Source organism: Cavia porcellus, unplaced genomic scaffold, assembly GCF_034190915.1.
Source record: "Cavia porcellus strain 051 isolate PalLab524CR breed Dunkin Hartley unplaced genomic scaffold, mCavPor4.1 scaffold_8, whole genome shotgun sequence".
Taxonomy (NCBI): Eukaryota; Metazoa; Chordata; class Mammalia; order Rodentia; family Caviidae; genus Cavia; species Cavia porcellus.
Genome location: NW_026947491.1, coordinates 19,447,487 through 19,519,575, shown reverse-complemented (window position 1 = coordinate 19,519,575; position 72,089 = coordinate 19,447,487). Strand labels below are relative to the sequence as shown.

General features: G+C 39.2%; 3 pseudogenes and 1 gene segment (V, D, J or C); all 4 read right to left on the bottom strand.

Annotated features, from left to right (window-relative positions):
• Window positions 1-9,686: 9,686 nt before the first annotated feature.
• On the bottom strand, window positions 9,687-10,229 carry LOC111755916 (immunoglobulin heavy variable 3-66-like; annotated as a pseudogene).
• Window positions 10,230-41,116: 30,887 nt separating this feature from the next.
• Window positions 41,117-41,582, bottom strand: LOC101788426 (Ig heavy chain V region PJ14-like). The segment is given in 2 exon segments: window positions 41,117-41,427; window positions 41,509-41,582. Coding segments are annotated over 2 exon segments (357 nt in total).
• A 15,855-nt stretch (window positions 41,583-57,437) lies between these two features.
• Window positions 57,438-58,388, bottom strand: LOC134477447 (immunoglobulin heavy variable 3-48-like; annotated as a pseudogene).
• Window positions 58,389-62,331: 3,943 nt separating this feature from the next.
• On the bottom strand, window positions 62,332-62,829 carry LOC134477446 (immunoglobulin heavy variable 3-11-like; annotated as a pseudogene).
• Between the last annotated feature and the right edge of the window lie 9,260 nt (window positions 62,830-72,089).

The window sequence follows — 72,089 nt, the reverse complement described above, 5'->3', positions numbered from 1 at the left end:
GTGGTCATGTTGGTGCCTGTTAGCAGCTCTCTCATTGCTCACTAGTATTATTCTCTCACTCTTCTTCTGTTCACCTGTTGTTTATCTGTAAAAGCTTCAGCAGATATAAGCATAAACTGCCCATGTGGAAAGTGGGCACCTGAGTAGTAGTGAGTGGCTTGCACAGCCACTCACACCTGAAGCAGGGAGCATATGTGTCATCCTCAGTGTGTCCTCAGGCTGTTCTGCAATCCCTCCTTTCTACAATTCATCCCTCCTCCTGATATTTTTAAATCAGCATGGGAACTTTTCAAACAATTAAATTTAGGAATTCCATGTGATGAAACTATACTGCCCATTGTCAAAGTGCCCAAAACATCACACTATAGCATTACATACACAGCAAAGTTTATAGCAACACTATTTGTAAGAGCTGCATCCTGGAAGCAGCCAGTATACAATAAATGTATGAATGCATAAAGAAAATATAACATTTGTAGATCATGGGCTGCTACTCAGATATAAAGGATGATAAATTCTAGAGAAACAATCATGTCTAATTGAAAGTCTTCTGAGATAAGGGGGACAGGTACGTGAATTTGGAGTACGTGGGGATAAGTATTATATATAAACAAGTTCTGGATCCTGACAGAAACCTTTTGCCTTTTTCTAAATCTTCTCGCAATGTAGACTTGTGCCCTTTCTGTGACCTGACTGCTGCCTGCTGGTCTTGGGTGTCCTGGAAGAAGCTTTCTGTCTGGACTCACACTGAAGTCCCCTCACTCTGAGTTTTGCATGGTAAAATATGGTGGTGTCCCTGGATCTCAGGCTGCTCATTTGCAGATAAAGAGTGTTCTTGAAATTCCCTCTGGAGATGGAGAATCAGCACTTCATGGATTTGGGGTATTATGTGCTATCACCACTTGTACACAATGTACACCTTGCCTGAAGCTGTTGGACTGAGATGATCCAGTAATCACTGATGGTAAATCTGAGGGCTGCACAGGAGAATAGCAGGGACCCCCAAATGCATCAAGCCTACCCACCTGGGCTGTACCAGCTTCACCTTACACCAGAAACCTGCAAACACAGAAATATTTTGATTTTTATACTGTTTCTTTATTTGAATGAATTTGCAACTTTGAAACACTTGAAGTGCTAAATCAAATTGATAGAAGCTATGATTCAGTGTTATTTCAACCTTATTATACAAGACATTTTTTTGATATTTCTAAATGATCTTTTAAGGGAAAGAAATTAAATACTGGAAATATTAATGTGTGGCATTTATCAGTAAAGTTGGTTAGAACACACTTTAGAAATCCTACTTGGAAGAATGTTTGATCAACTGAAAAAATTCATAATTATGGAAATCTCTGAATATCTTGGCTCTTAGTATCATCATTTTTATTGAACTACACTCTTGTTAAAGACTATTTTTAAGATACATTTTGACAGTATTCTGTGATTTTTTCATTGTGAGTAGGTGGAAATATGACGTATATTATCATACATCTGACAAGAATTTTTTGTGTGTTCTTTACTACCTTAGTTTTCTACCATAACCAACTTATTATCTGTGATAGACATGTAAGATGAGGTATTTATAGATGTTCTTACAACTTTATATTGTGTTTTTCTAGCACGTTTTATATTATATTATAAAACATGCAAAAAGACTTCCTCCTCTTTGAGCAAAGGATACAAAATGCAAAATGTACAGTTTCAATAATGGAAAATAACAAACTATGTATTACACTATTTTACTATACAGGATTCTTGTCTTTTGTGAGCTTTACTTAGACAATGAATCTATTATTCTGAGGTTTAGATGGGATTTTATGTAACATATATTTCAAATTTTATAACTTTCCTGTATCTATTATCCCAAGACAACATTTTTTTACATATCATTACGCCAACCTAAAAAACTAAAATGGTAAAATACATGTCCTCTTTGGTAGATTCTGTGCTATGTGTCTTGAGCTCCCCCTGAACGTTTCCTAAGTGTTCTTGCACGGAGGTTTGTGACTGATTCCCACTGAGGTTTCCTTCACTGTGTCTCTGGAAAAGTAGCACACGGCCATGTCCTCTGGTCTCAAGCTGTTCATTGGCAGATAGAGCGCGTTCTTGCCATTGTCCCTGGAGATGGTGAATCGGCCCTTCACGGAGTCTGCATAGTATATGTACCAACTACCACTAGTGATGCCTGAGATCCACTCCAGCCCCTTCCCTGGAGACTGGCAGATCCAGTCCATGCCATAGCTACTGAAGGTGAATCCCAAAGCCACGTAGGAGAGTCTCAGGGACCCCCCAACCCACCCCAGGCTGCAGCAAGCGTCTCCTGGACTCCACCAGCAGCTCCTCACACAGGACTCCTTCAAACCTAGAGACATCCTGCTCCGGAAGCTGTCACACATGTCCACTGTGTAACACACTATTGTCCACTGACTCGCTCTGTATTTTTTGTTACAAATAATGTACTTTAAAAATTGTGAACAAGAGAGGAAAAACACGGCCCCCCGAGATCCAGCCATGGTGGAACTTAGGCAGCTACACAAGAGCAATTCGCCTGCCCTCTTGGTAAGTGCCCCTGGCTTTAGCCAGGAAGAGAAGCAGTCAGTGGCTCCCTTGAGCATACGTGTGCGTGGCTGAGAATCAAACATCTCTTTCCCCATCCCCACCCCCAGATAGCAACTGGGGACAGAGGTCTGAGCATTTCTTGGGAGGATGACCATAGGAAATATAGCAAATATGGGATTTCCTTCTATCTTCTGTTTGAAGGCTTGTTTTCACTATTTTGTTTTTTTATGATTGCTCTGCTCTATTAACTGTTTTCTTTCAATTGGTTTTATAATGTTCTGTTTTTGGTTTGATTTCACTATCTCTAATTGGACTGCACAACTATTGCAAAGATAACGAGATACACTAGAGTACCTATTATTACTATCCCAGTATTCTGCTCTGAAATTCTGTACAACTTTCACTGCAGTGTCTCAATTGGATTTGTTCTGTCTTGTTCTGTTGTATTTTTACTACCTTCAAAAAAATTAAAAATGATAATAAAAACTGACAAAATAACAGGATCCAAATATTATAATAGATATTGTAAGAGTGAAAGGGAAGGAAAGTGCTCTAAAAAATGATGTAACGGTATGTATATGTGTAAGATAGGTGACCATATTACTAAATTTCTCTTAGATCATTGAACAGAAGGGTTTGCACTCTCAATGTGTGAGTGTCTAGCCACTTTGTATGCTTGGATATTGATTAACAGTTGATTAACAACTATTTTAAGATGACAATATGTAATGTATTTACTAGGGATTTTATGAAGTTATTTTTGAATTCTGTATTGCTCTACTTTTTTCTATTTTTTTTAAATTTCATTTTCTTTATCTCTTTAAATAAAAAAAAATTGGAAAAAAAATTGTGAACAGGAAAATCCAACTCAGCACTAGCTCCATGGTGAGCTGTGTGTGTTAAGTCCTGATCACTGAGTGGAAAAAGCTGAGCACTAGGGCTGGGCTCCTCTGCAGAGCTGCAGGATGAGGGCTGGGCTAGTTTTCATCAGCACAAGGAGGCCTTATTTTCATCGCCTCCTGCTATATAGCCTGTTCTATGGTGGAAGCTTCAGCAAGGGAAAGATCCAAAGCACATGAGGGCTTTGGAATGTGTTTTAGAATATTCTGAATAATATAGAACACATAATTTCTTCCTATGTTTAATATCATCTCTTTTTCTTATTCTTACCAACATGTAACTAATGGATTTGGTAATTTCACATGTTTCAGATATGCACATAGAGTGAGAAGCATAATGCCCTATGAGATGTGACATCATAGGCTATAAAATCATCCAGTGTGTTAGATCCTGCAGTGCTTCCCGTAGAACTCAACAGCTTACTGAGAAATTCCAAGACACAGTGGTCATGCTTCATGATGATTGTCAGATATCTTCTTCTAATGAGAGACTATGACAATATTATTCTATATTCTATTATACTCATAAATGAACTGATGAACAGCATATTTTTCAAAATTATATTCAAGAATATGACATTTTATACCTCTGGAGAGATATAAGAAAGCTCTCTAGAGTTTTCTGCTCTAAATTATGCAATATATATTGCATATGAACTTTAATGATGGATAAATGAGGTACATTTTGACACAGGGATAAAAATAGTTAAATATTCACAAAACCATGTCCATTCTCAAGATACATGATTAATGTGATCATAAACTCTGATGCACTTTTCCATAAACTCCTTTCCTGTAACTTCCTTTATCCTATTCTTTCCTAAATTAACAAGTGTATTTCTATAACAGCTGCAACTCATAGTTACAAAAGTATAGACTACTTTTGCATAATGATCATGAGAACAGTGTTTTCCAAAGCATCAAAGTTTCTAAGGTTCACATTCTTCTTTCCAGTGTATGTAAGTTGTTACAGCTGCCACGCACAAGGTGCTGTGAAGGAGATTTTTTAAAAAGGTGTAAATATATTATGTCAACACCAAAATCCCTTCCATCCTCTGCAGTCTGGAGACCTCACCTGTGAACTAGAGAGGACTCACTGTAAGCTCTCTGCAGTATGTGTGAAGCTAAGACAGAGGGGAAACTCAGGCACAAAACATTGTGAAGCTCTCAGACCATAGCCTCCTTCACTGTACCACCTCTTGTGGTCACTCCTGGTTCCCTGCAGATCCCCAGGTCCCTGTGCTGTTCCAGAGCTTTCCCCATTGGTCCTGATCAACTGGCACTAAAGTCCTGCAGTACCCCCTTCATGTTCCTGTGCACTAGCTGCTGATCGTGAGTGCTCCTGGCTGGTCCTCATCACCCCATAAATAGCTTTGTGCTGGGGCTCACACCTAGATCCCCTCAGAAAATGCATTGCGTAGGACAATACTATTGTGTTTCCATGAATACTGAGGATAGTTACTCAGAGAACTGGTTCTTGGTCCTGTCTTTAGAGATGCTGACTTGTCAATGGTGAATGACCAGTTGTGCCTCAAGTGTTACCATCCTGACACATCGCTCAGTTTCTTGTCTGAGGGCTAAATGAACCAACTCCAAGGGCAACGTCCCAGAACTGAGCTAACCAGAGAATCTGAGGGTGAGAAACAGGGACAGAAAGGGCTTCATGTTCTCAGCTCTGGTCTCTTGCAGCAGCCGCTGAGACAGGACAGTGGGAGAATAGGGCAAGTCCTGAGATCAGAGGCAGAATCTCCACATCCTCCTGTTTGAATTTTTCTACCCTTACATGTGGGAGCCACCACCAGGAAGAGAAGGAACCAGCGTAATTGTATGTTATTGAAGACTAACTTTACAAATCTCTGAAAGAATCTTAAATATTGAGCTAAAAACAAATTAAGGCAAAATACAAATGTTAGCTCAATAAACATTTGTGTCTCCACTGCAGTCTTGTACATGAAGATGAGAATGAGAAGGAGGATAGACAAATTTCTGTCTTTTTCTGTTGGTGGAGAATGCTGAATGAGCCCTCTAAGAACTCAGCAATGTTCCTGGAGTCCATTGCTCAAGGCCCAAATCTCCTCCAAGACAGGACATGTAATGGAAGACATGCTCAGGTAGCTGGCTGTGTCTGCAGATGAAAGAAAACTATAGGAATATGAAAACCATCACACAGGTGCCAAAGATAACAGTACAGTGCAGTGCACACAGCATATGTGCTTAGGTATATGTGTGTAACACACAACAGAAATTTACATTCTATGTGCATATACTAGTGCCATAAATTAAATCTCCTTGAATAATTCTTCTGTGACCTATCATCCTTATCAATTTGTCTCTGAGTCAGGAAAGTGGGGCTGAGGATTCCTGAGTAAGCCATGATGGAGAGCAGAGCCCAGCTCCATCCCTCCTCACTGGGAGACCCTGAGCATGGGGACTGGACATTCTGAGCTCCAGTGTGAAGACTCACAAATTCTGGAGGCAGAGATCACTCTGTGTGTGACCTCTTCAGCAGGGAGATACAAGACTCCAATATCATCTCTACTTCATGAGTGCTATTTGTCTACTTGGAGATAGATTAAGCCCATGGGAATACTCATCTGGGACCACACAAGGCAGATAACCTGCTGTGTTAATGAGCCACATCTGGGACTGGGACAGCCATTGCACTTCAACCCTGTGCTCTCTCAATTCACTGAGAGATCTGAATCCTTATTCTTTTAACTCTTTAACCACATCATTTTTATATTGAGGAACAAAACTCGTAACCTGCCAGATATCCAGTGTGTTTTCATGTTCTCTAAAATTGAGAAATTTTAGAAGCAATGAACGTTAAAAGCAGAATATATTTATTGAGAGAAAGAAAGCTTCTGTGTGAAAGACAGAAAGTGTCCCAAGTGGGTTGTGAAAGAAACTGTCTTTTCTCGGGACTTTATAGAGCAAAACAACAAAGTAAGGCAGGTCTAATGTGGGGAAAACATGGGAACTCACAAGGTAGGCATTAAGTGGGACAGAACTGTGGGCAACCTATAAGAATAACTACCCAGGTGAAATTGATTAAGTTGAGCACAAATGGAGAAGTGAGTTACACAGTAAGCAAGCAGGCATACAGATCAGTGACTCTTCCTATAGGAGGCTGGATTAGTGACTCATAGCTTCCTCAGGGTGATAGAGACCCATGTAGTATATAATTCCTTAGGATGTGGGTGTATTTGTTTAATCTTTTGTCTTGATTCCTGGCTCACAGCAGGAGGTGTCTGTCTGCCCCACAGTTGCAGGGTATCTGATCTTCTACACTGGCTCCTTTGAGGACCTAATCCTGACTGACTGTGTATAATATTTCTATCTAAATCTTCTGTCTATAACAATCCTCCCTCTAAAGCAGTAACCAAAACTGCCATCGGGGAGTAATGCATGAAGACTGATCTGTCTTATTCAGGGTGAGGGGGTCATAGTTGTTGATCAACAGTCAGGAATACTCTGCAGAAGTTCCATCTAATGATTTCAAAAGATACCAGGCATTTTTATCCTGGTTATGTGTACAGCTTTAATTCTGGTGTAGACAAAGGAAAAGAAAGAATTATGCATCCATGAGCCAAATAATACAATTCTTAGGGTAATAATGAGTACAGTAAACAAAGATTTTCATTAAAAGAGCTAGTAATGGCTTCCTATAATGACAAAGTCCGGGGAAATTTAGAACCTCACATGCCATCGATTTGTCATCTAATATCTAAAACGGCTGCTAAGACATTAGCAGAAGATTCAGGAATACATGCATTAAGTTTTTATAATTGCACAAGTACCTCCTGTGCTAAGTATCTCCTGTCTCATGACTTCTGAGTTCAGAGAATGGCCTACTTTACTAATTTAACTTTAGGAGAGAGAGACCAGCTGCAGTGTCACTTAAGGCCCATTGGAGATATTTAATTAAGGGCTTGATATGCATCATAGAACCTTTTTTCTGGACATGAGCTGGTGGATCCCAGTAAAAGGAACATAGCATATTTGTTATTTGTATTTATCTGAATGATATCATAGGTTTTGGAATCATTTAGGCAAAAACTAATTTATTCAAAGTGTGCATGAGAAAAACATGAGCATTAGAGCTAAAAAGGTCAGTTTCAACATTGATTCTAACATCCAGTGAACTGTCTCCTGGGTGACAGTCAGCAATTGTGATATTAAGGTGGCATATTCTGGTCACATGGAGCTACAAATTTTGTAATCCAAAATATTGAGTATTCCCAACCAAATATTGCAATTCATTTTCCAGTCTTCCACACAACCCAAAAATTTGTATTTGTAATCCCATCAAGACGTTATTGGAATCCTAGCAAGTTAATTCCAATCTGCTACCTCCAATGCAACCCATGGTGAGAGTAAAGACACCAAGACATATTCAAGGCTATGGACATTAAAAAGATCCTAAATATAATCCCAATGAGGATTTGCTGACAAAGTCCTTGATCTCAGGCCTATCTTAGAATTTATTATCTTGTTAAGGAGGCAGTGGCTTGAGGATGAGTGACAGTGAGGACGATGGGATCTATGTAACTTGAGCTGGCTAGGCAGGTAGGGAGAAAAACATCTTTGAAAATTGCAAGGTGGATGACACACAGAAGGATCAGCCTGCATAATTCTATTAAGTAGCAATGGAATTGCTTTTGGAGGTTGTTTCTTGCAACTCTCATCTGTAAATCTTTGTGCCCCGGGAGCCTCTATTTCCAGGCTCATACCAAGTTGGCATTCCTGGAGCTGACTGGCTCTGCCGTCCAGCTGTGCTCATATCTTTTTCAGAGAGCATTTTGTAAGGAAACAGGAGACTGTCTGATGGCTTTAGAGATTACATACCAGTACCTCAGCTATCCATTTTTGCAATGCTTAAAGCTAATTGAAGAGAGAAGGAAATACCAGTCAGCCGTGTACATATCAGTATGTGGAACTAAGCTTCAGTAAAATCAATGTTGAAGCAATTGTTCTGCATTCAAGAGGAGTCACTCAAATTTTCTCCTATAAAACTAAAGAAAAATTTTAGACATTCAAAGATGTACAGGAAAATGGAATTCAGGACATTTAGTAGGATGGACCCATCTCCATCTTAGCAGATGGCATGTTTTGGAAGGTGATCTCACCTCGGACTGAAAACAACAGGTGCACCTGAGACACCATGGGAAACAAGAACTCTCATCCCTGAAGCCAGGGTACAGCAGTGATTTTAAAGGTGACATCTATGTGTGAATACATCACCTCAGCTCTGCCTTGTATAAACATGCATGTGTGCAGATTGGGTATTTCAAATAATTCCCTTTTCTTGAGTGTACAGTTTTTCACAGAGTGCCATGATAAAAAGATAGTGTTAGTAAGAATAGAAATATATTTGATGATTTAAACAAAATTTAGGAAAAGATATGCAACAAGTGAATGCAGAATGAATAGACATAAAATAAAAATGTATAAAGACAGATTCTGGAGAAACTATTTAGGAAAGAAAAAAACAATATTATGAAACAAGAGCAATTTTTCTTGAATTTTGTCTCATTATATTGATATATAGATTGAAACCTGCACATTTGTATTAGACAACACACACACAGAGAAAGAAACTAAAGAAAAATAATTGTGAAGTTTACTTTAAATTCCTAATTTAAAGATATGTAAGTTAATTGCAGCCACATAACATTGACAGAAAGAGCTCAGCAAAGACCCTGGATGCTACTCTGAGTCACATCTGGCTACCCATCTTCCTCTTCCTGAGCCCAAAGCTCCTTATGGTGCTCAGCCTGGGGACCAGGCCTTCTGAAGGGGTCAAGGAGAGGAGGGAGCTGCAAGGTCACAGACCATGTGCAAAGGGATGGGAATAATTTAATTTTCTAACCTGAAACATTTACTCCTGTGATAGTCAATGGCTCCTTATGAGGAGAAAAGTAAGAATATCATTTTTAAATAACGAAGATGTGACATTCAAAGGAAAATTAACTTCTCAAAATGTATTTTGAGTTTTATCACCATTTTAAAAAATTCATATAGAAGAGGCCAAGAAAATAATATCTATAAATAACAAAAACTGAACTTGTACCTTGAACATTTCCTAAGTCATCGAAAGCCTGGGTATGTCTGCTCCCTTCCTGTGATGTTAAGATAGAGAGGAAACCCAAGCGGCCTCCAGGAAACCATCAGTCCCCTGCTTTCTGCTCTGCACCTGCTCCTGGAGGCCTGGCCTGGTCTCACTCAGTGGATCTCCATTGCCTCCTGCTGCTTGGGAGTGCCCCTGCATTGAGGTTTATGTCTGGGCTCACAGTGACATTCTCTCACTGTGTCTCTAATACAGTAATACACGGCCGTGTCCTCGGGTCTCAGGGTGCTCATCTGCAGATACAGCGTGTTCTTGCCATTGTCCTTGTAGATGGTGAATCGGCCTTTTACTGAGCCTGCATAATATGTTTTACCACTGCTACAGATGTCTGTGATCAACTCCAGCCCCTTCCCTGGAGCCTGGTGGATCCAACTCCTGTGGAAGCTACTGATGGTGAACTCCGAAGCCACGTAAGAGAGTCTCAGCGACACCCAGGCTGCACCAAGCCTCCCCCGGATTACACCACCTGCTCCTCACACAGGACACCTACAAACACAGGGATACTTTGCTTAGAAAAATATTATACATGTCATCTATTTATCACACTCATGTCTACTCACACACTTTCTATCACTTGTTTTTCATCAATTACCTTTTAAAATGAAAAGGAAGAAAACCAAGCTCAGCACCAGCCTCATGGTGAGACTTTTGTGCTCAGTGCTGATCACTGAGTGGGAACAGCTGGGCATCCAGGGCTGGGTTCCTTTGCAGAGATTCAGGGTGAGGGCTAGAGTGGTTTTCATCAGCACAGGAAGGTCCTATTTGCATAACCTCTTTCTATATAGCCAGCTATATTGAGGAAGCCACAGAGAGAGAAGCCACCAAAGCACATGAGATTGCTTTGAGAGGTGTTTGGAAGAGCCCAGATACTATAGAATACACGGTGTCTTATTATGCGTCTGTGTAGTGATAAACGCATGACCTCATCTGTCTTACTTATGTTTACATATCCGTAATTAATGAATTTGATGATTTCATGTTTGCAGATATGTACATCGAGTGATAAGCATAATGACCTATGAGATGTGAGTTGTATTTTATAAAACTTCCCATGTATTTGACCCTGTAAACGTTGCCACAATTCTCAACTGCTGATGGAGCAGTTCCAAGACAGAGTGGTCATACTTCATAACGTTTGTCACTGGTCTTCTTCTAATCAGAGAACATGACAAGATTTTCTGTGTTGCATTAGACTGATAAATGATAAATGAGACTGTCCATTTTTCTTGCTGACAAAATTAGCAATCTAATATTCAGTGATGATGAACATGAGTATTGTGTATTGCAAAGTATCTAATATCTTCACATTCTTGTTCTACGTTTCAGTATACGCAAGTTTTTACTGCCATCACACAGAAATTCATGGGGAGAAGACAAAAAATGCAGGTGTAAATGTAATCTGTCATCACCAAGTCCTTTTCATTGCTTGGTCTCTGGAGAATTCATATGTGAGGTCAAGAGGACTCACAGTATTTTCTCCACAGTGTGTGTGATGCTAAGACAGAGAGGACATCAGACACTAAAAAGGAAGTCCTCAGTCCTTATCCTCCTTCTCTGCACCTCCTCCTGAGCCAATCCTGGAGCCCAGCAGATCCCCAGTGCTCTTTCACTAGTCCAGAACTTTCCCTACTGATGCTATGTGTCCCCTCCTTATCTCAGGCAGCCCCCTTTTATTTTGCAGAGCACCTGTGGTTGGTCCCCCTACTGGGCAATACTACTCTGTATATAGCTTTATGTCTAGGATCCCATTTGTCTCCCCTCAGAAACTGTCTTGCACAGTACTGCACAGTGGTGTCTTTCATGGATGCTGAGATGAGTTGCACGGAGAAGCAATTCTTGGCTGTGTCTTTAGACATGCCGAGTTGACATGTTGAGTTACAAGCTGTGTTTCTGCTATCAGTTATCTTGATGCATTCACTGTGTTTCCTTGCTGGTGGCTGAAGCATCCAGCTGCAGGGGCAGCGTCCCAGAACTGGAGAAACCAGAGAATGTGCATGTGGGAGAAGGGCATTGGCTGGAATTCACCTGGCCAGATCAGGCCTCTTGCAGCAGCAGCTGAGACAGGCCAGTGGCAAAACACAGTGAGTCCTGAGGTCAGATGCAATATCACCATGTCGTCCAGTCTGAATGTTCTAGAGCACATATCTGGGAACCAGCACCACAAAGAGAATGAAATTGCATTGTTCTACGTTCTTGAAGATGACTTTCACTCAGAGAGAGGGGTCCACTTATTGTTTACCATTGGTGCACTGAAAGGTTTTCCACTATGAAGCAGCAAAAGCCCACATGATTCCTTGCTACTAAGTTTCATAGAAAAGCTTTACAAGTTATCTAAAGTCAGCCTGGAAAGATGCAATCAACCAGTGTCATTAATTGTATCTCCTTAAATAAGAGACATGAGTATCCAATATCATCACCACATCACCATTTGTGTTGCTTGTCTACATAGGAGACATAAAAAAAATAGGAATCCTTCCCAGCAATCAATTGCACACCTGCTGTAGTGCACTAATGTGCCACACCTGTGACTGGGACAGTTTTCGTGTGCTTAGGTCCTGTCCCCTCTCAATTCATGGGCTGATGTGTATCCATGTTGTTAGAATTCATTTTTATCCATAGCATGTCATGGATACAAAATGTACCCCAGCATATTGTAATCTTTTGCCATTCTTACTTTATTTCAGATTTTATTTTTTTTATTGATATGGATTTGCAGCACATATTGACTGCATTCATTATGGTAGTTGGTACACATGCATGACACCAGGGTCTTATCCCTTTTTCTTGCCCTCCTCAGATCTAATATTATTTAGATCTAATATTGAGTGCAGGTAACAGCACAGTTAACAATGGCAAGGACTAATAAATTAACTGGTTGAAAATGACCTCTATGCCTATGATTTAGACAACTGGGGAGAGCTGTTCTGAGTCCAAGAAGGAGAGCAGCTGAACACTGCCATCCACAAGTAGGGATATCTGATACTTTCAGTGTTGTCACTGGTTCAGATATTTGATACTAGCTATCTCTACTTCCCTTCTGTGAGGTCACACTTAGTATTAATCTGCATCCAGATTTATCTTTGTTCTGAATTTCATGGCAGTGATGGACATGTAGAAAATCTGATATATATATATATATATATATATATATATATATACTGACAGAAAGAGGAACGAAACACTTCAGTTATGCATATGCTTATGAAGTAGAGATCAGTCATCACATGGACTGATCATCCTTGAAATTTCAGGAATGATTTAGTCGCTAGACTTAGGAAAGTGCATATTTCACTTGTGGGTTTTATTACTAAGAACAACTGCGTACGTTCTATGTCATGTTTCAGTTCTGAGTGGAAGAACCAAAGCATTAACAAACATCAGCACGTGAAGTACAAGAGTAAAATCTGAGTTAAATTCCTGGAGGATGTAAGAGATGAGAGGGTGATAACCTGGGACTCTGATGGTGCTGAGTTCAATGCTTGGGAAGCAGGCATGGCTCAGCTGATGCTTCTTCACTTCCTTTAGGCACTGAGAGTGTGAACTAAGGGTGGAAGGTGAATTTTGTGAAACACATTCTCAGAAATGAGGCTGTTCACTACAGTTATGTCAAGAAAGTGAAGGCACAGTGCAACAGGGGAGCAGCAGTGCTGGTGGTTAACACTCAGGTCAGGGGTGCATAGAGAGATAAACACACAGGAGTTCTAAGAGCCTCAAGTTACCATTCCTCAGATTCCTTTGAATCACAGTTCAGAACATGAATGCAAACACACTGAATCACACCTGGTATTTGTTAGTGAAAATGTAGGTAAATTTTAGGAAGTAGTAAGTATAGACTATGAGACATTTGTAACTAAAGCATATTACTTTCTGTTGTGGTAGAATGAGACTGAGGGGGTCGTGATTATTTAATGGATTTATTTAGGAGTTTCTATGGAGCACTTTGTAGACACTGTGAAGGAATATCAGGGCTTTTCTTTAATATGGTCCTAGGTGACCTCTTGCATCTGAGTCCATCACAGAAACAAGCATGACTTTCCAACGGGAAAGAATCACAGGTCCTGATGTCCTGAGGGCCCTGAGCAGGGTCTGGCAGGAGGCGGAGGCAGAGGCAGCAGGGCTGTCCTGTCCTCTCCTCTGCTGTCTGTGGCTTCACTAAATTCTGGGCTCAAGTTGACCTGGTCCTGCAGCTCCTTCAGCTCTAACCGACTCCCTTCTCACTGATATGTGTGACAATGTGGAATTCTGTGTTCTCTCTGATTTTGTGTTCCTGTGACCATCAGCAGGAAGGTAGAAGGGTTTGACTTCATTTTCCACTGACATCTTTTACTGGGAGAAACTGAATTTCCTTTTCTTTCTTCTTCTTTCTTTCTTTCTTTCTTTCTTTCTTTCTTTCTTTCTTTCTTTCTTTCTTTCTTTCTTTCTTTCGTTCTTTTTTCTTCCTTCTTTCCTTCCTTCCTTCCTTCCTTCCTTCCTTCCTTCCTTTCTTTTCTTTTTTCTTTCTTTCTTTTTTCTTTCTTTCTTTCTTTTTTCTTCTTTCTTTCTCCTGTGAACTATGTTGACATCTTTACATCAACCACAAATGATGGATGGTGTTCTGTCGCTAGCAGAGTACTTTTCCTCTCAGTAGGATAATTTTCAGTTCATATCCTTCCTTGAGTGTCTTCTGTCTGGAGCAGGTTCTGTGTCCATTTCTCAGTGATCAGACTTCCCTTTCCCCTGGCAGAGCCTCATGTGGTCATTTTAGATCTTCCCCTTGAATGCCTGGTGATTCTGAAGGCATCATGTTGGGTTCAGGGTCCTAAGAAACATGATGTGACCTCACCCTGGTGCTCTCCTCTCCTCCAGTCCTCCCGCATCTCCCTTCAGTGCTCCCTCCACTGTGTACCTGAGGTTCCTCCTGCACAGGAAGTGGGGCTCAGTTGTGACTCTGGATCTTCCTGTCCCTGAAGGTTTCTCTGTGATCATTCAATCTGCATTTCATTTCATTCCTGGGGCTTTAAACATATGTGATAGTATTATTTTCCAAATATTTGTAGATTTGAATATGTATGAGATAGATTTCAGTGGTTTTAGAGGTTGGAACCAGGCCTGAGGCACATTCAATGACCAAATTTGAATTCTTCCATGAGTTAGGGATCAAAGATCAATAACTGAAAGTGGCATTTGCACCATCATCATTGAGCAGTGAAAACAGAATATAAGGAAATAAGGAAATTCATGAAACTCTTCAGTATTTTCAAGAATCTGCTGGTAGCTGACATTCAGAAAATCTGACAGAGATGTCGCAGGTGTGGTCATTTTCTGGAAGAAGTCCTTGTCCTACCCCACAAGCAACAGATGCACCTGGGACATCGCATCAGCAACAGGAAATCTCAGTCCTTAAACACATCGAGGACACATCGAGGATGAAGCTGGTCCAGTTGGGGAGCAGAGGAGGGGAGAAGATGGAAAAGCCTTTACCTTTCCTGGGTAAATGTGGGGATGAAATCCTCAGTTTCATTTAAAAGAGGGGGTCTGTGTGTGAGAATGTCAGCTCTGCTCTTCCTTCAGGAGCCGTGCATGTGTGTGAAAATATTTTCATGCTGCTCATTTGGTACCTTGTCACTGAAAACCATAATGATAGAAATGACATTCCTGGGGCTGGGAATTTAGCTCAGCGGCATAAGCACCTGCCTTGCAAGCAGGTGGTCGTGAGTTCAATCCCCGGTACCAATTAAAAAATTTTTAAAAAATGACATTCCTAAGTAGAGAGGTATATTTGATTACTTTAGGAAAATTTACTAATAAATGTGTGACTAGTAAATACAAAATTAACTTAAATAAAGAAAATGTGTAATGGCAGAATTATGTGAATCTTCTTACAAAAATATGCTTTATCATCTGCAAATACAGCGCATTTTTGCCATTGTATCTAGAGGTGGTGAATTGGCCCTTCATGGAGTCTGTGTAGTATGTGCTACCACTGATAATGATGCATGAGATTCACTCCAGGCCCTTCACTGAAGCCTGGAGAATCCAGTGCATGGTATAGCTACTGAAGCTGAATCCTGAGGCCACACATGAGAGACTCACGGACCCCACAGGCTGCACCATGCCTCTCCCAGACCCCTCTAGCTACTACTCACACAGGACACCTGCAAAGTGAAAGCCATCTTGCTCAGGAAAGCTGTCACACATGTCCAGCTGACACACATGTCCACCCGACACACATGTCTACCCCAGTCAAGTCCACTTCCCCATTCCATATCCTTTCTTCTCAATAATTTACCTCTCAGAAGTTCAAACAGGAAAACATGACTCAGCCCCAAATCCATAGTGACTGTGCTGAGTCCTGTTCCCCAAGTGGGGACAGTTGGGCACCAGAGCTGGGCCTCTCTGCAGAGCTCAGGGTGAGGGCTGTGCTGGATTTCATGAGCACAGAAAGGCTCTATTTGCATGGCCTTCTGCTAGTAGACAGCTCTGTGGTGGAACCCTCCAAGCAGGCAGTGTCCACAGCAGATGTGAGTGCACTGGACAAGTCTGGTAACAAAAATACATTCTAGAGAATGTGATAGCTCACATGACAGTGCTATGTTGTTTTTACCTCTTCATTCACTTTCATTTTATCCATATACACAGATCATGCTTTTTATATCCATGATGATTGCTTTGTAAATATGTAAAATATTGAATGGCATGAACAGCTGTATTCTCCATATAGAATCCAAGGTCAAGTGAATGTCAGCTCCATTGTCTAGGCCTTTGCTTGCCTATCTTTGAGCAGACTGATTCCATGTCTAGCTCACGGACTATTTCTGTGGCAGTTTGCAGACCCATTTCCTTGTGGGGAGAACATGTGTAACTGTGGTGTGTTATGCTCTTTTCTAAAAGGTAAGAGCACCAGCCTTTGTGTGGAGCCTGCTGATGAGAAGCTTAGCTTCACTTGTTGTTATATATCTTTCTGAGCAGTATGAAGAGGGACGTGAGCTCCCTGGTGTTAGGATGCAGGAGTGAAGGAGCAGGACAGAAGAACCACAGAGCAGCTGCAAAGATCACTGCAGCATGACACATGTGTGTGCTGCTTTGATTGTGTGTGAGTTATTGTGCAAGTGTCTATGTGAGCTAACACTTCTCAGGAGCACAGTTTACGCATGGGTGGTTTATGTGTTATGTGTTACTTAGATGTCACAGATGAGCAATATTTGCAAATACCATCTCCAAACTTCATTTTCTAAATGTTCTAAACTTCATTTTCTTAATGGTGGGAGAGGTTGAAAGTATTTTTACATATTTATGGGCCATTTTTACATCCCCTCTGAAAACTATCTATCATTTCAATGGCCAATTTTTTTATTTTGACATCATCTAAATTTTTTAGTTCTCTCTTCAGTATATTCTGTATTTTAAAAAGAAAGAAAAATGAAACAGATTTTCAAATCAATATAAGAGGAAACTAGCAATTTTAATACACTGTGTTGATATCTTCAGAGTATTCAGAGTATAACACATAGGCACAAAATAGCATCCTCACGATATTAGTGCATACTTCTCTTCACAGAACTAAGAGAAACTAGCAGGAAAACTATCTCAAAAATGTTAAATATATATAATTTTTTTTGTTTTTCCCTACATAACTTTGGTATTAGTTTACTTTCTAATGAATGGCTGACAAAATTTTTTAAAAATTAGGTAAAATAAATCAGATAGAAAGATTTAAACACTGCATGGTATAATTACAGAAATAAACCAAATATATAAATAAATTAAATGGCAAAATGAAAGACGGAAGGTAGGAAACAAAGATAAATATTTTGCTATTGCAAAGAGAACTAGGAGTTGGTTGGATGCTGGAGGGAATCTGAAGAAAGTGGAATTAAGGTGTTTTATTTGCATGTATAAAGGCCCACAATATGTGTTTCATTCATACACTGTAAACCCTATTGATAAAAAATCATAAGAGGGACTGGGGATTTAGCTCAGTAGCATAAACACCTGCCATGCAAGTGCACAGTCATGAGCTTGATCTCTGGTAACAATTTAAAAAATCCATAAGAAATAAAAACATAGCTATATGAAGTCAGAAAAAGACCGAGAGTGATCCCTGTTGCTGCTCTGCAGGTCCTCTCTCCTGCTCCTTTTCTCCTGAATTCTCGAACCAGGTAGCTCCTGTACTTTATCACGCTGTTTTGCTTTAATTTTCCCATTTCATCATGTAAGGAATTTGAACATAGACTATGAATTTGTTTATGTGTAACTCAAGGTCTTTTTGGAAATTTCTCCTCGTGAATACAGGAATCAGAAGTTTTGGATATTTATGCCAATCAATATTCCAGTATATAAAAATAAGGGTGGAGAGGTGTCGATGCTCCCTGCTGGGTTTGGTGGATTCTGGAGTTATGGGCTTGCCAGTGCCATCTGTTCCAGAGACTGGGCAGCCTGGGGTGAGTGTCCCCACACCATACCCTGAGCCCAGCTAGTTTGGGATCATCATTAAGCCATGGACAGGGAATTTCCTGACTTCCTATTGCACTGGATCAGCTCGCTGGATCTTGAGCCAGTCTTCTACACCCCTAGTGACCCTCACTCAATCCAGGCAAATGGGCAGGCAGAGTCCCAGGAGCTGAGGGCATAGAAGAGGATTTCCATCAGGCCCAGGGGAAGCCTTGGAATAAAACTTGAAACACAGAAATACAGGAAAATGACAAAATGAAATACGAACTTACAGTCTCAAACCTCCTGCCCATTCTAAGAAACCTTAGGAGCTATATACAAAGAAGAAAATATATGCCATACATCTGAAATATCGGACATAATAGCAACTGAAATAAAGAAGCAACTCTGGTTATCTTTCTGGAAATTTAAACTAGAAATAATCTCCCAGGTAAAAGAAGAAATGATTAAAAAAAGAAAGAGATGCTAAACATACCTAAAGAAGACACTGTTAAAAATTGGAAGGACTAAACAAAAAGGTATAGCCCCTGGATGAACAATATAAGAAACAAACAGAATACATAAAGCAGATGCAAAGAGTTATACAGGAAATCAAAAATATCATTGAAAATAAAAACTGCCTTAATGAAAGTGAAGATAGAATTTCAGACCTCGAAGACAAGATTGCAAGTAGTGAACAGGAAACGAAACATCTCTTAAAAATAACAAGAAATCAGGAAATAACAATTCAACAACTGCAAGATGGTGTAAAGAAAAACAACATAAGATTGACAGGGATAAATGAAAAATAGGGGACAACATAAAGGATGTCAAGAGGATATTTAGAGAAGTAATAGCTGAAAATTTGCCAAAAATAAGATTGGAAACTTATATCAGGATCACTGAAACACATAGAACTCCAAATAGCCATAACCAAAATAAAACTATACCCTGATATATAATAATCACCATCCAAGAAATCCAACAAAAGAATAGATATTAAAAGCTGTCAGAGAGAAAAGAGAGATCATCTATAAAGGAAAACCTATCAGAATCACAGCACACTTCTCAGCACAAACAATAAAGTCAAAAAGAGCATGGAATGAAGTATTTGAGATCCTAAAGGAAAGTGATTTCCACCCTACATTGATGTACCCTGAAAAACTGTCCTTCAAAATGGATGGAGAAATGAGATACTTCCAAGACAAAAAATAGCTGAAGAATTTCAAATCACCAAGTCAACCCTGCAATGAATATTGAAAGACAGTTTACATACACTTAGGAAAAACCACTAAGCAAATCAGACAATTAAGCAGAACAGAAAGATAATGATGCAACAGCAGAAAGATAACATGCCAACAATAAACCAACATATAACTGTTATAGCTATTAATGTAAATTGTCTCAATGTACCAATTAAAAGAAACAGACTGTCAGAATGTATCAAGAAACAAAATCCAACCATGCTTGGTCTACATGAAACCTGTCTAACCCAAAAGGATACTCACAGACTGAATATCAAAGGATGGAAAACAAGATTTCATGCAAGAGGAACCCAAAGAAAGGTAGGGTAGCTATTCTGTTTGCAGACAATGCGAACTTCAAACCAGCAAGAATCAGAAGAGATAGAGATAGTCATTACCTATTGGTTAGGGGAAAACTTCAAGAGGAAGAGATAAGAATCTTAAACATAAATGCACCAAATTCCAGAGCACCCAATTATATAAAACAAGTCTTTAAAAACGAGAAACCAAATTAGCAGTAACACAATTATAACAGGGGACCTTAACACACACTTGGCACCAAGGGACAGATCAACCGAACAGAAAATCAGGAAAGAAATAACAGAACTGAATCACACCTGTGAACAAATGGACTTGATATACATATAAAGAGTGTTCCATCCAACAACATCAGAATACACATTTTTCTCAGCAGTACATGGGTCATTCTCTAAAACACACCATACATTAGCTCACAGAACATATTTAAATAAATGAAAAAGAGTTGAAATTATCCTTTGCATGTTTTTGGATAATAGTGCTTTGAAATTAGATATGAATGATAAAAGATATTGCAAAAATCCCACAAACACAGGAAACTGAATAACACACTCTTGAGTAATCAATGGGTCACAGGGAAAATTAAAGAAGAAGATAAACAATACCTACAAGCAAACAAAAATAAAAATACAACTTATCATAATCTGTGGGATAAAATGACAGCTGTCCTCAGAGGCAAATTTATTGCACTGAGTTCCTATATCAGGAAAACAGAATGAAAACAAATAAACAACCAGATGATACACCTCAAACATCTAGAAAAAGAAGAGCAAGTCACACCCAAAGCTAAAAGAAGGGAGGAAACTATAAAAATCAGAGCATAAATTAATGCAATATAGACTAAAAAAGAACAATCCAAAGAATCAATGAATCAAAGAGTTGGTTCTTTGAAAGAACAAATCAAATTGATAAGCCCCTATCCAACCTTATTTTAAAAAGGGAAGAAAAAAGCTCAAGTTTATGCAATAAAGAATGAAAAAGGCAAAATCAATTCAGACTCCATAAAAATACACAATTTCATCAACACCTGTTTTGAAAACCTCTACTCTCATAGGTTTGATAATACAGGAGAAATAGACAGATTCATAGGAACATATTAAGTACCAAAGCTAGGTCAAGTAGATGTAAAACTGTTGAACAACCTGATATCTATTAATGAAATTGAAAATGTAATTAAGTTCTTCCCTACAAAGAAGAGCCCAGCCTAGACGGATTCACTGCTGAATTCCACAAAAACTACAAAGAAGACTTAATGCCAACATGCCTCAAACTCTTCAATGAAATAGAAAGGGAAACAATCCTTCCTAGGTCATTCCTGGAAGCAAATATTACTGTGGTACCAAAACCTGAGAAACAGCCAACTGAAAAAGAGAACTACAGACAAATCTGCCTAATGAAGACAGATGCAAAAATCCTCAATAAAATATTGGCAAATAGGATGCAGCAAATCATCTAGAGGATTATACACAGTGAACAAGTGAGATTCATCCCAGGCATGCAGGGATGGTTCAACATATGTAAATTGATCCAGCCAGTGGATCAAGGCCGTGGTCCTCGCCTGGAGAGGGGATGAGGATGGGGGGCTGACCAAGAGAAAAGAGATATGGAGACAAGGCGGGATTCCATTCAAGTCTTGTTTATTCTTAAAAATGGCTACAACTTATATAGGGTGGAGTCAGGCCAATGGGCAGGAAGAGGGCATGGAGTGTTATCTGATAGGTCAACATCACATCTGGATTAGTGATATAAGCAGGAGAGGATTGTGGGTAATTTAGGCAGACATGATGATCATTGAAATGTAGGCAGACACGGCAGTGACCCACAGGAGGGCAAGAGAAGGTGGCAGCAGTGAGATATGCTGCTAACTACATCTCCCTTTTTATTATATTTTTTAGAAATATTGTAGACCCTGTGAGGACAGCGCCTGTCTTGGGTAAAGGACTCTTCATATGTACCCAATGGAGCCTTACCCATCGTGGGCCTGCAGGACAGCAGTTGGTCCTGTGCCTGTCCTAGGTGGTCGATGAGGTAACATATGTGTCCCAGTTGCCCATCTCTGGCTGCCTGGCCAGTGCCTCAGGGCAACTGGGCCACATCATTATGTGGACCAGCGGTGGAGGTTCTCTCCCGATAAATTTGTTGTTCTGCCATCTCCAATTGATGGTAATGTACCTGAATTGGCTTTGCCATAAACGCGTCAATCCTGTTATTAAGGAGTGTCATGATCCTCTGGAAAATACAAGGGCCTACAGTAAGGATTAGCAATAAAGCAGCCAGGGGTCCCAAGAGGGGGGCAATGTAAGGGAAGAGACCACCCCACATGGAGGAGAAGGTGGTTTCTCCGAGGCACTCCTTTTGTCTCTCTTTTAGGCACTCTGTTAGTTTAGTCATGGACTCTCTGATGACTCCTGAGTGGTTGGCATAAAAACAGCATTCTTCTTTTGAGAGCAGCGCATAAGCCACTCTCCTTCATAAATAGGAGGTCTAGTCCTCTTCTATTTTGCAGGACTACCTCAGATAAAGACATCAGAGATGCCTGTAAAGCCACTACAGATGTTTCTATTTCTTTTAAATCTTGATCTACTGCTGCCTGTAATTGAGCTAGATGCTGATTTCCCAACACTAGAGCTATAGTCCCTGTTTTTATTCCAATGGCGACTCCTAAACCTAGTAATACAGCTAAGGTGAGAGTGGCAGGTTCTTTCTTGTACAAATAGCCCATCTGTGATGCCTGGAGACAGTAGTCTCCTGGGTGGAATGTTATGTGAGGAAGAACCTGTACAAGAACACAAAAATCTGCAGACTTGTTAAAAACAGTGGTGGCTATACAGGTGAGAGGCTGAAATTGCAGGCCCAAGACATTCCTGGGAGTGGAATGAGGTAATTATTTGGCTTGAACTCTGAATGAAGCTGGGCACAGAGTCGTGCTGTCAGTGCTGATGGACAGCTAGTGTCCCCAAGACAGGTCCCTCTACCTGAGACATCAGGGAGAGTTAGCTTGTGGTGATTGCCCCAGTCATAGGCAGATGAGCTAGAAGAACTGTTAAAGGTTAAATTTAGGGCCTTTCCTTTATAATATGGGGGAGGAGCAGTCAAGCATAACCAACAGGATTGGGTGAGATCAGGTTGGGTATGATTTAAAGCCATGTATGCCCCTTTAATCAAACTGAATAGGTTAGAATATGAATATTGAGTGGCAGGTATGTGATCTACTTGGTGTGTGTGGGGGGGTTGAAAATCGGTTATGGTTGGATGACTTACTGTGGTTGTTTGAACAGCAATAACAGGATCTGTATTAGACTGATTGTATTTTGGATTTGGATTGTATTTTGGCTTTAGAGCAAGATTTGGGCCTATGGGCATGGATGAAACCTGTAGGGGAAACTTTTATATGAGAATAAGATTTCCCCTATCTTTGCCTGACTCATAGACTCAAAGTCCCCAAGTGCATCCTGTCAGCCAGCCAGGGTCCTCAGCAGTGGCGACAGTGACATTTAGAACATGACAGGGTCTTTGATTGGCCAGTAGGCAGTCATCTAGGCTGAACCCCGGCAGCCCCCATGTCAGTTTAAGGTGTTTATCATGCAAGTCAGGTTGTCATCCTGTTGCAACTGTTTTGCAGCCCCAACAAGCACAAAAATATTCTCCCAGGGAATTACAATATGATCTGCCCCCTGTTGCTTCAGAACAAAGGTTTGTCTGGGACATTGGAGACCCGGAAAGAACCAAAAGGGTGTGGGTGCAAACCATGGACTTCCTGATCCTACCCAAGTCCAAACTGTCTCTTGGTCATTCTAGCGGCTAAGCTCCCATTCCCAGGGTTGATGGGAGTTGCTACCCATTAGATGTAGTTGTGTCAAAAGTCCAACGATGGTCCATAAGGTTTTGAGTGGTTGCACCATCTGTAAGAGAACACAGGGGATTGTGCCTCAGGAAAGGATGTTATTCCTGGGTGTCACATAGGATCTTCGATGAAGAGCTGTCTACTTGTTTTATAAGCCATTTGGGGAGCCATCTAGCTCCTTTTTCCTGTTTGGAGTAAATGCACACAGAGCCTCGTCCCCAGATGAGGACTGAGTGAGGGCCATTCCATGTGTTGGCTAGGGGATCTCTCCATAGCACAGATGCAAACTGTGTTGCTATCTGTGTGTGCCAAAAACGAGATGCTGCTGAGCAGCCTGAGGCATCCAGGGATAGAAAATTCAAAATAAAAAGAGCATGTGAGAGAATATTTCTAGGAGACCCTCAGGAAGGGCACCAGGTTTCTCCTTTTATTTTATCTATAGTGGATTTGAGGGAGTGATGTGAGTGTTCAACAATAACTTGTCCTTGAGGATTTTAAGGTATACCCATGGTGTGGAGAATATTAAGGCACTTACAAAATTTGGCAAAGGAGGTACTAGTATAGCCTGGGCCGTTGTCAGTCTTGAGCTGTTGGGGATATCCCAGAACCGGTAGAGCTGATAGCATATGGGCTATGATATGTTTAGTAGCCTCTCCAGTCTGGAGTGTGGCAGAGATGAAACCGCTGTATGTATCAACACATACATGCATATATATATATATATATATATATATATGGGAAAAAACAAAACAAAAGAAAACAAAACAAAGCAGTGTAAGGGTACAAGTAATACAGAACTACAAAAAAATGTAAGAAATTACCAGTTAATACATTATGCATTATCATCTTAGAGATAATTGCTCAAGTCACAGTATCAAAGCATACGAAGTGAACATTCAAACAGAGAGACTGCAAATATTTGTGTTCAATGATCCAACCAAAACATTAATATGGTCAGCTATTTAACATCCCTAAAAACACTTGCAGTTGTATCCTTTAGAGCACTTTTTTCCTTCTCTTTTTTACGACAAAATTGACATATTTTGGGTTTTATTACTCCTTAGTTCTTATTACTTTTTTTGGAAGAGAATAAAGTCAAATATTGCAAAACAAAGCTGTCAGTCAAAACCAAGGATAGATATATTACATGATGTAAGAACAGAGTACAAGGTTATCAACAATGGTTACCACAATGTCTCTTGTTTCCTTAAAAAGAATTGTCTATCTCATTAGGTATTATAAAGTTGAACAAAACAGTAGAGAACAAGACCAATAAAACTTAAACATTGTAAACATTACAAGACTTACAAAGGAGATAATAGTCAAACCAGAATGGGCATCTTAATGAATCTTATTGCCTTCAAAGTAGTTGCCTATACCCCCAAACTTGATACTATCATACAGAATGGAACAGAGTCTAATCAGTCAAAACAAGATAGTGAGAGTATTATAGGACTTCAAAACAAGATAATAGGAAATCAAAAACAGTTACTATTATATATCCTGCTATTTTTAAATTTTTCCCCTTAATTAAAAAAATAAAAAATAACTAATTTTTTTATGAATAAGAGAGAGACTGAGATAAAAGGACATAACAACCTAACAATACAGGTCAAAGAATGACTGTTTCAGCAACCTAGTGCTTCACTACCAAATAACCCAATTTAATAATAGTTACCATAGTATCTGTCTTTTTTCTTGAAATATTTGAATATAACTTCATATACTATAGCTTCAAATATTTCCATATCAAGAAGACCAAAATAAAGCCTTTCCAATTAATAAGTGAAATCTTTATAAGGCTTCAGGGCCACATAATGGGGAATCATTATTACCACATATTTTATATATTTGAGTAATTACTTACATTAGGGAAACTATTTGGTATTCACACACACGAGATTGATTTATTTCACCTATGAGTATGGTCTCAAGCTGCATCCATTTATTCATAAACATCTCAATGTGATCCTTCTTTAGCGCTCAGTAATACTCCATTGTATAGAAATACCACAACATTTTTATCCATTCCTAAGTTAATGGACACTTGGTTTGTTTCCAAGATCTGGCTATTACAAATTGTGCTGCTATATACATAGGTGCACATATATCACTGTGGTATGATGCTTTCACTTCTTCTAGGAATATGCCTAGAAGTGGAATAGCTGGAATAAATTGGAATTCTAATCCCAGCTTTTTGAGAAATCTCCAGACTGACCTCCACAAAGGGTGTATCAGTCTACACTCCAACCAAAAGTGTAGGAGAGTTCCTTTTTTCCCTGCAGCCTCTACAGCATTTGTTGTTGTTGGTTTTCTTGATCCTGGCCATTCTTTAATGAGTGAGATGGTATCTCAGTGTGATTTTAATTTGCATTTCTCTAATGACCAATGATGATGAATAATTTTTCATGTATTTATTTGCCATCTGTATTTCTTCATCTGAGAAGTGCGTATTCTTCTCAGATGCCCATTTTTGGATTGGATCTTTGAATTTTGGGGGTGTGAGTTTTTTTTAATTCTTTATATGTTTTAGAAAAGAGTCCCTTGTCTGAGACAGAGTTCAGTAAATCTTTCGCAGTTTGTGGGTTTTCTTATCATTATGCTGGAAATTTCTTTTGACATGCAGAATCTTTTTAATAAGAAGTGGTCCCAGTTATTGATTCTGGGAAGTATTTCCTGTGCGGTCTGAGTCCTGTTCATTAATTCTCTACCTACTCCTATGTCTTCAAATTTCTACCCAATTTATCATCCAACAGATTTAGTGTTTCTGTTATAATATTCAGATATTTGACCCATTTAGATTTTAATTTAGTACATCGTGATAGACATGGGTCTAGCTTTAGTTTTTGGCAAATGGAGAGCCAGTTTTTCCAGCACCATTTACTAAAGAGACTGTCATTCTTCCAGTGAACCTGCTTGGCTCTTTTTTCAAAGATAAGGTGGTTGAGTGTGTTTGTAGTTGTGGTTGTATCTTCTAATCTATTCCATTGATCTTTGGCTCTGTTTTGATTCCCATACGATGTTGATTTTAGTACTATTGCTTTGTAGTATAACTTCAAGTCAGGAATCGTGATGCCTCCTGCCTTGCCTTTGCTGCTTAGAATTGCCTTTGCTATAATAGGTCTCTTCTGCATCCAGATAAATTTTAGGAGTGATTTCTCTAAATCTATAAGGTATGTTGATGCTATTTTTATTGGGATTGCATTGAATCTGTATAACAGTTTTGTGAAAATTACCATTTTCACAATGTTTTTTCTTCCTATCCGTGAGCAAGTTATGTCTTTCCATTTTCTGAGATCATCTTCAATTTCTCTTTTCAGTGTATTATAATTTTTCCTGTATAGATATTTCACTTCTTTCATAAGAGTAATTTCTAAATATTTTATTTTTTTGCTTGCTAATGCGAAGAGTGTGGTTTCTCTTACTTCCCGCTCTGCAATTTTTTTGTTAGTGTATAGGAATGCTATTGATTTCTGAGTACTGATTTTGTATCCAGCTATATTACTGAATTTAGTTATTATATCTAAGATACTTTCAATGGAATTTAGGGGCTCTTCTATGTAGAGTATCATGTCATCTGCAAAAAAATGATAATTTAACTTCTTATTTTCCTATCTTTACCCCTTTTATTTCTCTTTCTTGCCTAATTGCCCTGGCTAGTATTTCCAGTACTATATTAAATAGGAGTGGTGATAAAGGATATCCTTGTCTTGAGCCTTATTTTAAAGTAAAGGCTTTCAATATTTGGCCATTTGGTGTGATGCTGGCTGTTGGTTTGTCTTAAATGGCCTCTATTATATTGAGGTAAATAACATCTATTCCAATTTTCAGTAAAGTTCTTATCATGAATGAATGTTGGACCTTATCGAAAGCTTTTTCTGCATCTATAAAAAAGATCATGTGATTCTTCCTTTTGGCTTTATTGATATGGTGAATTACATTTATTGATTTACATATGTTGAACCATCCCAGCATGCCTGGGATGAATCCCACTTGTTCATGGTCTACAATCTTCTTGATGACTTGCTGCATCCTATTTGCCAATATTTTATTGAGGATTTTTGCATCTGTGTTCATTAGGGAGATAGGTCTATAGTTCTCGTTTTTAGTTGGGTCTTTCTCAGGTTTTGGTACTAGAGTAATATTTGCTTCCAGGAATGACTTAGGAAGGATTGCTTCCCTTTCAATTTCATTGAATAGTTTGATGAGTGTCAGCATTAGGTCTTCATTGTACTTCTTGTAGAATTCTGCAGTGAATCCATCTGGGCTTGGGCTCTTCTTTGTAGGTAAGGACTTAATTGCATTATCAATTTCATTAACAGAGATTGGGTTGTTCAAAAGTTTTACATCCTCTTGATCTAGCTTTGGTACTTCATATGTTTCTAAGAATCTGTCTATTTCTTCTGTGTTATCAAACTTTTCAGAGTAGAGGTTTTCGAAATAGGTGTTGATGATCTTCTGTATTTCTATTGGGTCTGTAGTGATTTCACCTTTTTCATTTCTTATTGCATGAATTTGAGCTTTTTCTTCCCTTTTTAAATAAGGATGGCTAGGGGCTTATCGATTTTATTTATTCTTTCAAAGAATCAACTCTTTGATTCATTGATTCTTTGGATTGTTTTCTTAGTCTCTATTGCATTGATTTCTGCTCTGATTTTTGCAATTCCTCTCTTTTTTGTCTTTTGGCTTGAGTTTCTCTTGTTTTTCTAGCTGTTTGAGATGTTGCATCAAGTGATTTATTTGTATTCGTTCTGTTTTCCTGATGTGGGAACTCAGTGCAATAAATTTTCCTCTGAGGATGGCTTTCATTGCATCCCACAAATTCCGGTAAGTTGTATCTGAATTTTCATTTTCTTTTAGGTATTGTTTAATTTCTTCTTTAATTTCGTCTGTGACCCACTGATTCCTCAAGAGTGTGTTATTCAGTTTCCATGTATTTGTAGAATTTTTGCAGTATCTTTTTTCATTAATTTCTAATTTCAGAGAGCTATGATCTGATAATATGCAAGGGATGATTTCAACTCTTTTACATTTGTTTAAATATGTTCTGTGAGCTAATATATGGTTTATTTTAGAGAATGATCCATGTACTGCTGAGAAGAATGTGTATTCTGATGTTGTTGGGTGGAACATTCTGTATATGTCTATCAAATCCATTTGTTCGCAGGTGTGATTTAGTTTTGTTATTTCTTTGCTCATTTTCTGTCTGGTTGATCTGTCCCTTGGTATGTTCTCTTGTTACAGTTGTGTTACTGATGATTTGAGTTTTCATTTCTGTTAATAGTTGTTCTATATAACTGTTCTTTTTGTGTAACTGGTTTTTTATGCAAATGGTTGTTTTATACAAACTGGTTTTATATAACTGCTCTGGAGTTTTGTGCATATATGTTTAAGATAGTTATCTCTTCCTCTTGGAGTTTTCCCCTAACGAGTATGTAGTGACCTTCTTTGTCCTTTATGCTCATTGTTGGTTTAAAGTTCACGTTGTTTGAAAACAGAATGGCTATTCCTGTTTTTTTTTGGATTCCTGCTGCATGAAGTATTGTTTTCCATCCTTTGACTTTCAGTCTGTATCCTTCTGGGTTAGATGGGTTTTCTGTAAACAGCATATGGTTGAATTTTGTTTCTTGATCTATTCTGCTAGTCTACTTCTTTTGATTGGTACATTGAGATCATTTACATTAATGGTTAAAACTGTTAGATGCTGGTTTATTGTTGACATGTTTTCTCTCTGCTGTTGCATCTTTATCTTTCTGTTCTGTTTAATTGTCTGCTTTGCTTAGTGGTTTTTTTCCTTTGTGTATCTAAACTGTCTTTCAATTTTTTTTTTTTGCAGGGTTGGTTTGGTGTTCATGAAGTTCTTCAGCTGTTCTTCGTCATGGAAGTATCGTATTTCACCATCAATTTTAAATTATAGTTTTTCAGGATACATCAGTCTAGGTTGGAATTCATTTTGCTTTAGGATCTGGAATACTTCACTCCATGCTCTTCTTGACTTTACTGTTTGTGCTGAGAAGTCTGCTGTGATTCAGATAGGTTTTCCTTTATAAGTGATCTGTCTTTTCTCTCTGACAGCTTTTAATAATCTATTCTTGTGTTGGATTTCTGGGATGGTGAGTATTATATGTCCACGTGTAGTTTTATTTTGGATGTGAGTATTTGGATTTCTATATGCTTCACTGATCCTGATGTCGGTTTCTGATCTCATGCTTGGGAAATTTTCAGCTATTACTTCTCTAAATATCCTCTTGACATCCTTTATGTTGTCTCCTTCTTTTTCATTAATCCCTATCATTCTTATGTTATTTTTCTTTGCATCATCTTGCAGTTGTTGAATCGTTATTTCCCGATTCCTTCTTATTTTTAAAAGATCTTTCCTTTCCTGTTCACTAGCTGCAATCCTGTCTTCAAGGTCTGAAATTCTATCTTCACTTTCATTGAGGTGGTTTTTACTACTTTCAGTGGCGTTTTTTATATCCTGTATCTCTCTGTGCATCTGCATTATGCATTCTTTTTGTTTCTTATATTGCTCATCTAGGGATTCTACCTTTTTGTTTTGTTCCTCCAATTTTTAAACTGAGTTTTTTAAAGATATATTCAGAATTTCTTTCATTTGTTTTATCATTTCTTCGTTTACCTGTGAGATTATTTTGAGTTTAAATTTCTTTAAAGCTTCCTGGAGTTGCTTGTTAATTTCAGTAGCTATTATGTCCAAAATTTGAGGTGAATGGCATATATTTTCTTTTATATACATTGATACTAGGGTTTCTTGAGATGGGCTGTAGGTTTGAGGTTGTAATTTGGTCTTTTGTTTTGTCATTTTCCTATATTTCTCTCTTTCAAGTGTTATTTGAAAGCTTCCTCAGGGTCTGTTGGAAATCCCCTTCTATGTTCGCAGCTCCTGAGACTCTGGCACCCAGTTACCTCAATCCACTGGGCCTGTAGAACCAATGGCCCTGTTCTGCCTGTTTAGAACTCTGTAATTCCAGATAAGCTTGGCTTCAGGGACACTGTGCACCCACCTGCTTGTTGGAAGATCCACAGTTCTCCAAGTGCTGCCAGAATGGGGAGGCAGATGTAGATGCCTCAAACCCACTTATTCACTTCACTGCACCCGAAAGCCTGGAGGGTCCCGAACAGTTTGGGCTTTGGGCAGAGTGCACTGAGCACTTACCACAGGCTGTGAGGCTCTGGAACCTGCGATGCTCCCTGGCTTGCTGAGATATCCACAGTCCTCCACACACACAGGGAGGCAGATGCAGGCACCCCAAATATGCCCAGCCCTTCCTCTGCACATAGATGGTGAGGTGCAGGAATCCCAAATAGGCTGGGCTCCAGGGACAGTGTGTGACCGTCTACTTGCTGGGAACTCCACAGTTCTCCAAGCGCTGCCGGAATGGGACATATATATATATTTTAAGTTGCCCTATTCATTAAAATGATGGCATCTATCTGCCACAAGGCATTGGGGATTAAACCTCTTGGGTTGACTCCCAGGTGTTGAACAGGAAAATGAACAGCACAAGAGGGGCAATTTTTTACAATTTGTCTGGCTTGTTCTCAAGTAATGTTGTGGAGGAGGAGAAAGGTTTGAGCTTTGAGGTGGTGCAACTGATGAGTTCGTTGGGCCTCAGATACCTTAGAGTCCTATGTGGGCTCAAAATGGGTCATGATTACCTGTGTCCGTGTGGCAATATCAGCCAAATGTTTACCCTGAGAAAGGGGACCGGGGAGGCCAGAATGAGCTCGCAAGTGGCCAATGAAAAACTTATGATTGCGAAGCTGAATCATGTCCTGTAATTGCCTGAATAGTTTGGCAGCTGGGGAGGCATGGTTTATGGTTGCAACAGTTTCTAATAATGGAACAGACTGAGTGAGATAGGCACTATCAGTAAACAAATTGAAGGGTTGATCGAGGTAAGTGGTAAATACTGCAAGAATATCCTGTAGTTCTGCCAACTGCATGGATGATGTATCTGTCTTTAGGGTTAAAACACTGTTTTGTGCTACATAAGAAGCCTTTCCAGAGGAGGAACCATCAGTGAATAACACTAGGGCATCAGGAAGAGGTTGTAAGCCTGTAATCTTGGGGAATACAAATGGGTGATGGTTAGCAAAATCAACCAACTTATTTGGAGGGTAATGGTTATCAATGGTCCCTGAGAAGGAGGCTATAGCAATAGGCAATGCCTCAGTGGTCTGGATTAACCAGTCCACTTGATCTTTGGTGAAGGGTTGAATGATGACATCTGGTTCCTTTCCAAAATAACATTTTCCTAGCCTTATGCCTTGAATTATCAGGTCAGAGACTGCTTGGTAGGAAAGCCATAATAATCTATTTGGGGAGACTGGCAGATGAAGCCACATAAGAGGAGCTTGTTGCCAAAATATTGCTGTGGGAGAGAGTTTGGTATTAAAAATGAGATATTGTAGTGGCCTATTATAATCCATGAAGGAGACAGTTTGTTGAGTGAAAGCCTCTTCTACTGTATGGAGTGTTTTTCTAGCATTGGGTGTAAGCTCTCGGGGGGAAGTGGGGTCAGTGTCTCCTCGGAGGACCTCATAAAGGGGTTGTAGATCATGCTTGGTCAATTTTAAATAGGGTAAAAGCCAATTAATATCACCTAGAAGCTTTTGAAAATCATGAAGCGTCTTAACACCATCAAGCCTTAGTTGAGGTTTTGGAGAAAACACCTGAGTGCCTTGTAACTGAAAACCCAAATATGTATATGGGTCAGTAAGCTGGATCTTGTCAGCAGCTATTTGAAGCCCAGTCTTTTGTAAGGCAGCTAGTAGTGCCTGGTAACACTGTAAGGTCTGGTCTTGACTCTCTCCTGCCAAGAGGATATCATCCATATAATGGGAAATATATGTATTTGGCCAATGATCTCTAACTGGCTGTATTGCGGCAGTGACAAAAGACTGGCATAGCATGGGGGAGTTAGCCATCCCTTGTGGTAAGACTCACCATTGAAATTTCTGCATAGGGGCTCTAAAATTAATTGATGGGAGACTGAAGGCAAAACTCTTTTGGTCATTTGGATGTAAGGGAATAGAAAAAAAGCAATCTTTAAGATCTATGACAATTTTTAAAAACTCCCAAGGGAATGGCACTGGGTGAAGGGAGGTCTGGCTGTTGGGTTCCCATTAAGACCATGGTCTTATTTATTGCCCTAAGATCTTGTAGCAGCATCCATTTCCCCAACTTTTTTCGAATAACAAAGATAGGTGTGTTACAAGGGAAATCACTAGGGACAATATGGCCTGAATCTAACGTCTTGTACCAGCTGCTGTGTGGCTGTAAGCTTTTCAGAGGGAAGAGGCCATTGATCGACCCAAACAGATTTGTCTGACCACCAGGTAATCTCTTTTGCATGGGCCGCAGGTATGTCAATGACCCCTGTTGAAAATGGCCTAGGCCTGTTTTAGAGGGGATTGGGATTGGGGAGATAGGAACTTTAATGCCTGGCCCTGTTTACATAAACCTTGATTAGGAAGGAATCCCTGAGTGAGCATTTGTTTGGAGACTATAGTATTAGGGCTGCCCATCATGATTCCCATTTGAGTTAGCAAATCTCTGCCCCACAAGTTAAAGGGTAGCCCTTCCACAATATAGGGCTGTATGTGTCCTTGATTGTTTTGTTTATCTTTCCAGGTAAGTATACAGGCACTAAATTGTGGATTTTTAGATTGTCCAATCCCTTGCAAATGCATCATAGTGGTGTCTAAGGGCCATGTGGGAGGCCAGTCCTCCTTTCTAATGACTTCTACATTAGCACGTGTATCTATGAGCCCTGAGAAACTTTTCCCATTGAGCAATAAATCCATAAGAGGTTTATCTGTGGAAACGAATTGAGCCCAATATATATCTGAAGACCCAAGGGATGAATTTCCCCTATAGGAAGCCACAGCTGCATTAGGAGTTTGGACTGAAGGCAACAGCACCAATTGAGCAATATGTTGACCTTGGCTAATGGAAATTAGACCAGAGATAGAGGATTCCATGACAACAATTTCACCTGTATAGTTAATTATCTATGACTCCTGAAACAACTTGTAAACCTTTCAATATTGTGCTGCTGTGCCCAAGAACTAATCCACAAATGACCTTGGGAAGGGGGCCAAAAACTGCGGGAGGCAGATAATGCAGCCTCACCCTGAGCAAGCATCTCTGCAAACTGGGAATCTGTGTGACATTGTGTCAGCAGCTCAGAGTTTAAAGTCCAATATGAAAAAGCAGTTACCGGAACCTTTTCCAGGCCAAAACCCCATAGTCTTTGAGAGCATCCCCCACTCTTTTCCACCTATTTCAACTGATGGTGCCCTCTAGAGGGAACCATGGACACACTGAATGTATAAACTGAAAGTACTGTAGCAAGTCTTTAGTCTTAACCTTGATCCCTTTAATCTTGAGTGTCTCTCTGAGGCCATTGACAAACAATTTGTGTTCACTAAGTGCTTGCCCCATCCCAGTAGAGAGATAAGATCCATTCACCTACCATGATTTAGGTGAGACGTAGGGGGCCATCTGCATGGATCACAGGGACGAAGCCCTTGAATCAGTCACACTGGCCAGCGCTTTACTCCCTTGAATGGTCCCACATCATTATCCCTTGTGCCAGGTCGAGCCTCCACATGGGTGCCACTTGATCCAGCCCATGGATCAAAGCCGTGGTCCTCACCTGGAGAGGGGATGGGGATGGGGGGCTGGGCAAGAGAAAAGAGAGATGGAGACAAGGTGGGATTCCATTCAAGTCTCATTTATTCTTAAAATGGCTACAACTTATATAGAGTGGAGATGGGCCAATGGGGCAGGAAGAGGGCATGGAGTGTTATCTGATAGGTCATCGTCACATCCAGATATGTGACATAAGCAGGAGAGGATTGTGAGTAATGTAGGTAGATATGAGGATCATGGGAAATGTAGGCAGATGCAGTAGAGGCCCACAGGAGGTGAGCATTTCTATAGATGCAGAAAAAGCTTTTGATAAGGTCCAACATCCATTTATGACAAGATCCTTACAGAAAATTGGCATAGATGGTCTTTACCTCAATATGATAAAGGCTGTCTATGACAAACAAACAGCCAGGGTCGTATTAAATGCCCAAATACTGAAAGCTTTTACAGTAAAATCAGGCACAAGACAAGGATTTTCCTTATCAATGCTCCTATTCAACATAGTACTGGAAATACTAGCCAGAACAATTAGATAAGACAGATAATAAAAGGAGCAAAGACAGGAAAAGAGGAAGTTAAATTATCATTATTTGCACACTAAATGATGCTCTACATAGAAGACCCCAAAAGCTCCATTGAAAGACACTTAGATATAATAAATTAATTCAGCAATGTAGCTGGATACAAAATCAATACTCAAAAATCAATTGCATTCCTATACACTAACAAGAAAATCACTAACAGAGAAATAAGAGAAACCACACCCTTCACACTGGCAACCAGAAAAACGAAAGTTGTAGGAATTGCTCTCATGAGAGAAGTGAACGACCTATACAGGGAAAATTATAATGCACTGAAAAAGAAACTGAAAGGATCTTTGAATCTGGAAAGACATCCCTTGCTCATGGATAGAAAAAGTAAATATAGTGAAAATTGCGATTCTCTCAAAACTGTTATACAGATTCAATCGAATCCCAATAAAAATACCATCAGCATACCTCATAGATCTAGAGAAATCACTCCTCAAAATCATCTGGAACCAAAAAAGACCTAGAATAGCAAAGACAGTTCTAAACAGCAATGGCAAGGCAGAAGATATCACAATCCCTGACTTGAAGTTATACTACAAAGCAACTGTAGCAAAATCAACATGGTACTGGAAGCAAAACAGAGCTGAAGGTCAATAGAATAGATTAGAAGATACAACCACAACTACAAACACACTCAATCATCTTATCTTTGATAAAGGGGTGAAATATGTTCATTGAAGAAGGACGGTCTCCTTAATAAATGGTGTTGGAAATCCTGGCTCCTCATATGCCGAAAATTAAAACTAGACCCAAGCCTATCACCATTGTATTAAGGTAAAATCTAAATGGATCAAAGATCTGAATATTAAAACAGAAACACTCAATGTATTGGAAGACAAATTAGGTAAAAATCTGGAAGACATAGGGGTAGGTGGAGAATTTATGTACAGGATTCAAACTGCAAGGGAAATATTTCCCAGAATCAATAACTGGCATCACCTCTTATTAAAAAGTTTGTGCATGTCAAAAAAATCTCCATCATAGTGAAACGAAAACCCACAAACTTGGAAAATGTGTTAGTGAACTTCCCCTCAGACAAGGGCTTTTGTCTAAAACATATAAAGAATTAAAAAAATCAGACCCCCAAAATTCAAAGATCCAATCCAAAAATGGGCACCTGAGATGAATGCACAATTCTCAGATTAAGAAATAAAAATGATAAATAAATACATGAAAAAAAGTTCATTATCATTACTCACTAGAGAGATGCAAATTACAACCACACTGAGATTCCATCTCACTCCTAAAAGAATGGCCAGGATCAACAAAACCAACAACAACAAAAGCTGGAGAGGCTGTGCGGAAAAAGGAACTCTCCAGAACTGTTGCTGTGAGTGTAGCCTGGAGGTCAGTCTGGAGATTCCTCAAAAAGTTGGAATTGGAAGTCCCATTTGTTCCAGCTATTCCACTTCTAGGCATATTCCCAGAAGAACTGAAAGCATCATACCGCACTGATGTAGGTGCACTCATGTTTATAGCAACACAATTTGTAATAGGCAGATCTTGTAAACAACCTAAGTGTCCATCAACTGAGGAATGGATAAAAAAGTTGTGGTATTTTTATACAATGGAGTACTACTCAAATATAAAGATGGATCACCTTGAGATATTTATAAATAAATAGACACAGATTTAGACCACACTCATAAGTGAAATAAATCAAAATCACATGTGTAAATACTGAATAGTTTCCCTGTTGTAAGAAATGATAACAATACATAAAAGTATGTGGTAATCATGATTCCCCATTATATTGCTTTGAAGCCTTATAATGTTTTCATTCATTAATTGGAATGGTTTTATTCTGGGTTGTATGATTTTATTGTCTGTGATAGTATGAACAGCTATTTTGAAGAAAAAAAGATATTAAATCAGCTAGTGCCGATTTAATATCATCTTGTTTTGAAATCCCATCAAGCTTTTGTTCTTCTGTCTCCATCGGTCTTATCATGTTAGATCTTATTGGATTTTATTATATGTGATAGTACAAACAAAAACTTTTATAAACAGGGAGATAATATAAAACCATTGTTCATTTTCTGTTAGTTGGTTCTAAATACCCTATAATACTTTCATTTTCTTGAATGGTTTACACTGTCTTGATATATTTGATAGTATGGTACATGAAGATATACTCAAATATTACAAGGAAAGAGACACTATAGTAATTACTGTTATATCAGGTTATCTTGTGGTGAAACACTGTGCTGCTTAAATTGTTATGTTCTGACCTGTGCTGTTGTGTTATGTCCTCTTTTATCTCAATATCCTTTATTTATTTATTTATTTATTTATTTATTTAATTAAGGGAAAATAAGTAAATAAATAGCAGGATATATTATAATAGTGACCCTTTTAATTTCCTATTAACTTGATTTGAAACCTTGTATTGCTATCACCATCTTGTTTTGACTGATTTTATTCTATTCTGTTTTGCTTGATACTACCAAGTTTGAGGGTGTAGGCAACTACTTTGAAGACAATAATATTCACTACCATACCCATTCTGGTTTGACTGTTATCTTCTTCTGAGGTCCTGTAATGTCTCAAATGTTTTGGTTTTATTGGTTTTTCTCTGTACTGTTCTGTTAAATTTTATTATAACTGATGAAATAGGCAATTCTTTTTAAGATTGAAAGAGGCATTATGATAACCATTGTTGATCACCTTGCATTCTGTTTTTACATCATGTCCTATGTCCATCCTTTTGATTTGACTAACTCCATTTTGTTTTGTCACATTTAATTTTATTCTCTTCCAAAAAAAAGTAAGAAGAACTGTGGGAGTAATAAAACCCAAAATGTGCAATTGTTATTGTAAAAAAGAGGAAAAGAACATGCTCTAAATATATAACTACATGTATATTTAAGTGTATAAGATAGATAACCATATTAATGGGTTTTGTTGGTTCACTGAACAGAACTATTTACAGTCTTGCTGTTTGAATGTTCACTTTGTATGCTTTAATTTTGTGACTTGAACAACTATTTCTAAGACAATATGTTAACTAGTGATTTCTTACTCTTTATTGCTTTTGAAATTCTGTATTACTTGTACCCTTTTTATGTTTTGTTTTTTTCTCTTTAAATAAAATTTAAAAAAATAATGGTGGAGCTGTAGCTCAATGGTAGACTGTTTCTCTACCCTGTGTGTGCCCTGGCTTTGGTCTCTGGAGCCACAAAAATAAACACACAATAAAGTTCATTTCAGTTTAACTTTTTCAGTGGTTTTGTTAATAGGTAATTGAATTTTCTAAATTTCAACTTACTGCAAGAAATGCTGCATGTCATCTTGTAAATGTAACTATGTGAGAAAGTGTTGATCTCATTTTTTTTTAAACCAAGAGAAGAAAGAACAGTAAAACTGAACTAACTGCAAATTAATGACATTTCCAGACTCCATCAAACAAGTGAAGTTACAAAGCAAATAAAACTATGAAATCTATGGCTGGAGGCCTGTGTCTTAAAAAGAGTGATGAGCTTCAACCACCTAGGAAAGAGGTCACTGTGATATGTCACTTGAAAAATAAGCTGGAAGCAGTTCATGGTGTCCTTCTGTCACCTGCCTTCACTCTCGAACTTCAGTGGGAGTGTATGCTGAGGCTCATTTTTCTGTAAAAGAACAGGTGAGATGGGTATCAGAATTGTCACACTTGGGGCTGGGGATTTAGCTCAGCGGCATAAGCGCCGGCCTTGAAAGCAGGCAGTCGTGAGTTCAATCCCTGGTACCGATAAAAATGAAAAAAGCCAAAAAAAAAAAAAAAAAAAAAAAAAAAAGAATTGTCACACTGCTTACATTTTCTCAGGAATAAGTAAGACAATGATGCTTGGTATCCTCACTAACACTTCATTTTGCTATTTCTTTCACCCATTATAATATGTGGGAGCTGTTAGTTAAACCTGTTTAATTTGTTATTAGAGTTTGATGCATATATACAGATTAGTAGGTTTCATTTTGCATCTTTAAACATGCATAAACATACTTTGATTACATTTACCCTCCTCAGTTATTCACTTTCCCCCTTCCCTGTGATTTTGATCCTTCTTTTAAACTGCCTTCTTTCCTGTAATCTCTTTTGATTAAGTTTAATTTGCTTGGTGATAACTAATAAGACAACATGATTTTCAATTCTTTTTTTTTTTTTTTTTTGGTACCGGGAATTGAACTCATGACCTTGCAATGCCAGGCAAGTGCTTATGCTACTGAGCTAAATCCCCAGCCTGATCTTCTTTCTCTTTCCTATCTTTGATTTTCTGAAGACTATGTTGAGATTTTTCACTCATTTTATTGTATTTGTAGCTTTATTTTGTAGAATATATAATATTTTCTGAATAGTGGCAAGAGAAAAACAAATAGTTTGAGAAAACAAAAATGGAAATCTGCCCAAAAATCCACACTGAAGGATTTCGCAGGCTATTTTGCAACTTCAACTCGATGCTTAAATCTTGGAAATATAGACCCCAGGACTGCAATGATTTATTAATAAAGAGAAAACTTACTTGTGCCTGATCTTCATATAGGGATGAAGCATATGTGGTGAAAGCAAGCCAGGGTGGATTTCCACTGTTCTCTCCCAGACCTATATTGAAGCCATCTAATTAACACCTGTCCTTAAACATATCCATACACCCTAAGTCTAGGCACCACTGAGAAGTCTTACCTAAAGTCCACGAGGCTTTGAAAGGATGTAGGGATTCACGACAAAGGAGAGATGATGGATAGATAGATATATAGATAGATAGATAGATAGATAGATAGATAGATAGATATCCAAAGGATAGTCACTCCTGTGTCTTACAAATCCCTATTTCTAACTCCCAAAAGGAAAGAGCAGTCCCTGCTCCTGTTCAAACACCATGAGCAGAAAGAGCTCACGGAAGCCCTTGAGCACGGTCTTGAGTGCAGCCAGGCTTCCCTCTGTTTGCTCCTCCCCTGAGCGCAGTGCTGGTGCTGATCCTGGGGAAAAAGTCTCCTGCAGTGACCTGGCTGAGAGAAGAGCTGTGTGCTCTGAGATCCAAAGAAGAGGGATGTGAAGGATTTAATCTCCAATCTGAAGCATTTAATCCTGCACGAGCCAACTCTTAGTCATGGGTATAGAATTATCAGATTCACTTTTAGATGATGATGATGATTTGGCACTCAAAAGACACCAAAATCACAAAATGTAAAGGGTATTTTTAGGTTCATGCAAGTCACATTTACTCATCTATTCAAAAACATGTTAGCTGTGTGTGGTGGTGCATGCCTGTAATCCCAGCACTTGGGAAGCTGAGGCAGAAGGATCATTGTAAGTTCAGGATGAGCCTCAGTTACAAAGTGATCCTAAGGTCAGCCTGAACTGCACAGAGAGATCCTGTCTCAAAAAGGCAAAAATAAATAATAAATAAAACTCAGGTTAAGAAGTAAAAACTATTTTTGTAACTATATATTTATGTAATTAACCTTGAGAGAATCATTGCCTGTAACTTGCTTACTTCATCAGTCACTTACAGCTTCTGTGCTGCAGGGTCCCTTGGAAGATGTGGTGTAGGACAGAGAGGGAACACAGAGGCTGACAGGAAACACTTGCTCCCCAACTTCCTTCTCTGTACTTTCTCTTGGGACCTTTTGTATGCTCTGTGGATCATCCTCACCCTCTGCTGGTCATGGATGCCCCAAAGGAAGAGTCATGTGTGGCATACAATGCTGTGTGCCCAGTAACAGATAATGGATGTGCTGTCCATACTTAATGGGATGCTACTGACATACAAAGAAGGACAAATGTAAGATATTTGTAGGAAAATGTGTGCACCTTGAAAATACAATGTTGAGAGAAATAAATCAGACACAGAAGCTTAAATACCATATAGGACTTCTTATTTCAGTAAGGAAAGGTGCAAACATTGAACGGAAAAGTAAAGCTAGAAGGAGATAGAGGAGCATAACTTTTGCAATTGGGAAGGAGTCTGGTACAACCTATGTGAAAAAAAAGGAGAAGGGAAGGAAATGATGTAGAAGACAGATACAACTTTCCTAATATCCTAAATGACTGTAAGCACTATGCATCACACATGTGAGATACGATTATTATTATTAACATTAATAAAACTGGGGAAAGGAGATTAAGAAGAGAGTGAAGGGAGACAGAAGAGAAGTGCAAGGAGATTTACAAAAGAATTAAGCTGTGTTACACACTGGCACATATTCCCCAAGATGACTGTAAACAGCATGCACTGAAAACATATACTAATATAAATAAACAAAATTAAAAAGTTAGGAAGCCAACTACGCAGTGTCTTTAGTAAAGTCACGGAAGGAAGGGAAAACCACAGACTCAAAATAACAGCGGCCCAGGAACCTGCACCTGTTCCTGAGCCTAACGAGCTCAGTGTGTCCCTAGCGCCTCCTGCTGTCCTGAGCGCCTCTGCAGTGAGGTTTTTGTCTGGGCTCACACTGATATCCCTCACTGTGTCTCCGCACAGTAATATACGGCCGTGTCCTCGGGGCTCACGCTTCTCAGTGTAAGTGAGACTTGGCTCTTGGAAGTGTCCCTGCTGATGCCCACTCGAGATTTAAGGGCTGAGTTATAATCTGTGCTTCCACCACTCCATATACCACCAATCCACTCCAGCCCCTTCCCTGGAGCCTGACGGACCCAGTTTACACCAGCGCTGGTTAAAGAAAATCCAGAGACCGTGCAGGTGAGGGACAGGGTCTCTGAAGGCTTCACCAGGCCAGGTCCTGACTCCTGCAGCTGCACCTGGGACAGGACACCTGAGGACAAGACGCATCACCATCAGTCAAGATCACACGGCTCCCTGTGCCCAGATCCCCTCATGAACCTCAGACACTCACTGCAGGGAGCTGTCACTAGGCAGAGGAGCAGAGCCAAGAACTCCATTGTCAGTGAAGGTTCCTGTGGGAGGAGACTGGGACTGCTCAGCCAGAACTGGCTTTTCATCTTGAGCCTGGGGCTGCTTTGCATAGAGGAGCCCTGATGGTATAAGTGTGGGACCCAGGGCAGAGTGCTTCAGTGATTCCCAGGGCGAGGGATTTTCACATAGTGATCAGAGCTGACTCTTGACACTGAGATACTTTTCTACATATTCTGGGGTAGTCACACTTCTACACAAAGTGAAATTGAACACGGTGAAGGATTTATTGATTTTGAGCACAGTTTATGAGGGAATCTTTAACATTAGAATATTTCTGTCCAGTTTAATTTCTGACCTGCTGACTGCATTTCCTAATGATTCGTTTTCCATGGGATGGTTTGTAGAGGGGCAGAGAATTGTGTAACTCTGGGGCTTTTAGTGGAAATGGATAAAACCATTCCTAAAATTAACTAAACTGTTTTTCTTCTTGGTGCAGACCCTGTGATCTTGTCCATGACTGCCTTTTGAAAAGTTACTGTTTCATTCTTGCATACAGTCTTCATGGAAAATGTAAGGGACTTGTTTCTTAGATCCCCACGGTATCCTGATTCAGGGTAGACTAATGGTTAGAGGCTTTGAATGGGAAACCATGGACCATGTTGAGGAAATGTTCTAGGAGCTTAACCAGTAGTGTGACTTTAAGGGATTTAGCTCAGCGGCATATGCACCTACCTTGTAAGTTCATGGTCATGATTTTGATCCCTGATACAAAAAAAGAACAGGGGATGGTAAGGAGATTCCCTATGGGACCTTCTGCACTCTAAATATTTTACTTTCTTTTCTGTACTGTGGAGTAACAGTACAGTTTACACTTGATAGTCTAAATCAATCACACCTGCCACACTACCACTTCCCTTTTAGCTTGTTTCCTCAGAGGCAAGAGGAGCTCAAAATGATGAGGGTAAATCCTAGGCTTCTGGCTCTATGAAATCATCACTGTGTTACATGGTGCAAGCCTCAGCACTATGACATCTAGGTTGGCAGAGCACATGATTGTGGGAATGGGAAGCACTAATGTTGCTTGTAGTTCACCAGAGAAAATGGTGATTGGTACCTTTCCCAGTTCCACTGTTACAGAAAACGAATATCAAAATGAATGGAAGACATCTTGCAATGAGGAATCACGAAGGCAACAGTTTTCTGTGCTGCCAGGCTGAGTGGAATATCAGATCCAAATCATCAGCACTGAGGCAGATTTTTTTGGGTCAGTTTAACTACAGTTTGCAAGCAGGAAGTAAAATGCTTTGCATGACTGGTTACATGGATTGAATTAAGTCATATAAGTCAGATAAGATAACTCTGCATACATTTGCTTAAAAGGAATTGTTTATTATAACATAGGAACATCCTGGAGGTGAGGGTAGGGGGTTCAAGTAGCGCAAGCAGAGTGAAAAAGTATCTCTGACTGGGTTACTTCTCCCCTACCAAAGTCCTTGAAGCCAGTTAGGAGCAATATATTTTCTTCACTATGGGAAACATCAGCTGAAAACATCAAACTGGCCCCGCACAGTATCAGAAGAAGATCAGCTGGACCCAGACATCAAGGCTGCCTGAATTCAGCAGGGTGTTTACATGACAGGAATCAGGAGCTAGGTGGAGGCTCCTGTTTGATTTTAACTTGCTGTAACATGACAATAAAATATATTTTTGTTATTGTTTTTGTTTTGTGGGTTTTTTTTTTGAGACAGGGTCTTGCTATGCAAGTCAGCCTCACCTTGAGCACACTTTGTAGCCATAGTCTTTAACTCCTAACAATCCTTTTGGCTCAGCCTACTGAGTGCTGGGATTACAGGTGTGAACCACCACATGCAGATTAACTTAGTTATTTTATAACTGTGCCTTTACTAATAATTTAACTGTGCCCCAACACCATCTGCTGTTTCCTGGTCTCATGAATTGTGGTGATGGGATACAAATTACTATACAGTGCAACCTGTATAAAAGCACATAGGACCTTCTGAAGAGGTTTGAACTAGCCCAGCAAGGTGTTCCTCTATTGCAATTGGTGCTGTACCTGCATCTTCAAATGGCCCTTTCAGTACCTCATTTCTTTGGCACCCACACTCTACTTCTGAATACATCCTATATCTATCTCTAGTGGTTTGCTACTACTTCTCCTGGAGAAGCTTGTTGTGGTAGTTTTCCTGATAGAAATAAAGCTACTCTCCTTTTAAGAAGAGATTGGATCCTGTCAGTCACAGAAGGATGGCTGCTGGTCTTCTTGGTGGAGCTCAGACTCTTACTTGGAGCATCACTTCCTGGATCCATGCAGGTCCTTCTGCCTGCTGGCTCAGATCCTTCATCCTTCTGGCACAGATTTTCTAGTTTTCACCACTGATCTTTGGGCCTTCTCAGTGAATGCCCTTGACACAGACTTGCCTGTGACATTGTAATGGGCTCCAGGTCTGCAGCTGAAGTTGTGGAGGATATTGACATGAGTTCCACTTCCTTAGCTGGATTCATTGCATTTCTGGTATGTACACAGATCTCCTGCACTCTTCTGCATGTTAGTCTTCAGATGAATAATTTAAAATAATCCTATAAATAATGTGTCCTGTATTAAATTTATTTCCTGGTAAATCCTGACTATACCATGAACTATAATTTTAATGCTCAGCCTTCAAAGACATCTGACTATACCATAAAGTATAATTTTAATGCTCAACCTTCAAAGATATCTGAAGGAAAAATGAAAGTGAAAGAATTAGATTCTTGCATTGGAATGGAGATATTTGTGAGTACCCTAAAGAGGTGGAGGATACTGAACTCCTGAACACTAGCGAGATTATCTTGCCCGATGAAGAAATTTCCATCCTCACAGGGCCCAAGGTTTTCCCACACATGCCCTGTAATTTTGGCCTTCCCTCTCTTACCTAGGAAACTCAACCTGTGTTACCAAGCACGATAAGGCTGACACTCCTCAGGTCCCACACTCAACATCCACTCAGACTTTTAGGCCTGTATCCAGGTTAGAATTTTGAAAGGTTTGTAAAGGGCAGCAGTGCAGTGTGAGCCATGAGGAGATCTACCATTCTCCCAAAGAACATCTTAGATTTCTAGCTCCTCTCAGCAGAGGTCTGATGAGAATGTGGGAAATGGATTTTATGGGTGTGGGACAGTGGTGGCAAAAACATACCTTGGGTCAGGCTGAGTGTATTGATGTGTGCCTCTTGCAAAGAGGTAAGTGATGGGCATAGTGGCATGAGCCTATAAATACAACAGCACTTGGGAGCCTGAAGGGAAAGGATTGCTTTGAGTTTAAGGTCAGCCTGAGATACCATATGAACTCAACACCAGCCTGAAACCTGGTCTCAAAACGTCAGAGAGAGAATGAGTAGGTGCTCTGCAGGAATATATGTGTCTGGGCTCATACTGTTATCTGCTCACCGTGTCTCTTGCTAGCTAACATATGGTTGTGTCCCCAGAACTGTGGCTGCTCATCTGTAGATGAGTGGGTCCTTGGCACTGTCTCTGGAGATGGTGAATCCATCCTTCACAAGGTCAGAACAGTGTGTGTCACCATCACAGCGAGTGCTGGTAGCCCCTTCCCTGGGGCTGATAGGCCCAGTTCATCCAGCAGTCAAAGAAGGTGAATCCAGAGGCTGTACACGAGAGTTTCAGGGATGTTTCTGGATGCACCAAGCCTGACCTCCAGGACTGCACCATCTGCACCTCCTGCTGGACACCTGCAAACATAGAAATATTTTTATTTTATGCTATTTGTTTCATTGAAGAAATTTGCAACACTGAAACACTTGAGATGATAAATGTGATGCAAAAGATTCAATGTCATCTCAACTTTGCTATGCAGACATTTTTAGATGATTAGCCATGAGCTTTTATGGGGAAAATAAGTCAATATTAATGTATGACATCTTTTAGTAACACTGGCTTAGAGCATACTTTATAAAAGGTAGTTGACAGAAGTTTTGATTAACTGAAAACAATTGATAGTTATTTAAATCTCTGAGTTCCTTTTTGGTTAGTATCATGGTTTTATTGAATTAAATTTTAATTGGAGACTAGTTTTAAGACACTTTTCTGACAGTATTATGTGATTTTTTCATTGTGAGTAGGTGGACTTGTGACAGATTTTTTTTTGTCTATTTGTGAGAGACATGTAAGATGATGTATTTATACACATTCTTACATGTTTAAACTGTATTTTACTACCTTGTTTTATGTTACGTTATAAAACATTGAAAAAAGACTTTCTCCATTTTGAGCAAAGACTACAAAATGCAAAACACACTGTTTCAATAACAGACAATAGCAAAATGTATTACATTATTTTGTTATACTGGATTTCTTGTCTTTTTTGGCCTTTGAAAATGAATCGATTATTCTGAGTTTTACTTGGTATTTTAAGTAATATTGATTTTTAAAACGTGTTTCTTTGATGTTTCTATTGTCCCATAGCATCATTTTTTAAAACATCATAACGTTAACCTCAAAAAATAAAATGGTAAAATACATGTCCTCTTGTGGTAGATTCTGTGCTTTGTGTCTCCAGCGCCACCTGCTGGTTCTATGCGCCCCTGCATGGGGGTTTATGACACTTTCACTGAGGTTTTGCTCACTGTTTCTCTCACACAATAATACAGGGCCTTGTCCTGAGGTCTCAAGCTACTCATCTGCAGATACAGCGTGTGCTTGCCATTGTCTCTGAAAACGATGAATAGGCCCTTCATGAAGTCTGCCTAGTATGGGCTACCATCGCTACTGATAGCTGAGATCCATTCCAGCCCATTCCGTGGAGCCTGTGGATCCAGTTCATGACAGTGTTACTAAAGGCGAACCACGAACTCACGCAGGAGAGTCTCAAGGAACCCCCAGGATAAACCAAGCCTCTCCCGGATTCCACCAGCTGCTTCTCACACAGGACACCTGCAAACAGAGGGATATCCTGTGCAGGAAACTGTCCCACACGACCACTGTGTAACTCATGCATTTCTACTGGTACCTTTCACATCTTTTCTTCTAAATAATTTACCTTTTAAAACGGCACACAGAAAAGCCCAGCTCAGGGCCAGCTCTGTGGTGAGCCATTTGTGCTATGTGCCAATCACAAAGTAGGAACAGCTGCATATCCAGTACTGGACTCCTCGACAGAGATGCAGGATGAGGGCTGGGCTCCTTTTCATCAGCACAGGGAGGCCCTATTTGCATAGCATTCTGCTATATAAAGAGCTCTGGGCATGAAAACTCTCACACAGGGCTGTGCCCACCTCAGATGTGACTGTAGTGAGGGAGTTAGGCAACAATGATTTCATTCAAGATAATACGAGAATTCACTGTGAGATAATGTCTTGGTATCTCTATCTTCTCATGTCATTTTGTTTTTCTTATGGACATAAAATCCATTTTGTATTCAATTTATCTGCTTCATGAAAGTTATGAGTTCTTTTATTACAGGAGAGCTGCTGTGCCATAAATGTCTTCCCTACTGTCTGGGCCTAAGGCTCTGTGAACAAACTGCTTCTTGTTCCAGGTCCTGAAGAGAGCACACACATCTAGTCATAATTCTGTTTCATTCTTTATGCAGGGAGAACATGTGTGATTTTGCTGTATTCTGCTGTTTGCTGAAATTAATAAAAAACATCATTTGTATGGATGCTTCATAATGAATCTCTTATTTTCAAATGTCATTAATGCTCTCACTCTTTTTCTATATTTAGATACTGCCAATCTGTAACAGATTTAACACATAAACTGCTGATAAAGTGTGCACTAGAGAAATACTAATACACATGGACACTTGCAAAAAACTTCACACGCCATCTTAATAGTGAGCACACATGTCATACTCAGTGTGTCCTGATGCTCTTCTGCAATCCCTCTCTTCTGCCACTTCCCTCCTGCATCCCGTCCCCAGGAAGCTCATGAGCAGACCTGTGTTGCTTTTCTACTTCAACATTCATACAAAGAGTACACACTCTATCACTGTGGTCATGTTTGACACAAAATATTTGTTTAAAAATACCTTCACAGATTATGTGTCAGCACTCATGGACATTTATGCTGATTAATTTCCCAATGCAGGAAAATAGAGCAGGAGATACAATTCAGTTCCAGGTTCCAGGCCTATTCACTCTGAGGACTTTCCATCCACAGTAAGGCAAAAACAAACACAAAATGAAAAATCAAAGAGTTATCAGATATAAAATATTTGATTTTAATTCTTCAATGGATTTGTTAGTGGTTATTTAAATATTCTAAGATTCTGGTGAAAGAAAGCTGCTCATCATCTTGAAAATGTAGACACAGAAAAAGTTGGCCTTTCTTTACAAGAAGCAGTATAACCATAACCAAAGCTACTTGGTTAACAGTAAATTAATACATTTTGTTAAAATATCAAAGAAACAAGGTAATAAAAACATGGAATGTAGGTATACCCGGCTGACATAATAAAATAGCTCAAAGACTCACTACCTGGGACTAGGGTCACCATAAGCCATGGATCAGGAGATGAGCAGTTGGAAGCAGTTGGTGGATTACTACACACAGTCGGTGCTGGAACATCAGAGTGTGAGGATAACAGATGTGCATAATAGGGGGTGAGCATGTCCATTGTGAGGCTGTAAAAATTTACCACACAGAGAAACTTACATGAAATATTGGCTTTTTTCTTGTATGGAAGCACTGCAGTCCCCAGGCTTTGAAATCATAGATTTACATCCTGTCCCCCATCCTGTTTTACGTCTTACTAAAACAATCAAACAAGTCAGATTTAACTAAGATAAGTCATGATACAACAGTATAAGTTATACAGGGATCCTGATTGAGTTAATAGGAAATTAAAGATGACCACTGTGCTATGTCCTGCTATCTTTGGGACAGCTGTCTATGCCCTGAGATCCACTGCTTGTATACAAACTGAGATGGAACAAGTTCCATCTAAACAGAGTGGTGCGAGCAATGAGGGTTTTTATTCCTGATACACTATTATCTTTATATTCTGCTGGTTTTATTGAAGACTATTCCTTCCCTTACTCCCCCAGAATGAATTGTGTATTTTTGGTGTCTTCCCAACACTCACAGTTTTATATTGGGGGGGCACCTGCTATTTATCTAAGTGTTTTAGAACTTTCTCACTCGTGGACTGGATTTCTAGTTATATTTCTTCATTTATTAAAGCCAGTCTGTCCAACCTATCCATAAACACTGGCCCAGTTACCCCTATTACTCTCTGGTTCTCTATCATATCAAGTTCCATTTTGTCATATTTGATTTTGGTCAATATAAGCTTCTTCAGGCTAGTTATATTTCCTATAAAGAGCCTTTCGGTGGATCCTACCTCTTGATCCAATCTGCCTGAGATTCTCTCTTTTTCCCCTTAAGTTAGTGTATCTAGGCCATCTATATTAGAAATTATATCCAACCTTCTTTGCCACATTTCTGTTGTGCTCTTTTTCTGTCATTAGTGGTCAGTTTGTCTTCTTCATTTTGCTTTCTGCTCTATTCGTTGTGGCTTCTCTGCCACAGTTTCTGAAACTGTGGTACTTTTCTCTCTATATAGAATATGCTGCAGTATTCTCTGTAGAGTTAGATTGGTGGTCTCCCAGTTCCACTTTGTCTTGGAACCACCTTGTTTCTCTATTAATTTTGAGGGACAATTGTGTAGGATATATTGATCTTGGCTGGAGGTTATTGTCTTTCAAGGCTTGGATTATTTCACCCCATGCTCTTCTAGATTTGATGGTTTCTGTCAAGAAGTCTGCTGTAATTCTGATGGGTTTTACCTGGTAAGTGACCTGTTTCTTAACTCTGACAGCTTTTAATATTCTCTTCTTGGGGCTGGGGATTTAGCTCAGTGGCATAAGCACCTGCCTTGCAAGCAGGCAGTCATGAGTTCGATAACTGGTACCGATAAAAATGAAAAAGACAAAAAAAAATAAAAATAAAAAAATATTCTCTTCTTGCATTGTATTTCTGGAAACTTGATTATTATATGCCTGGGTGTAGTTCTGCTTTGATTTTAGGTGGCTGGAGTTCTGTATGTGTCATACATATGAGCATCTTTTCCTTTTCTTATGTTTGAGAAGTTTTCCTTAATTATTTCTGTGAATATCCTTTGCAGTTGCTTTGTTTGTACCCCTGCTTCTTCATTCACAATTTTTATTCTTAAGTTATAGATCCTCTTGTCATCTTATAGCCTTTTTATTGTTACTGCTTGTTTCTTTGTTATGTTTAAGAAGTTTTTCCTTTCATGTTCCCACATTACAAACCTTGAAAGAAATCCTTAGTTTCTTTCAAACTGTTATGCCAGGTTTCAACAGTGTTTTTAGTTTCCTAGTAATCTCTTTGAACCTGCTTCATGTATTGTGTTTTCTCTCTTTTCTCCATCGAACAATTTTCCACCTTTTTGTTCTTACATTGTACCATCTGTTTTTTCTTGGGAGGTGCTTAGCATTTCTTTAATTATTCTATTTATACCTTGCTTTATTGGTTAAATATTTCACTTTTGAACTCGTCTACTTTGGTTTATTACCACCTTTATTGTTACTCTAATGAACTCAGGGATAAACATGTTTAAGATTTGAATCTCACAAAAAATATTACATACCAATTAGAGCATGTTCTGAAAAATATTCTCACCTGGGCTAGAAACAAAAGGTACACGTGGAACCCCATTTGAAACAGGAAATCTCATTCTTGAAACCAAGGCAAGGCAGTGATAGTGATGTCCCAGGTGAAGGGCAGAGCTGGGTGAGGAAGTGGAGTTGATTTAGCTTCCCAGGATGACAGGAACCATGAGGCCATAGCCACATGATGAATATGTGTGACATTCATGTGTGACATCCATGTGTAAAGGGTTCATCTCAGCTCTGCCTTCAGGAAGCCTGCATGTGCAAGGACTGGTGTTTCAAACAATTTCCTCCTGTTCAGTGGACACATGCTTCACAGAAAATCATGATAATAAGATGATGTTAGTCAGTACAGAATTGTATCTATCTTATAAAAATTAGGAAAATGAACTACCAAACCGGGAAACAGCTGGCTGGGCAAGTCTGTGCACCATCTGGAGCCCTGGGTAGACTTTAAGAACATCTCTTCTGGAGCTCAAGGACTAAGACCCACGCAGAGCCCAGCCACACTAGGCTTCACTTGGCAGGTTTCAGGCCTGCCTAGGACATGTTCAGTGACCTCCCAAACCAGGAAACAGCAGGCTGGGGTAAGTCTGTGCACCATCTGTAGTCCTAGGGATACTTTAAGAACATCTGGAGCTCAAGGAGCTCCCCAGAGCCCAGCCACACTGGACTGCCCTTGGCAGGTTTCAGGCCTGCCCAGGACACACCCAGTGACCTTCTCCAAACCAGGAAACTCAGCTGGCAGCTGGATTGAATCCATGCCATGCTGAGTACAGGGTAGACTTTATGAACATCCCTTCCAGAGCTCAAGGACCTGCCCAGAGCCCAGCCACACTAGGCTGAGCTTCACAGGTTTCAGGCCTGCCTAGGACACACCCAGTGACTTTTTCCCAAACCAGGAAACTCAGTGGTGGCAGAGGTAAATTTGCATGACTTGGGGGCCCTGGGAGACTTTAAGATCTCACCTTCCTGAGCTCAAGGATCATCTAGAGCTTAGGCACACTCGACTAGCCTTGGCAGGTTTTGTGGACCAACTATATTATGCCCAGTGACCTTCAATTACAGGATTTGAGAGTAGGTGAAGTGAGTTCCAGGGCATTGTTCTTCACCCAGGGAGAACTTCAATCCATCATCCACAGTGGTTAGGGACCTGACCAGCTACCTGAAACACTGAACATGGCATGGGAGGGCCTGAGGGCCTAACTGGACCAGGCTCAGCAACTTCCATTCAGTCCCAGGAGCCTAGGAAATGGGAGATGATTTCCAAAAATCCAGGGGAAGCCTTGGAACAAAAATTGAAGCATAGAAATATAGTAAAATGACAAAGCAAAAGACCAAAATGCAATCTCAAGCCTCCAGGCCATCCCAAGAAACCTTAGGAGCTATCTAAGTAGAAGAAAATATATACCATACACCTGAAATATCTGAAATAATAGCAACTGAAATAAAGAAGCAACTCCAGGAAGCTTTAAAAGAACTCAAACTAGAAATAATCCCCTAGGTAAAAGAAGAAATCATAAAAGTAATGAAAGCGATGCTAAATATATCTAAAGAAGACACAGTTAAAAAATTGGAGGAACTAAAAAAAAAGTGCAATGCTTGGATTAACAATATAAGAAAAAAACAGAATACATAAAACAGATGCAAAGAGTTATATAGGAAATTAAAAATTCCATTGAAAGTTGTAAAAACCACCTCAGTGAAGGTGAAGACAAAATTTCAAAACTTGAAGAAAGGATTGCAGATAGTGAACAGGAAAGGCAAGATCTTTTAAAAATAAAAAGGAATCAGGAAATAACAATTAAATAGCTGCAAGATGATGCAAAGAAAAACAACATACGATTGATAGGGATAAATGAAAAAGAAGGGGACAAAATAAAAGATGTCAAGAGGATATTTAGAGAAGGAATAGCTGAAAATTGGCCAAACATGTGAATGTAAACTGACATCAGTATCAGTGAAGCACATAGAACTCCAAATAGACCTAACCAAAATAAAACTACATCCAGACATATAATAATCACCATCCCAGAATGCAACATAAGAATATAATATTAAAAGATGTCAGAGAAAAGACAGATCACCTATAAAGGAAAACCTATCAGAATCACAGCAGACTTCTCAGCATAAACAATAAAGTCAAGAAGAGCATGGAGTGAAGTATTTCAGATCCTAAAATCACATGATTTCCAACCTAGACTGATGTACCGTGAAAACCTGTCCTTCAAAATGGATGGAGAAATATGATACTTTCATGAAAAAGAAGAGCTGAAAAAACTTAATGAACACAAAACCAACCCTGCACAGAATACTGAAAGACATTCTAGATACACATAGGAAAAACCATTAAGCAAGGTACACAATTAAACAGAATGGCAAGATAAAGAAGCAACAGCACGAAGATAACATGTCAACAATAAACCAGCATATAACAGTTATAACCATTAATGTAAATGGTCTCAATTCAGCAATTAAAAATACAGAGTGGCAGAATGGATCAATAAACAACATCCAACCATATGCTGTCTACAAGAACCTATCTAACTTAAAAGGATACTCACAGACTGAAAGTCAAATAATGGAAACAATACTTCATGCCAAAAGAACCCAAAAAAAGCGGGGGTAGATATTCTGTTTGCAGACAATGTGAACTTCAAGCCAATAATGATCAGAAGAGATAAAAAAGGTCATTACATACTGGTTAGGGGAAAATTTCAGGAGGAAAAGATAACAATCTTAAATATATATGCACCAAATTTCAGAGCACCCAGTTATACAAGGCAAATATTAACAGAAATGAAAAACAAAATTAGCAGTAACACAATTATAACAGGAGACCTTAACAAACCATTGACACCAGGGACAGATCAACCAGACAGAAAATCAGCAAATAAATAACAGAACCGAATCATACCTGTAAACAAATGGACTTGATAGATGGATACAGAGTGTTCAACCCAACAATATCATAATACACATTGTTCTCAGCAGTACATGGGACATTCTCTAAAATATATAATATATTAGCCCAAAGAGCATATTTAAATAAATGTCAAAGAGTTGAAATTATCCCTTGTATGTTATCAAATCATAGCACCATGAAATTCGAAATTAATGATAAATCCCACAAACACATGGAAACTGAATAACACACTTTTGAGTAATCAGTGGGTCGCAAGGGAAATTAAAGATAAAATTAAGCAATGCCTACAAGCAAACAAAAATACAAATACAAATTACCAGAATCTGTGGGATGCAATTTAAGCTGTTCTCAGAGGAAAATTTATTGCACTGAGTTGCCACATCAGGAAAACAGAACTCATATAAATAAATAACCTGATGCTACACCTCAAACACCTAGAAAAAGAAGAGTAAGTGAAGCCCAAAGCCAAAAGAACAGAGTAAATTATAAAAGTCAGAGCAGAAATTAATGCAATAGAGACTAAAAATACTATCTAAAGAATCAATGAATCAGAGTTGATTCTTTAAAAGAATAAATAAAATTGATAAGCCCCTAGCCAACCTTATTTTAAAAAGGGAAGAAAAAGCTCAAATTCATGCAATAAGAAATGAAAATGGTGAAATCAATAGACTGTATAGAAATACAGAAGATCATCAACACCCATTTTGAAAACCTCTACTTTCATAGGTTTGATAACACAGAAGAAATAGATAGGTTCCTAGAAAAATATGAAGTACCAAAGCTAGGTCAAGACAATGTAAAACTGCTGAATAACCCAATCCCTAATAAAGAAATTGATAATGTAATTAAGTCCTGACCTACAAAGAAGAACCAGGCTCAGACAGATACACTGAAGAATTCTACAAGAAATACAAAGAAGTCTTACTGCCAACACTCCTCATACTCTTCAATGGCATTGAAAGGGAAGCAATCCTTCCTAAGTCATTCCGAGAAGCAAATATAACTCTAGTGTCAAAACTTGAGAAAGACCCAGCTAAAAAATAAAACTACAGGCCAATCCCCCTAAAGAACACAGATGCAAAAATCCTCAATAAAATATTGGCAAATAGAATGCAACAAATCATCAAGAAGATTATACATCCTGACTAAGTGGGATTCATCCCAGGCATGCAGGGATGGTTCAACATACATAAATCAATAAATGTAATCCACCATATCAATAAAGCCAAAAGTAAGTTTCACATGATCATTTCTATAAATGCAGAGAAAGCATTTCATAAGGTTCAACACTCATTTATGAGAAGAACCTTACAGAAAATTGAAATAGATGGTCTTTACTTCAATATAATAAAGGCCGTCTATGACAAACTGACAGCCAGTATCACGCTAATTGGCCAAAAATTGAAGGCTTTTACCTTAAAATCAGGCACAAGACAAGGATGTCTCTTATAACCACTCATATTTAATATACTATTGGAAATACTAGCCAGAGCAATTAGACAAGATATAGAAATAAAAGGGGTCAAGATAGGAAGAGAAGAAGTTAAATTATCATTATTTGCAGATGACATGATACTTTACATAGAAGACCCCCAAATCATCATGGAAAGACTCCTGGATATAATAAATTCAGCAATGTAGCTGGATACAAAAATCAATACTAAAAAAATAGCATTTCTATATACTAACACCAAAATCACAGAGAGAGAAATAAGAGAAGTCACACCTTTCACGCTAGCATCCAAAAAAATATTTAGGAATTATTCTCATGAAAGAAGTGAAAAGCCTATATTGGGAAAACTATAATACACTGAAAACAGAAACTGAAGAGGATCTCAGAAAATGGAAAGACATTCCTTGCTCATGGATAGGAAGAATAAACATTGTGAAAATTACCATTCTCCCAAAACTGCTATAGAGATTCAGTACAATCCCAATAAAAATACCACCAACATAACTTATGGATCTAGCAAAATCACTCCTCAAATTTATCTGGAACCAGAAGATCCCTAGAATAGCAAAGACTGTTCTAAACAGCCAAGGCAAGGCAGGAGGCATCACAATGCCTGACTTGAAGTTATACTACAAAGCAACTGTAGTAAAATTAACAGTGTACTGGAATCAAAACAGAGCCGAAGATCAATGGGATAGATCAGAAGATACAACCACAACTATAAACACACTCAACAATCTTATTTTTGATAAAAGAGCCAAACACATTCACTGGCAGAACAACAGCATCTTTACTAAATGGTGTTGGAAAACCTGGCTCTCTACATGCTGAAAACTAAAACTAGACACATGCCTATCACCATATACTAAATTAAAATCTAAATGGATCAAAATCAGAATATTAAAAAACAAAAACTAAATATATTGGAAGACAAATTGAATAAAAACCTTGAAGACACAGGGGTAGGTATAGAATTCATGAACAAGAATCAAACCGCACAGGCAATACTTCCCAGAATCAAACACTGGGATCACCTCTTATTAAAAAGTCTCTGCATGTCAAAAGAAATCTCCAGCATAGTGAAAAGAAAACCCACTAACTGGGAAAAAATCTTAGTGAACTCTGCCTTAGACAAGGGACTTTGGTCTAAAACATATAAAGAATTAAAAAAAAAACAGACCCCCAAAATTCAAGGATCCAATCCAAAAATGGGCATCCAAGATGAATACACACTTCTCAGATTAAGAAATACAAATGGCAAATAAATACATGAAAAAATATTCATCATCATTACTCATTAGAGAGATGCAAATTAAAACCACATTGAGATTCCATCTCACTCCTGAAAGAATAGCCAGGATTATGAAAACTACCAACAACAAATGTTGGAATGGCTGTGGGGAAAAAGGAACTCTTCTGCACTGTTGGTGGGAATGTAGACTGGTGCAACCATTGTAGAAGTCAGTCTGGAGATTTCTCAAAAACTGGGATTGGTAGTCCCATTTGTTCCAGCTATTCCACTTCTAGGCATATTTGCAGAAGAACTGAAAGCATCATAACACAGTGATATATGTGCACCTGTGTTTATAGCATCACAATTTGTAATAGGCAGATCTTATGAACAATCTAAGTGTCCGTCAACTGAGGAATAGATAAAAAAAAGTTTTGGTATTTTTATACAACTCTGCTATAAAGAAGGATCACACTGAGATATTTATAAATAAAGGAGCACAGCTTGAAATCATACTCATAAGCAAAATAAATCAAACTCACATGTATAAATACCAAATAGTTTCCCTAGTGTAAGAAATGTTAAGAATATATAAAAGTATGTGATAAACATGATTCCCCATCATTTTGCTTTGAAGCCTTATAATGTTTTCATTAATTGAAATGTTTCTTTCCTGGGTTATTTGATTTTATTGTCTTGGTATGAACAGTTATTTTGAAGAAAACAAAACAATATAATAGCTAGTGCTGATATGATATCTTATTTTGAAGTCCCATGAAGCTTTTATTCTTCTGTCTCCTTCCATTTATCGTGTTGTATCTTATTGAATTTTATTATATGTAACAGTATCAACAAAAAATTTATAGATGAGATAATATAGAAACCATTGTTTGCTTTCTGTTATTTGGTTCTAAATACCCTTTAATACTTTCATTCTCTTGAATGGTTTTACACTGTCATGTTGTGTTTGATGCTATAACATACGAAGTTATACTCAAATGTCTCAAGGAAAAAAGACACTATGGTAGCTACTATTATGTCAGAATATCTTGTGGGTAAATAATATGTTGGTTAAATTGTTCTGTCCTGACCTGTGTTACTATGTTGTTATGTCCTCTTTTATCTTAATTTCCTTCTTTCTTTTCATTTTTTAATAAAAAAAGAAAAGCAAAATAAATAAATAAATAAATAAATAAAAATTAGGAAAAGTATGTGACCAATGAATACAAAATGATCTTACATAAAATAAAAAAAGGATAGAGGCATAGATTTGAGAATGTTTAGAAAGTAAAATGAATATTTTGAAAAAATATCATTTTATCTTCATATTGTCTCTCTTCATATGCTGATGTAGATTGAAATCTATGCATGTGCATTTCAGAGGAAGAGAGAGACAAAGCGAAAGGGGAAAGGAAACCAAAGAGGAATGGTAGAGTATATTTCATAAATTCCTAATATCTAAATTATGTAAATAATATTCCAGCCAGATAATATTTGCAAATATAGCTCAACATGGTTCCTGGAAACTTCCCTGAATCCAGGACAGCTGCCCCTCTTTCTCCTTTCCTGAGTTCAGGGCTCCTAAAGATGCTGGACCGAGCCTGGGGACCAGGTCTCCTGAGGTGCAAGGAGAGGAGAGAGCTGCAAGGTCTCACACCCTATGAAAAGGAATGATAAGGGTTTAATATCCAAACCTCAAACATTTACTCTGGCAATAGACAATTGCTCTTCATGATGAGAAAAATAATCAGTTTCATTTTACATAATGATAATTTGATATTCAAAAGACATAAATTCTCAACATGTACAAGCTACTTTGCGGTTATTGCCTTTTTAAGAAAATTCATATGATAGAAATCAAGAAAAAAGAAAAAAATATATACATATATAATTGAACTTGAATCTTCAATACTTCATAAGACATCTGAAGCCTGCGTATTTTGGATCCCTTCCTGTTTTGTGATGGTAACACACACAGGAAACCCCAGAGACCAACATGAAGCCCTCAATCCCCAGCTTCCTGCTGTGCACCTGCTGCTGGAGCTCAGGCCTCCGCTCGGTGGATCTCCATCGCCCTCTGCTGGTACTAAGGGCCCCTGCAGGGACGTTTGTGTCGGCTCACAGTGACATTGTTTCACTGTGTCTCTAGCACAGTAATACACGGCCGTGTCCTCGGCTCTCAGGCTGCTCATCTGGAGATGCTGCGTGTTCTTGCCATTGTCCTTGGAGATGGTAAATCGGCCCTCCACGGAGTTTGCGTATCGTATCGTACCACCACTACTACTAATGCAATCCACTCCACCCATTCGCTGGAGCCTGGCGGATCTAGCTTATGTGATAACCGCTGATGGTGAATCCCGAGGCCACGCAGGACAGTCTCAGCCCCCCCCCCCCCCCAGGTTGTACCAAGCCTCCCCCGGACTCCACTAGCTGCTCCTCACACAGGACACCTGTAAACACACAGACATCTTACTCAGGACGCTGTCACATATGTCCAATTGTTTATCCTACTCATTCCACTCACTCATTCTGTATTTATTATTTTTCATGAATTACCTTTTAAAATAGCAAGAAGAAAAACCCAGTTCAGCGCCAGCTCCATGTGAGCCCTCTGTGATCATTGCCGATCACCAAGTGGGAACAGCTGGGCATCCAGGGCTGGGCTCCTCTGCAGCACTTCAGGGTCAGGGTTGGGCTGGTTTTCATCAGCACAAGGAGGCCCTATTTGCATGGCCTCCTGCATATATGGCCAGTTATATTCTGGAAGCCTCAGAGAAGGAAGGGTTCAAAGCACATGAAAGTGTTTTGAGATTTGTTTTGTGATATCCCTAATATAGAGAACACATGGTTCTTTCCTATGTGTAACCACATCTGTTTTTATTTATTCTTACCAATATGTAATTAGCAGATTTGTTAACTTCACAAGATTGCAGATGTATACATAGAATGAGAACCATAATATCTTTTGAGATGTGACATTAAAGGATATAAAAATCATCCTGTCTGTGTGGCTCTACAATCTTCTTACAGAACTCAACAGCTTGCTGAGAAATTCCAAGACAGAGGGATCATGCTGCATGATGATTGTCACATGTCTTCTTTTAAAGAGAGAATATGATGATATTACTGTGTATTCTATTATATTCATAAATGAGTAGACAAGAGGAATCTTTTTCAAATATATATTCAAGTATCTGACATCTTTTCCTACCTCTAGGGAAGTAAGACATTATTCAAAAATACACACACACACACACACACACACACACACACACACACACACATATATATATATATATATATTATGCAAAAATATATACATGTTAGATGTATATTTTAATAAGTATATTTTAACAATGATATACATTTTCATACAGTTACAGAAATAAATATTCACAAAACCATGCCAATTCATAAGATACTTAATATCTACCCTTTAATTCTCCTGTCCTTTTCCATAAAACTCCCTTCCTGTAAATACTTTTATTCTATTCTTTCCTAAATTAAACATTTATTACTGTCTGTGACAATTCCTTCTTATGGTGATAAAAATAGCAGACTAATATTGCATGATGATCATGAGAACTATGTATTCCAAGCAACTATGTTCTTAAGATGCGCAGTCTTTTTTTACCAGAATATGCAAGTTGCTGCAGCCCTGCCACGAGAAGTCACGTGAATAAGATGATAAAATACAGGTGTAAATGTATTCTGCCAAAACCAAAATCCCTTCCATTCTCTGCACTCTGGAGACGTCACCTGGGAAGTGGAGAAGGCACACCCCACACTCTCCGCAGTGTGTGTGAAGCTAAGCCAGAGGGGAAACTAAATGTGAAGACTTCAGTCTGGAGCATCCTTCTCTCCACCAGCTATGGAGTCCCTCCTGGTTTTCTGAAGATCCCCAGGTCCCTTTGCTGGTCCAGAGCTTTCCTAACTGGTCCTGAGCACCGGGTCCTGATGGCCTGCATCTCCTCTTCTTGATCCTGTGTACCTGCTACTTATCCTGAGCACCTCCTGCTGATCCCCACCACCCTGTACATAGCTTTGTTCCTGGCTCACATTTGGACTGCATCAGTAAATGCATTGCACAGTGCAATATGGTTGAGTTTTTGATGAATAGTAAGGACAGTTACTCAAATAAATGGTTCTTGGCTTTAGAGATGCTGACTTCTCAGGGAGAAATGACAAGATGTGCCTCCACTATTAACATCCTGCCACATGCGATCAGTTTCCTGGCCTGGCAGCTGAAGGAACCAACTACAGGGGAAACATCATAGAGCTTTGCTAACCAGAGAATATGAGGTTGAGAGACAGGGATTTAGAGGGCTTCACGGGCCCAGGCCTGGTTTCTTGCAGCAGTAGCTGAGATGCCACAGTGGGAGAACAGGGCAAGGCATGTGATCACAGGCAGAATCTCCACATCATCCTTTCTTTCTTCCTACACTCACATATGGGATCCACCACCAGAAAGAGAAAGAACCAGCCTTATTCTAGGTTCTGGAAGACTAACTTTACAACTGTCTGCGAGCATCTTAAATATTGAGATACAAAACCAATTAGGGCAATATGCAACATGAGCTGATCTGTTAGCTCAAAAACATTTGTATCTGAGATGCAGTCTTGTCCATGAAGATCAGAAGGAGATAGAGGATGAACAAATTGTTTTCCTTGTCTCTGGGTGGAGAATGCTGACTGAGCCCTCTAAGAACCCAGCAATGTTCCTGGAGTCCATTGCTCAAGGCCCAAACCTCCGACTCCAGGATCAGACTTGTAGTGGAAGGGCGGGTAAGGGAGCTGGTTGTGTTTGCAGATGAAAGAAAGCTCTAGGAACATGAAAAATGGCACACAGGTGCCAAAGATAACAGGAATGTGAGGTGCACACAGTACATGTGCATAGGCGTATGTGCATAACACACAGCATCAATTCACATTCCATGTGCATCTATTCACATCCATTTCAGGGTCCTTGTTCAAATCAATTTGAATTCTCCATTCTCTATTTGTGTATTCAATAGTGCAACCCAAGAATTTGAGAGCAATAACATATTGTTGGTATCTCAATGAAGTGGGCACAAATCCTCTAAAAGTTATCATAAGTTTTATAGACTTTTTGGCACTCACTTGATCATATTTATCTTTGTGCATGTGAAATGCACTCATATATATGTATGTTCATGGGTTTCTGTGAAGATACAGTTATTTAATCTCAAAGTTCTTTACACTTTTTATCTGCTACACAGTATATGCTTACACTTGTGTAGTATAATTTCTAGTCTTCTTGAAATTGAACTTAGTTTTTTGTTGACACATTTATTTCTGTAGCAAGATGCATTGCTATGAAGACACCTGGAGCTGTTAACTCCCTGCAAAGAACAATTGGAGAACAATACTGCACATGAAATTCAGAGCAGAGCACAGAGCCTGCAAGTGAAAGGTTTTCAGCTGTGATGGGGATGGCACTGGGGATTCTCAGTAAACCAGAGGGGTGCAGTTCTTATTTACTATTGGAACAATGAAAGGCCTTCCAGTAAGATGCAGCAAGGACCTTCATGATTCCTTGCTACAGAGTTTCACAGAAAACACTCCTCAGATTACCTAGGATTAGCAGGCAAATTAGATTCAACCAGTGCTCTACACATTACCTAAGGTAGGATGTGGTTAATTAGATCTTCTAAAGAATTCTTCCATAACCTGACACCCTGACATCAATTTTTCTATAAGTGAAGACACTGAGTCTGAGGATTCCTGAGTGAGTCATGATGGAGCACAGAGCCCAGATCCATCTCTCCTCACTGGGAGACCCTGAGCACAGGGACTTTGCATTCTGACTTCCAGGGTGATGAGGCACAAATGCTGGATGCAGGGGTCACTCTGTATGTGACACTTCAGCAGAGAGGCACAAGTGTCCAATTTCATCATCACTGCCATGAGTGCTATTTGTCTACTTTGGAAACAGATTAAGCACATGGGAACCCTCATTTTTGACCACACAATGAGGATAGTCTGCTATTTTAATGAGCCAAGTTGGGACTGGGAGAGCCCTTTCCGTTTGAGCCCAGTGCTCTCTCAATTCATTAAGAGATGAGAATCCATGTTGTTTTAACTCTTTTACCCACATCATTTTGATATAGGAGACTAAAACTCCCAACCTAATAGATGTCCAGTATGAGTCCATGTTCTCTAAAATGACAAATGAATTTTAGGAACAATTGGCTGCACTAAAAGAAACTTAACTTCTCAAAATGTATTTTGGGTTTTATTGCCCTTTTTAGAAAATGATACAAAAGAGACCAAGGAAATAATATATATAAATAACAAAAACTGTGCTTGTATCTTAAATACCTTCTAAGTCATCTGAAGCTTGTGTATCTCCGGTCTCTTCCTGTGATGTGAAGACAGAGAGAAAACCCTAGAGGTCTTCAGGAAACCCTCAGTCACCTGCTTCCTGCTCTGCTCCAGCTTTCAGGGCTCTAGATCTCACTCAGTGGATCTCCATCGCCCCCTGCTGGTCGTGAGCGTCCCTGCAGGGAGGTTTGTGTCTGGGCTCACAGTGACACTTTCTCACTGTGCCTAGCACTGTAATACACAGTGTACACAGTAATAGCCGTGTTCTCGGGTCTCAGGCCGCTCATCTGCAGATACAGCATGTTCTTGCCATTGTCCCTGGAGATGGTGAATTGACCCTTCACCGAGTTTTCATATTCTGTATCACTACTATCATGACTGATGTCTGTGAACCACAAGAGCCACTTCCCTGGAGGCTGGCCGATCCAGCTCATGTAGTAATCACTGAAGGTGAATCCTGAGGCCACGCAGGAGAGTCTCAGGAGAGTCTCCCGGGCTGCACCAAGCCTCCCCCGGACTAGACCAGCTACTCCTCACACCAGACACCTGCAAACACAGGGATACTTTTTTCAGAAAAATATTACAGATGTCCTCTACTTATCGTACTCATCTCTATTAACACACTCACTATCACTTGTTTTTTATCAATTACCTTTTAAAATGAAAAGGAGGAAAACCAAGATCATTGCAAACTCCATGGTAAGCCGACTGTGCTCAGTCCTGATCAACAAGTGCAAACATCTTAATCTTGAGGGCTCCACTCTTCTGCAGAGCTTCAGGGTGAGGGCTAGGCTGGCTTTCATCACCACAGGGAGGCCCTATTTGCATGTCCTCCTCCTATATAGCCAGTTCTATTGAGTAAGCCTCAGAAAGAGTACTTTGAAAAGTGTTTGGACTATCCCTAATATAGAGACCATTTGGTTTATTCCTATGTCTGTGTAGTGATAAACACATGACATCATCTGTTTTACTTCTTACATATATGTAATTAAGGGATTTGATGATTTAATATGTTTGTAGATATGTACATAGAGTGAGAAGTATAATGACCTATGAGATGTGAGGTATCTTTTATAAAACTTCAGTTCTCAACTGATGGTAGAGCAGTTCCAAGACAGAGTGGCTGTGTTTCATGATGTTTTTCAAAGGTCTTCTACTCAGAGAACCTGACAGGATTTCCTGTGTTGCATTAGACTCATAAAGGAATAGATAAGCAGTGTCTTTGTCAAGCATATGTTCAAGAAACTGGTGTCTAATTTTTTTACCTCTGAATTAGCCTTTCCACTGTAAAGTACCTATTACAAATATATGTATTAATTTTAATGATGGATAAATGAGATGCATTTTGACATATACTACCAACATGATAATACTTAAAAATTATGCCCATTGTCAAGATATGCTATGCATCAGTACTCCTAAGTTCTGTTGTATTTCATAAAGTCTCCTTCCTTTATTTTAGATTCTTCATCAACTGAAACATTTATTACTACATGAGCCTGTCTATTTCTCTTGGTGATAAAATTAGCACTCTAATGATGATTGTGATGAGTACTGTATATTCTACAGCATCTAAATTCTTAAGATTCTTGGTCTTCTTTTCAGTATATGCAAGTTCTTATTGCTGTCCACAAGAATTCAGGTGAAGGAAATGAAAACAGTGCAGGTGTAAATGTAATCTGTCACCACCAAGTCCCTGTCATTGCGTGGGCTCTGGAGAATTCATATGTGAGGTAGCAAGGATGCACCGTTCATTCTCCACAGAGTGTGTGATGCTCAACAGAGGAGACTTTCATTCACTAAAAGGAATCCCTCAGTCCTTAGTTTCCTTCCATGCACCTCCTCTGGTGCCACTCCTGGTTCTCTGTAGATACCCAGGGCTCTTTCACTAGTCAGGGCTTTCCTAATGCTACTTTGAGTCCTCTCCTGCTCTCAAGCACTCCCCTCTTCTTTGTTCTGAGCACTCCCTACTGATCCACGCTACTCTGTACATAGTTTTGTGTCAGGGTTACCAGTTGCCTCCCTTTAGAAACTGTCTTGCACAGTACTGCACTGTGGTGTTTTCCATGGATACTGAGGACATTTGCTCAGATAACTGATTCTTGGCTGTCTTTAGATATGCTGACTTTCAGGGATGAATTACAAGCTGTGCCTCTGCTCTTAATCATCCTGACACATTTACTCAGTTTCCTTCATGGTGGTTGAAGGATCCAGCTCCAGAGACAGCATAGCAGAGCGGAAGAAGCCAAGAATGTGCAATTCATATCAAGACTGACTGTGAGTCCTTGGCTGGACCAGATCAAGTTTCTTGCAGCAGTAGTTGAGACAGGATAGTAGAGAACACAGTGAGTCCTGAGATCAGATGCAGCATTTCCGCATCATCTGGGTGCCAGCACCAAAATAGAAGGAACCTGCATTGTTCTAGTTTCTTGAAGACCAGGTATACAAATATCTGAGAACATTTTAAACATTGAGATACACAAGAAACTAAGCCAGAATGAAATATGAGTTTATCTGTTAGCTCCTAAATTATTTGCATGTGGGGAGCTATCTTGTACATGAAGGTCACAAGGAGACAGAAGATGTGCACATTTTTGAAACCGCCACTGCGTGAAAGATGCTGACTAAGCCCTCAATGAAGTTCCAGGTCCCTGGGGTCCATTGCTCTAGGCCCAATCTTCCTACTCCATACAGAATATATAATGGAAGAGCTAGTCAGGGAGTTGTGTACGTTTTTGTTTGTTTGGGTTTTTTTAAATTTTTTTTAAAAGAGTAAATCTAAGCATAATGAAACAGAACAAAGCAGATCAGAAGAAAACAATGTAAGTGAAACAGAATTCAAAGCAAGGCAATAGGGGATCTACAGTGGCTTCCATGTCTCTTGTTTTCTTCTAAATGATTGTCTATATCTTTACACATAATGAATTCATACAAAACAAAATAGTATAAAACTGATCAGAACAGAGTAAGAAGGCATTACAGGCCTTCAAAACCAGAGAATATTAAAATTAATAATGGCTGACATAATGTCTCTGTTCTCTTCAAAATAGCTGTCCATACCTTCATTTATGTTGAAATTAAATATCACAAAACAGACTAAAACTACTCTGAACAAAGAATAGAAGCATTGCTAGATTTCTCAGCATGATGACATGGAATAAGCAATGGATATCTTAATATGTTTTTCTTCAAAGTAGCTGTTAATTTCATTACATGTAATATAATCACTTCTCATCAACTGTTTAGGAGAAGTTCTAAGCACGTATAAGCCTTATGTGTATACCTGTCCTTGTTTTCTCACTAATGGAGTTGTGTATGTTTACAGATGAAGGATGACTTTGCAGATATGAAAACTAGAACACAGATCCCAGGGATAATGGGTGTGAGGTACATAGAATAACTGAGCATAGGGGTTATGTACATAACACAAAACATCAGTTCACATTCTATGGGCATATGTACACATGTGTTTTAGGGTCCTGCTTCAAATCAATTTTCATTCTCCATTCTGTATTTGTTCTTACCATCATTCATATAACCAGGGTTTTAATGCCCTCAGATAAATGCTGTCATCTTATTCAATTGGGCAAATATTGTCTAAGACATAGAAGTTATCATGAATTTTATGGACTATTAGACACTCATGTTATTGTATTTCTCCTTGTGCACGTGAAATGTACTCATAATAATGTGTCTTCATGGGTTTATGTTAAGATACATTTATTTTTGACTCAAAGTTCCATACATATTTTTCTACCTCACAGTAGATATTTATACTAGGTAGTGTAATTTGTACCCTATTGAAATACATTGTAGTTTTAATGATGCATTTTTTTCTGTAGCAAGTTGCATTTCTGTGAGGACACCTACAGCTCTCAGCTTCCTGCATGGTAGAGAACAATGCTATACATGAAACTCACAAGTAAGCACAGAACCTGCTACTGAATTTCCCCTCTGTCTTAGCATCAGTCATATTGGGAAAAACCAACAGTGCATCCTCTCCACGAACATATGAATTCGTGATACCTTAGGTAATGTGTAACACATTTTCTGTGGAACTCAGTAGCAAAGAATCATGAAGGTTCTTGCTGCAACTTACTGGAAAGTAATTCAGTGCACCAATAATAAATAAGAATTGCACTCATCTGATTGAGTCACCTTGCTACAGAAAAAAAATTAATAAATCCCATGGAAGGATCTCCAGTTATATCTTCATGGTTTCTGAGGAGGCCAAGAGTAACCCCAGTGCAACTCTAATTATGCAGCCTGGAGATGGGTTCTGTCAGTGCAGCCTCCAGCATATCCACAAGAAATGGAGTCTATGAGTCCCCACACCCTGGCTGAGCACAGGGATGTGCTTGCAGCAGATGCCCATGCCTAGAAATCAGGATCCCGTGTTGTAGATACTGCTAGAAATGGTAGCAGAGGAATGCAGCAGAAGAGAGTCCAGAGGCAGTGTGTCCTCTCAGGATTCTCTGAAGCTGACTATATAATTTATCCTACATAATGCATTCCCAGAAGTGACAGATGGGCAGCAACAGCATTCCCTTCTGATGCTGGTGATGTGGTGTCTGATCACATGGTTGTCTGGAAATCAGGTATCTGGTGAGTGGGTCCATTTCCATGAGGGATATCTGGGTTCTTCAGACACCTTGTCCCAAGGAGATGTCCTGGTGGGCTTCAGATGCTGATCCTTCCCCTTTGGACCTCAGGACCCAGCTCAGGCTTGGAGAAAGAGCCATCTCTGAGTCTCCCCAAGTGTGTGGCCTTCACCTTGTAGCAATGTGTGTATCCACTGTGCGATTCTTGCTGTCCCTCATGGATTTACCTACATGTCCCAAAGGCCCCAGTAGGAGACATATCGTGCAAAGAACACCAAGCAGAGAGAGAAAGTGAAATGAGCCTGAAGGTCTGGGCTTCCTGAACGGGGTCTGGCAGGTGGAGGAGGAGGAAGCTGCACAGGGATCCCCTGTTCTCTCCTTTGTCTCCTCTGCTGTTTGCAGCTTCACTGAGTTCTGCTCCAGGTAGACTTGGTCCTGGAGCTCCATTAACTGTAATCCATGCTCACCACACTGCTGTGCCTGACTATGGAGACTCCATGTTCTTGTGGTGAGATCTCTCCAGTTCTGTCCCACAAGGAATCTTGAGATGTTTCTCTCATTTTTGCTTGAACTGTCCGCCTCTCTGGGCATCAGGGCACTTCCTTTAATGTATTTCTCTTACAGACCACATTGACTCCTTATGGGTATACTTGATGAATGGGTAATTTGTTATAGTTTGGGGAATTTATTTCCAACAAGAGGTTAAGTTCCTGGAAAGATCATTCACTGACTGTCTTTCTGGAGAGACTAGTGCTCCATTTCTCAGTGTTCAACTTTCCCTACCCCCAGTCAGACTCTTTAGTTCAGTCCAACTGCCCCTCTTCCTCCTCCCCTGAGCACAGGGCTCCTCATGGTGCTGGGGCTGAGACTGGGGACCAGGTCTCCTGAGGTGGCCAAGGAGAGGAGAAAGCTACAAGATCTCAGACAATGTGCAGAGGGATAAGAAAAATTTAATTTTCTAATCTGAAACATTTACTCCTGCAATAGACAATTGGTCCTCATGATAACAAAAATAACAATTTCATTTTTAGATAATAATGATTTGACATTCAAAAGATAATTCACATGAAACAGAATATATATATATTATATATATATATATATATATATATATATATATATGAGAGAGAGAGAGAGAGAGAGAGAGAGAGAGAGAGAGAGAGAGAGAGTTTTACTTGGATCTTGAATACTTCATAAGTCATCTAAAGCAAATGTTTTTTGGGCCTCTTCCCATTATGTGATGTTCAGAGAGGAAACCTCAGAGGTCAATAGGAAACCCTCAATCTCTAGCTTCCTTCCCCATCACCCCCTGCTGGTCGTGAGCACCACTGCAGAGAGGTTTACTTCAGGCTTACATGGAAGTTTTTTCACTGTGTCTCTGGTACATTAATACATAGTTGTGTCCTTGGATCTCAGGCTGTTCATCTGCAGATACACTGTGTTCTTGCCATTGTATCTGGAGACAGTGAAACGGCCTTTCACCAAGGCTGCATAGTTTATATTTCTAATATCACCATTGATGTATGCAATCCACTCCAGCTCTTTTCCTGGAGCCTGGCAGATCCAGCTCATACCATAGCTACAGAGGCCACACAGGAGAGTCTCAGGGACCCCCCAGCCTGCACCAAGCCTCTGCTGGACTCCACCAGCTGCTCCTCAGCTTGGACTCCTGCAAACACAGAGACGTCCTGCTCAGAAACTGTTACAGAGGTCCACTGTGTATCCCATACATGAAACACACACTCAGTATTTCTTGTTTTTTTTTTTTTTGTGAATTACCTTTGAAAACAGCAAGAAGGAAACCCAGCTTACTGTCAATTCCATGGCGAGCCATCTGTGCTCAGTCCTGATCACTGAATAGAAACAGCTGGGCACCAGTGCTGGGCTCCTCTGCAGAGCTGCGGGGTGAAGGTTGGGCTGGTTTTCATCAGCACAAAGAGGCCCTATTTGCATGGTCTCCTGCTATATAGACAGTTCGGGGTTGGATATTCACAAATGGCATGGCACATAGCAGCTGTGAGTGTCCTGAGGAAGTTTGGTAACAACGGTAGTAGTGAAAAAAATTATAATAGTTATATGATTGTCTCGTTCCGTATTTATCAATTGAGCTCCGTAACCTTTTGTCCATATACCCAAAACATGGATTTTTATTGATATTGCTTACTTTGTAATCATGTAAAACAATGAAAGTGTCATAAACTGTTGTATTATCTCCATAGGATTCCATGTCTTACAAGGTTATGCCCACCATCTGGCCCTAAGCTCTCCTAAGTTGTGAACAAATTGCTTCCTGATCCAGCTCCTGGACACAGGAATGCATTTCCCGAGGTTCACATCCCCTCTCCCTGTGGTGCAAACTTGTGTGACTTTGCTGAATTCTGCTGCTTGCTGAGAGGAAACCGAACAGTGACCGTGTTCATGTCTGTTAGTGGCTGAATGTTGTTATCTCTCTCTTCTTCTGTTTTCACCTGTTGTTTATCTGTAAACGCTTCACCACATATAAAGCACCAACTGCCCATATACAATGCGGGCCCCTAAGAAGTATTAACACACATGAAGACCTGCATAGCCACACACACAAGAAACAGGGAGCACATGTGTCATCCTCAGTGTGTCCTGAGGCTGCTCTGCAATCTCTCCCTTCCTGCTTCCCTCCCATATCCCATCATCAGGTAGCTTGTGACCACCCTCTTGTGGCTTCACATTAACTTTCTTTCCTACGAACCCTGCTACATTGCTCCTGAGGATGTAAACTAGCACAAATATTTTTAATCAATATAGATATTCTTCAAAAACTAAAATTTAAATTCCATATGACCTGGCTATTCTGCTTCTTGATCTTTGCCAAAGAGCCCAAACCATCACACTACAGCATTATATGCATAGCAATGTATATAGTAACAGCTAAATCCTGGAAGCAGCCAATATACCATAAACATATTAATGGATAAAGAAAATATAGTATTTATACATCATGGGCTACTACTCAGCTATAAAGAAGGATAAATTCTTGGAAAACAATCATCTCTGAGAGATTTCTGAGGTAAAGACAGCCACATGAAATTGGAGTATCAGGAGTATGTATCATATGGAGAAGTTCTCAATTATAATGTAAACCATCTTTTACCTTCTAAATTTTCACTTTATATAGATCCTGTGCTCTCTGTGTAACCTGAGTGCTGGCTGCTGGTCCTACAGGAAGCTTTGTGTCTGGGCTCACACTGATGTCCTCTCACTGTGTCTCTGGCATGGTAACATACTGCTGTGTCCCCAGATCTCAGGCTGATAATTTGTAGCAGAGTTTCCTCAGTGTTATCTCTGGAGATAGTGAATCAGCCCTTCACAGATTCAGGATAGTATGTGCTACCACAATTATTAATGCTTCTCAGGCTGCTAATTTGTAGCAGAGTTTCCTCAGTGTTATCTCTGGAGATAGTGAATCAGCCCTTCACAGATTCAGGATAGTATGTGCTACCACAATTATTAATGCTTGACCCCCACTGCAGCCGCTTCCCTGAAGCTGGTGGACTGAAATGATCCAGTAATCACTGAAGGTGAATCCAGAGGCTTCACAGGAGAGTCTCAGGGATGCCCAGGCTGCAGCAAGCCTGCCCTTCTGGACTTCACCAGCTGCTCCTCACACTGGAACCCTGCAAACATAGACATCCACTTCAGAAAGCTGTCACATAGATCCAGTGTCATCTCAACCATATTATACCTGCATATTTCAGGTACTTATTAATGATCTTTAATGGAAAAAAGTAAATACACGAAATAATATGTGAACTTTATCAGTGATATTGGCCCAGAACAAACTTTGAAACTTAAAAATTATGGAATCAACTAAAAAATTCACAACTATTTAAATCTTTGAAGGCCTTGATTCTCAGTATCATCAATTTTATTGAATTAATTTCTCACTAAAGTGTGTAGATTTATTTTTTTCATACAGCATGATATGATTTTTAACTGTAGGTTGATGGGAATTTCACTTTTAGTTTTCATACAGTTGACAGATAGTTCTTGTTTTTACCTTATTAACTTAGTAGATTCTTTTTTTTTATTTAAAGAGAAAACAAAGCTAAACAAAGCAAAAACAGTAAAAGGCTACAAGTAATACATTGTGTTTCACCCCCAGATAGCCTGACATTAATAATAGTTACCATAGTGACTCTTGCCTTGAAATATTTGTGTCTAACTTCATATACTATAGCATCAAAATTATCAAGACAGTGTGAAACCGTTCAAGAGAATGAAATTATTGCAGGGTATTTAGAACCAGCTAGCAGAAACCAAACATCAATTTCTATATTATCTCTTTGTCTATAAAAATTTGCTTATACTATTACATATATTAAGATATAATAAGATACAACATGTTAGAACCAATGGAAACAAATGAACAACAACTTGATGGGGCTTCAAAAGAGGATGATATTAAATCAATGTTCTTATGCTCTTATTTTCTTCAAAATAGTTATTTGTAGTATCACAGACAATAAAATAAAACAACCCAGCTTAAAACCATTCCAATTAATGAGTGAAAACTTTATATGGCTTCAAACCAGTGTGACAGGGAATCATGATTAAAATGTACTTTCATGTATTGTTATCGTTTCTTACACTAGGGAAATTATTCAGTATTTATACATGTGAGTTTGATTTATTTCACTTATGAATATGGTCTCGAGCTGTGTCCATTTATTTATAAATGTCTCAATGTGATCATTCTCTATAGCTGAGTAGTACTCCATTGTATAAAAATACCACAACTTTTGTATCCATTCCTCAGTTGATGGACATTTAGGTTGTTTCCAAGATCTGGATATTATGAATTGTGTTGCTATAAACATGGGGGCACATATATCACTGTGGTATGATGCTTTCAGTTCTTCTGGGAATATGCCTAGAAGTGGAATAACTGGGTCAAATGGTGCTTCCAGTCCCAGATTTCTGAGAAATCTCCAGAATGACATCCACAATGGTTGCACCAGTCTACACTCCCACCAAAAGTGCAGGAGAATTCCCTTATCCCCGCAGTCTCTCCAGCAATTGTTGTTAGTGGTTTTCTTGCTCTTGGCCATTCTTTCAGGAGTGAGATGAAATCTCACTGTGATTTCAATTTGCATTTCTCTAATGACTAGTGATGGTGAACATTTTTTCATATATTTATTTGCCTTTTGTATTTCTTCATCTGAAAATTGTTTATTCATCTCATATGCCCATTTTTGGATAGGGTCTTTGAATTTGGGTGTCTGATTTTTTTTAATTCTTTGTATGTTTTAGACAGAAGTCCTTTGTCTGAGGGGCAGTTCACTAGGATTTTTTCCCAGTTTGTAGGTTTTCTTTTCACTATG